This window comes from Dama dama, chromosome X (assembly GCF_033118175.1).
Source record: "Dama dama isolate Ldn47 chromosome X, ASM3311817v1, whole genome shotgun sequence".
NCBI lineage: Eukaryota > Metazoa > Chordata > Mammalia > Artiodactyla > Cervidae > Dama > Dama dama.
The window spans coordinates 25,435,394-25,507,482 of record NC_083714.1 but is presented as its reverse complement, the minus strand read 5'-3'; the positions used below and the strand labels follow the sequence as shown (position 1 = coordinate 25,507,482).

At 35.9% G+C, this 72,089-nt stretch overlaps 1 pseudogene; it reads left to right on the top strand.

The window, feature by feature from the left end:
• The first annotated feature begins 38,800 nt into the window (after positions 1–38,800).
• LOC133052578 (required for meiotic nuclear division protein 1 homolog) lies at positions 38,801–39,409 on the top strand (annotated as a pseudogene).
• The last annotated feature ends 32,680 nt before the right edge of the window (positions 39,410–72,089 follow it).

Sequence of the window (72,089 nt, the reverse complement as noted above, 5' to 3'; positions counted from 1 at the left end):
GTTTTTAAGTTTAAACAGGTCCCATTTGTTTACTTTTGCTTTTATTTCCATTACTCTGGGAGGTGGGTCATAGATGATCCTGCTGTGATTTATGTCAGAGAGTGTTTTGCCTATGTTTTCCTCTAGGAGTTTTTATTTTCTGGTCTTACATTTAGATCTTTAATCCATTTTGAGTTTTTTTGTGTGTATTTGGTGTTAGAAAGTGTTCTAGTTTCATTCTTTTAAAATGGTTGACCAGTTTTACCAGCACCACTTGTTAAAGAGATTGTCTTTTCTCCATTGTATATTCTTGCCTCCTTTGTCAAAGATAAAGTGTCCATAGGTGCGTGGATCTATCTTTGGGCTTTCTATTTTGTTCCATTCATCTATTTTTCTATCTTAGTGCCAGTACCGTACTGTCTTTGATGACTGTAGGTTTGTAGTATAGTCTGAAGTCAGGCAGGTCGATTCCTCCAGTTCCATTCTTCTGTCTCAAGATTGCTTTGGCTATTCAATGTTTATTTTGTGTTCCCATACAAATTGTGAAATTGTTCTAGTTCTTGGAAAAATACCAATGGTAGCTTGATAGGGATTGCATTGAATCTATAGATTGCTTTGGGTAGTATACTCATTATCACTATATTGATTCTTCCAATCCATAAAGATGGTATATTTCTCCATCTATTTGTGCCCTCTTTGATTTCTTTCATCAGTGTTTTATAATTTTCTTTATATAGGTCTTTTGTTTCTGTAGGCAGATTTATTGCTAGGTATTTTATTCTTTTCGTTGCAACGATGAATGGTATTATTTCCTTAATTTCTCTTTCTGTTTTCTCATTGTTAGTGGATTGCAATGCAAGGGATTTCTCTGTGTTAATTTTATATCCTGAAACTTTAATATATTCATTGATTAGCTCTAGTAATTTTCTGGTGGTGTCTTCAGGGTTTTCTATGTAGAGTATCATGTCATCTGCAAACAGTGAAAGTTTTACTTCTTTTCCAATCTGGATTCCTTTTATTCCTTTTTCTTCTCTGCTTCCTGTGGCTAAAACTTCCAAAAGTATGTTGAATAGTAGTGGTGAGAGTGGGTACCCTTGTCTTGTTCCTGACTTTAGGGGAAATGCTTTCAATTTTTTTACCATTGAGGATAATGTTTGCTATGGGTTTATCATATAATGTTTTTATTATGCTGAGGTATGTTCCTTCTATGCCTGCTTTCTGCAGGGTTTTGATCAAAAGTTGATATTGAATTTTGTCAAAGGCTTTCTCTGCATCTATTGATATAATCATATGGCTTTTATCTTTCAATTTGTTAATGTGGTGTATTACATTGATTGATTTGAGGATATTAAAGAATCCTTGCATCCTTGGGATAAAGCCCACTTGGTCATGATGTATGATCTTCTTAATATGTTGTTGGATTCTGCTTGATAGAATTTTGTTGAGGATTTTTGCATCTATGTTCATCAGTGATATTGGCCTGTAGTTTTCTTTTTTTGTGGCATCTTTGTCTGTTTTTGGTATTAGGGTGATGTTGGCCTCATAGAATGAGTTTTGAAGTTTACCTTTCTCTGCAATTTTCTGGAAGAGTTTGAGTAGCATAGGTGTGTTAGTGTTCTCTAAATTTTTGGTAGAAATCAGCTGTGAACCCATCTGGTCCTGGGTTTTTGTTTGTTGGAAGATTTTGGATTACAGTTTCAATTTCCATGCTTGTGATGGGTCTGTTAAGATTTTCTATTTCTTCCTGGTTCAGTTTTGGAATATTATACTTTTCTAAGAAGTCCATTTCTTCCAAGTTGTCCATTTTATTGGCATATAGTGGCTGATAGTAGTCTTTTATGATCCTTTGTATTTCTGTATTGTCTGTTGGGATTTCTCCAGTTTCATTTCTAATTCTGTTGATTTGATTCTTCTCCCTTTTTTTCATGATGAGTCTCACTAATGGTTTATTTATTTTATTTATCTTCTCAAACAGCCATCTTTTAGTTTTGTTGATTTTTGCTATAGTCTCCTTTGTTTCTTTTTCACTTATTTCTGCCCTAATTTTTATGGTTTCTTTCCTTCTACTAACCCTGGGATTCTTCATTTCTTCTTTCTCTAGTTTCTTTAAGTGTAAAGTTAGGTTTATTTATTTGATTTTTCTCTTGTTTCTTGAGGTAAGCTTGTATTGCTATGAACCTTTCCCTTAGCACTGCTTGTCCTGAATCCCATAGGTTTTGGATTGTTGTGTTTTCATTGTCATTCATTTCTATGCATATTTTGATTTCTTTTTTATTTCCTCTGTGATTTTTTGGTTATTCAAAAGCGTGTCATTCAGTCTCCATACGTTTGTATTTTTAATATTTTTTTTTCCTGTAGTTGACACCTAACCTTACCACATTGTGATCAGAAAAGATGCTTGAAATGATTTCAACTTTTTAGAATTTACCAAAGCTAGATTTATGGCCCAGGATGTGATCTATCCTGGAGAAGGTTCCCTGTGCACTTGAGAAATAGGTGAAATTCACTGTTTTAGGGTGAAACATCCTATAGATATCAATTAGATCTAACTGGTCCATTTTATCATTTAAAGTTTGTGATTCCTTGCTAATTTTCTGTTTAGTTGACCTATCCATAGGTGTAAGTAGGTTATTAAAGTCTCCCACTATTATTTGATTTCCCCTTTCATACTTGTTAGCATTTACCTTACATATTGTGGTGCTCCTATGTTGGGTGCATATATATTTATTATTGCTATATTTTCTTCTTGGATTGATCCTTTAATCATTATGTAGTTTCCTTCTTGGTCTCTTTTCACAGCCTTTACTGCAAAGTCTATTTTATCTGATATGAGGATTGCTACTCCTGTTTTGTTTTGGTCTCCATTTGTGTGAAATATCTTTTTCCAGCCCTTCACTTTCAGTCTGTATGTGTCCCTTGCTTTGAGGTGGGTCTCTTGTAGACAGCATATATAGGGGTCTTGTTTTTGTATCCATTCAGCCAGTCTTTGTTTTTTGATTGGGGCATTCAACCCATTTACATTTAAGGCAATTATGGATAGGTTTGATCCTGTTGCCATTTACTTAGTTGTTTTGTGTTAGAGTTTATAAAGCTTTTTTGTGTTTCCTGTCTAGAGAAGATCCTTTAGCATTTGTTCAAGAGCTGGTTTGGTGGTGCTGAATTCTCTCAGCTTTTGTTTGTCTGTAAAGCTTTTGAATTCCCCTTCATATTTGAGTGAGATCCTTGCTGGGTATAGTAATCTGGGTTGTAGGGTTTTCTCTTTCATCATTTGAAGTATGTCCTGCCATTCCCTTCTGGCCTGAAGAGTTTCTATTGAAAGATCAGCTGTTATCCTGATGGGAATCCCCTTGTGTGTTATGTGTTGCTTTTCCCGTGCTGCCTTTAATATTTGCTCTTTGTGTTTGATCTTCATTAATTTGATTAATATGTGTCTTACGGTGTTTTGCCTTGGGTTTATCCTGTTTGGGACTCTCTGGGTTTATTGGACTTGGGTGGCTATTCCTTCCCCATTTTATGGAAGTTTTCAACTATTATCTCCTCAAGTGTTTTCTCACTGCCTTCTTTTTGTCTTCGTCTTCTGGGACTCCTATGATTTGAATGTTGGGGCATTTAACATTGTCCCAGATGTCTCTGAGGTTGTCCTCATTTCTTTTCATTCTTTTTTATTTTTTCCTCTCTGCTTCATTTATTTCCACCATTCTATCTTCCATCTCACGTATCCTATCTTCTGCCTCAGTTATTCTACTTTTGGTTCCCTCCAGAGTGCTTTTGATCTCAGTTATTGCATTATTCATTATTGATTGACTCTTTTTTATTTCTTCTAGGTCCTTTCTAAACATTTCTTGCAAATTCTCTGTCCTTGTCTCCAGGCTATTTATCTGTAGTTACATTTTGTTTTCAAGATTTTGGATCATCTTTACTATCATTATTCTGAATTATTTTTCAGGTAGACTCTCTATCTCCTCCTTTTTTGTTTGGTTTCATGGGCATTTATCATGTTCCTTTACCTGCTGAATATTTTTCTGCCTTTTCATTTTGTTTAGATTGTTGTGCTTGGGGTGGCCTTTCTGTGTGCTAGAATTTTGTGGTTCCTCTTTATTGTGGAGGTTCCTCCCTGTGGATGGGCTTGGACGAATGGCTTGTCAAGGTTTCCTAGTTAGGGAAGCTTGCGTTGGTGTTCTGGTGGGTGGATCTGGATCTCTTCTCTCTGGAGTGCAAGGAAGAGTCCAGTTGTGAGTTTTGAGGTGTCTATGGGTTCGGTGTGACTTTTGGCTGCCTGTGTGTTAATACTCAGGGTTTTTTCCCCGTGTTGCTGGATAATTAGCATGGTATGTATTACTCTGAAATTTGTTGGCTCTTGGGTGGAGCTTGGTTTCAGGGTAGGTATGGAAGCTTTTGGATGAGCTCTTGTCAATTAATGTTCCCTGGAGTCAGGAGTTTTCTGGTGTTCTCAAGTTTTGGATTTAAGCCTCCTGCCTCTGGTTTTCAGTTTTATTCTTACAGTAGCCTTAAGACTTCTCCATCCATAGAGCACCAATGATAAAACATCTAGGTTAATTGTGAAAAGATTCTCCATAATAAGGGACACCCAGAGATGTTCACAGAGTTACTTGGAGAAGAGAAGAGGGAGGAGGGAGACAGAGGTGACCAGAGGAGAAGAGGGGGAATCAAAAGGGAAGAGAGCAATCTACCCAGCAATCAGTTCCCTAAGTGTTCTCCACAACCCAGAACACCCAAAGAGATTCACAGAGTTAAGTAGAGAAGAGAAGATGGAAGGATGACATAGACATGACCTGGGGGTGTAAAAGGAGAGTCAAAAGGGGATAGAGCAATCAAGCCAGTAATCACACTGCTAAGTAAAAATGGGTACTGAAAATTAGATTGTTAAAGGTACAAAATTGATAACAAATATCAAAAAGCAAAGATTAAAAATCTAGAGTAAAGGGTAGACTCTCAAAGGTACAATATTAAAAATACAAAACAAAATCACAAGAATTATTAAAAAAAACAGGAAATTTGCTTTAAAAATAGGGTCTTTTTTTTTCAAGGTAAAAGGTTAGAAAAATGAAAATTAAAGGAGTAATAAAGAACTTAAAAATAAATGGAAAAATTAAAAAAATGATAATAGTAGAATACATCTAGGAATTTCTCTGGAGCTGTTGAGGGCTGTATGGGGTCAGTTCAGTTTCAGATAGTTCCTTGTTCCAGCTTATACTTCTTTTCATGGTCTATAGGCCCCTTTCAATGCTTAGTCAATGCTAACTACAGAGTTTTAATCTGTTGCACCTGTCACTTGCAAAGCAGTTCCCTCTTCATTTATTTTGGCTGCCTCTGTTTGCAAGCCTCTTCAGTGTCTAATTTCCACCCTGACACAAGAGGGCAAAGGTGGTTACTTATTCAGGCTTACTTGTTAAATTGTGCTGCGGGGAGGGAGGAACACTGCAAAAAAATATCACTGGCATGTGTGGGGAGTGCTTGCAGTGTATGGACCACACTGGGTTTGTCCTAGCTCACAGCATGTGTGCTTTCCTGGTCTACACTGCTCAGGCTCCAGGTTGCTCTTCAGGGGAGCTGTCCAAAGCAGGCCCTGGGTGTTGTGCACTTCCCAGGTCTAAGCTGCTCAGGCTCAGGTTCTCGGGTACTCCACAAAGGCACAGAGTTGGTTGGGCCTATGTTTTGTGCCCTTCCCAGGTCCGAACAGCTCAGGTGACCAGGTGCTTGGCGAGTGCACTGTCTCAGGTGGTCTGTGCATCTTGATCACCTCCCTGGTCCCATCCGCTCAGTTTCCTGGGTGTGCAGTGAGAGTGCCATCTCAGGTATGCCATGTGTCTCCTCTGAGGACCTGATCTCTGGCTGTGACCCTCCTGGCAGATGTTAACCATCTGGGATCCCAGAAAGACTTGGTTAGCAACTGGGAGACTGTTCACAATTTGGTGGAGGATGCCATCTCTGGGGCCAAGATTGCCGCTTGCCTTCTGGCTCTGGCTGTTGCCTCCAGTGGGGGGATCAGCCTCTGGTGGGGGTACGGGCCTGTCCACAGCAGGCTAGCTCTCCTCTGGTATTCGCTCAATCCTTTGTTCTCTGTTCTGTGAGCAGGCTCAGCTGTGCCTTAGGTTAGATCTTCTGGTGAGAAAGTTCTCTTTCCTTTCTCTCTCTCTCCTCCCCGCCCCCCCCCCCCCGACCCAGCTATCCTACAGTTTGGGTTGTTATCTCACAGTTAGCTCCCTCAGATTGTCCTCAGGGCATTCAGGCCCGGTCCTTACCCTAAGCATGCAACCCGTGCCTCCCTGTTCAGCCCTGCTCGCTGGTGGCAGATGCGAGCATCTGGGCTACTTCTCTGCTGGGAGTTGCAGTTAGGCATGTATTCTGTGGGTTTTTTTTCCCTCCTGGTTATGTTGCCCTCTGAGATTCCAAAACTCCCCACTGACCCGCCAGTGAGAGGGTTTCCTGCTGTTTGGAAACTTCTCCTTCATGACTCCCACCCCAGGATGAGTCTCTGTCCCTAACTCTTTTGTCTCTCTTTTTGTCTATTTTGTCCTACCTCCTTTTGAAGAGAATAGGCTGTCTTTCTGGATGCCTGGTGTTCTCTGCCAGCATTCAGAGGTTGTTTTGTGGAAGTTGCTCAGCAATCAAATGATCTTTTGATGAATTTATGGGGGAGAAAGTGATCTTCCCGTCCTATTCCTCCAACATCTTAGGACCACCCCCAGAGTTTCATATTGTTTTAACTATTCTTGCCTTATCCCTTATCCCTCCCAATTATTATCCCTGATCTCTTATGCCTTATCTCTAATCGTTTATCCTTATCCCTTATCTTTTCTCCTTATGCCTATCCCTTATCCCTCCCAATATCGCTACTGTCTTAAGGTAATAGCTAATGTTCCCAGTGTGAATTCTTAGTTCTGTGATAGAGATCTTGTTCTCAAAATTGAGTTTATTTTGACTTGTGGGCTATGTGTGGGGTTCAGTTAAACACAAAAGAAGGATGTAGTAAAAGAATTGTAAAAATAGGTATAAAAAACAGAAAATAAGACTAGTAAAACAGTAGAGTCTTTTCTATTGCAGTAGTTACTAATGCAATTATCTCATCAAAAGGTAGACATTGGCAGAATGAAAAAAAATGTGATCTATCTCTATGCTGTTGACAAGAGACTCATTTCAGATGCAAAGAAGCAAACAGTTTGAAAGCAAAAGTTTAAAACAAGATATCACCTGATGGAAACCAAAAGAGGGCTGAGGTACCTAAACTATACTATTATAATAGACAAAGGATGCTATTATAGATTGATAAAAGGGTAAATCCTTCAGAGAGATATAACAATTATAACTTATACACACCTAACATAGAGCCTCAAATTATATGATGCAAACATGCCAGAATTAAAGAGAGAAATAGTTCAACAGTTGGACACTTCAATAACCTACTTTCAGTAATGGATAGAACAACTAAAAGAACAATAATGAGTTTATAGAAGATGGCAAAAACATAAATCAATTAGATCTACCAGACACATACAGAACTCTTCACCCAACAACAGAAGACACATTTTTTTTTAATGGACATGAAACACTCTTCTGGATAAACCATTTGAAAGTTGCAAAACAAAAAAAAAATATTTTTAAAAAGACTGAAATCACAAATATTTTTGGCAACACTGGAACAAAACTAGAAATGAGAAAAGGAATTCTAAAAATGTGTGGAAATAAACAGGACACTCAATGAATTAAAGAAGAAATAACAAAGAAAATTAGAGAACATTGTACATTTTGATGAATGAGAATGAAAACAGAAAATATCAAAACTCATGTGATGCAGAAAAAGCAGTGCTCAAAGAGAAATTTATAGCTACAAATGGCTACATTAAATAAAGATGGACCTCAAATTAATAACCTACATTTATACCTTTAAAAATAGAAAGATAAAAGCACACTAAAGACAAAGACAAAGTCATCAGAAGAAAGGCATTAATAGACTAGAGAGGATAAAACTGAAATACAAAATACATATAACCTATATAAATATAGTCACTTTTTCACATCTAAACTAGTACATTATTGTAAATCAACTATACCTCAATGAAAAAGGAATAGAGAATACAAAACACAGAAAAAAAAAAGTTGGCTCTTTGAGTAGACCAACCACATTGAAAAATCTTTAGGTAGACTGACAAAGCAAATAAAACATCTACAATTAGAATAATGAATGAAAGTTTGTCCACTACTACCAACCTTTCAGAAATAAGAATGATTTTGAGAGAATGTTATGAAAAATTGCATGCTAACATGTCTAGAGGAAAGAAACAAATTGTTAGAAAAACACAAACTGCCAAAGCTAAATTAAGAAGAAATACAAATGCAAATATACCTATAAGTAAAGAGACTGAACCATAAAAGTCTCTAAACAAAAGCTTAGTGACATATATCCTCAACTGATTAATTCTAACAAAAACTTAAAAAATACCAATCCTCCTCAAAATCCTGAAAAAAATAAAATAAAAAGAAGCATTTCCTAAATCATTCTATATGAGGCCAGGATAACCCAGACACCATGGCTGGACAAAGACATCACAAGAAACGACCCCTAGCCCTCAGAAATCCTCACCAAAATACCACCAAACCAAGTCCAGAAGCACAGTTAAATGATTATTATGATCAAGTGGAATTTATCTCAGAAATACAGAGGTGTTTAAATGGGTGAAATCAATTAATGGAACATAATCACGTTAAGAGAATAAGGGGAAAAACATGTCTCAATTGATACATAAAAAAACACTCTTTCATGACAAAAACACTCAACAAACTAGGAATAGAACTTCTTTAATATTACAAAGGGCATCTATGGAAAAAATACACAGTTTACATAAAAATCAAAGATAAAAGGCAGAAATTTTTCCCACTAAGTACAGGAAAAAGACAAGGATGCACACTTTTGTCATTTCTATTTAATACTGTATAGGAAGTCCTAGACAGAAAAAAAAAGGCAAGAAAAGAAAATAAGTCATCCTAAGTGGAATGGAATAAGCCTATCAACACTTGCAGGTGACCTGATCTTATATACACACACACATAAACTACTACGGCTAATAAATGAACGCAGCACAAGTCGAAGGGTTCAAGATTAATATACAAAATCAGGAGTAGAAATATACACTAGTAATAAACAATCTGAAAATGAAAGTCTGAAAAACAATTTCATGTTCAATGGCATTAAAAATACTGTATTATAGAGAAAGATTGCTTAGTAAGTCTGTAGTTTCCTTCTGGGTTTATGAAAAAGTTCTGACACTAGGGATGATAGTTGCACATTATTGTGACCATATTTAATGCCACTGAATTGCATATTTTAAGATGGTTGAAACTGTAAACTTTATGCTAAACTTTATATTAAAGTTAGTGTATTTTACCACAATAAAAAGATATTAGTGCACGTCAACTGTAAATATCAGCTATACTGTCCAGAGCATGAGGACTTTTTCTAAGGAAATAAAAGGGAAAAGACCAGGTTTTGATACTGTAGGTATTTTCCTACTTTTGAAGCATAATAACATATGAATGAACTATCTTAAGAAAATAATAAAACTTCATTGAAAAACATGAACTATGGAGACTATTAATATATTCAAGTACAGGGAGGTTTATTACTTTAAAAATTTTGATTTCTTCCACAAAGGTGGAACATAATGAAGGTCACAAAGCTAAAAAGTGTGGATTTAGGATCAAACTGATGATAAATAAATGTAATTAATTTTGTTAAACCCTAAAGAATGGTAATGAAGGCCTGAGCAAATAGCAGGTATTAAAATATAAATGTGTGTATTAGTTGCTCAGCTGTGTCTAAATCTTTGCGACTCCATGGACTATAGCTCACCAAGCTCCTCTGTCCATGGAATTCTCCAGGCAAGAATACTGGAATGGGTTGTCATTCTCTTCTCCAGGGGATCTTCCCAACTCAGGGATTAAATCTAGGTCTCTCACATTGCAGGCAGATTCTTTACCATCTGAGCCACCAGGGAAGCCCCAAAATATAAATATCTAATGATAAAAGCTATAAAACTTAAAAAAAAACCTCAATTTCAAACAATATGAAAAACTAAAAAAATCTCACAGTATTTTAAAGAAAATAAAATTCTGAATAAGATATTGAAAAAATTTATATGTTAAAAGGAAGTATATTTTCCAATGTATAAAAGGAGAGAGGACTAGGAAGGGTAAAGGTGATTTTTAAAAACTTCTATTGAGTAAAATCCAAGGCTTTAAATGCTATGAAAATTTTAAAGTTGAAAAAAATCAACATTTTCCAACCTCCAATAAAAAATGACATTTGGACTATAATTGTCATTAGTAATTTTACAATAAAAGGATCAGACTGTCATCACTTAAATTCACAAATAAATGCTAGTACATCAGTACAAACGAGACACTCAGATAATATGTGCCAGTTGATGTGCGAAACATATAAGGCATTGAACCAAATGTAGAATATGGACCATTCTATGGGATACTCTAGTTTCACCAACAAATAAATAGCCAACAATGGGAAGAGGATCTCATTTGGTCCTTTAAAGGAGATCTAAAGAGACATAAGACAGCAAAAACAGTTTTCAGTGAACAGACCCTGCACAGATCCTGATGAAAGCAAGTTAACTGTAAAACAAAATGGTAAATGATTAAGAAAATTTGAAAATGAACATGACTTTAGATAATATTAAGGAATTCTTAACTATGTTGTCATTTTGGCTATGTAAAAAAAATGCCTTTTCTTGTTTTGTTTGATGATATATACTGAAGTACTTGGGTTGGGGAGGGGAGATAAATTATATCTGGGAGATTTGCATGAAAATACTCTAGCAGAAAATGGCAAGTGAAAGTCGCTCAGTCATGTCCAACTCTTTGTGACCCCATGGACTATATAGTCCATGGAATTCTCCAGGCCAGAATACTGGAGTGAGTAGCCTTTCCCTTCTCCAGAGGATCTTCCCAACCCAGGGATTAGACCCAGGCCTCCGACACTGCAGGCAGATTCTTTACCAGATGAGCCATAAAATAAGTACAACAAAATGTTAGTTCTTAAAAGTGTGTGATGTTACCTTGGATTTGTTGGACACTGTGTTTGTGTATACATGAAAATTTTTCTGATAAATTGACCTAAAATAAATATTTATAAAAGGACGAAATGAAAGCAAAAATAACACTCTTTATTTTTAAAATATTGGACAAATTTGAAATTAAAAAGTAATGTTCCTAGGAAGGAAAAATACAATTAGAGATCAGATAATTCACTGCTAAAGAGAAAAGTCATGAACTAGAGAGTAATTGAAAGAAATGAACCAAAAGGCAACTTAGAGACAAAGGGGCAGGGGAATGTAAGAGAGATGTGGAAAACTGAGACAATCCAAATGGCAACATAAAAAAGAAAATGGAGAAAATGAGGGAAAGGAAATAATAAAAGTCATATCTTTTGAGAATCATTGAAAATTAGTAAAACTCTCAGATATGTTAATCAACATAATTCTAACTGCAATTTAAGTAAAGTCTAAATCTATCCCCCACACATCAAAGAACTTCAGAACATAAAACACAAATAAAATATTTTAAAACTCAAAAATGAAAGATGCATGTCCACCAACAAGTAAAAATAAAACTGCAAGTAGTCTTTTCCACAACAAAAATATATCTACTAGGCAAAGATACAGGGATTTCAAATTATTGAAGGTAACGGAAAATAAAATATCAGTATGTGTGTGCTCAGTTGCTTAATCGTGTCTGACTCTTTTGTAAACCCTTGGACTGTAGCCCATCAGGCTCCTCTGTCCATCAGATTTCCCAGGCAAGAATACTGAAGTGGGTTGCCATTTCCTCCTCCAGGGGATCTTTCCAACCCAGGGATCGAACTCACATCTCCTGTGCCTCCTGCATTGACAGACAAATTCTTTACCACTACACCACCTGGGAAGCTCCAGAATATCAGGATAGTACTTAGCAAAAGAAAGTAGATATAGGGATGCTAATATAATAGATTTCTGGGGAAAAGGCAATATAAAGGTAAAGATGATAGATGTATAATAAAAGAGAAGGAATTCAAGAGGTGGTGTAAACATTATAAACTTATATTTTACTAATAACACACATGTAACTTACAATGTGAAAATTAAATTTTAAAAATAAATAGGAAAATATACAGTCTTTGCAGAAGATTCTAACACTCTTCTCTGAGGTTTGATAGATTTCAAAAATAAAGGATAAAGTCTAAAATTGACATGCCATATTTAGTAAAGGTATAATATTCTTAAGCATTTAAGAAACATTTAAGCAACTGATTACATTCTAGCCAAGCTCTGTTCAATAAAGTGAACTCACTTCTACCATGAATGAAATACTGTCCTGTCCAATTCAGTAGCTACTAGCCAAATATGGCTCTAGAGCACTTATAAAAATGCCAAGTTCAACTGATTAACTGAATTTTAAATTTTATTTCATTTGATTTAATGCAAATTTAAATAGCAGCATTTAACTTTACTTTCTACTTCCCTGGTGGCTCAGATGGTAAAGAATCCGCCTGCAATGCAGGAGACCCTGCTTTGATCCCTGGGTCAGGAAGATCCCCTGGAAAAGAGAATGGCAACCCACTGCAGTATTCTTGTCTGTAGATTTCCATTTACAGAGGAGCCTGGTGGGCTACAGTCCATGGGGTCCCAAAGAGTCAGACATGACTGAGCAACTAACACTTTCACATTTTCATTTAAATAACATAATATGGACAGCAGAGTTCATCACCACAACTAAAATTGCAGCACATATCAAAGAATGGATATGAGACAGATGATATTTCTAACTGGGATAAAACTATGCTAGCAATCAATAAAAAAGAAATATTACAAATTCTAAATTTTATATTTAGAAATATAAAATGATATTCATAAATGAGATCATTTGAAGGAGGAAGCATGAAGGGAATTACAATCCAATTTGAAATTAACAGTAGAAAATATCAAATTTTGAATTCTGAACTTTATCAGCATAGGATGAAATATTTGTAAGACATAAAGGATTATATTACCAAAAAGAAGGATTAAATATTAATGAGTTAAGCCTAAAAGTAAGTTCAAAATGAAACAACAGAGAACAATGAAAAGAAATTTAATAGGAAAATATAATATTGGTGAAATGAGGAATAAGCATAATAAATTATAGTAAAAACAGAATACAAAAAACAATGTCCTTCTCTGTAAAGAGGAATAAAAATGTGCTAATAATAGTCAACAAAAAAGAGAAATGCATAATAATAGAAATAAAAATGAGACACTATACAATCACAACAGAAATCTTTTAAAAATATAGTGATATTGTAAGTATTTTTATTTCATATGAAAACAAAGTTTTTCAATTCCTAGAAGACATTGGCATATCAAAATAGAGTCAAGACAGAGCAAAATATCTGAATTTAATTATAACTAAAAAAAATCTTGACCCCACTTGCCATCCTGCCTATAGACCTAGATAGCCAGCTGGCCCAAATGTGAACCTCACCAGCATCTAGGCCACTTGTGGGCTCTGCCAGTTGACCCTCAGATAGGCTGTGACACCCAGTCCCTGCACACCATACCTGATTATATATATGAAAATCTAAAAACTCAACCATCTGTTGGAATTAATCGAATTTGATAAATTTGTAGGATATAAAATCAATACACAGAAATCAAGTACATCTCTCTACACTAATAATGAAATAACTGAAAAAGAAAACAGAGAAAGCTAACCCATTCACAGCATCAAATAAACAAAATAAAATAAAGTACTTAATAAATTTAAACAAGGAAGTGAAAGATTCATATACTGAAAATTAGAAAAAAATTGAAAAAGCAACAAACAAATGTAAAAACACTCTGTGCTCATGGGCCAAAGAATTAACATTGTTAAAATGTCCTATTACCCAAAGCCATCTACAGATTCAATGCAAACTCTATAAAAATTCCAATGACGATTTTCACAGAAATAGAAAAAAGAATACTAAAATTTGTATGGAATCACAAAAGACCCAGAATAGCCAAAGCAATCCTGTGAAAGAAGAACAAAGGTGAAATCACATACTGATTTCAAACTATACTACAAAGCTATAGCAATCAAAAAGCAGTGTACTTACATAAAAATAGACAAAAAGATCAATGAAACAGACTTGAGAGCACATAAATAAACCAACACATACATAGTCTAAAACTATATTTTACAAACATGAGATGCAGGTTCGATCCCTCGGTTGGGAAGATCCCCTGGAAAAGGAAATGGCAACCCACTCCAGCATCCTTGCCTCTGAAATCCCAAGGACAGAGGAGCCTGTCAGGCTACAGTCCATGGGATTGCAGAGTCAGAATCGGCTTAGTGACTAAAACAACAATTTAACAAGGTAGCCAAGAATAATCAATTACAGTCTCTTCAATAAATGATATAAGGAAAACTGTATAACTAAATGTAGAAAAATGAAATTAGACCCCTATCTTACAGAACTCACAAAAATTAACATAAAATAGATTAAAGACTTAAACATAAGACCTGACACTATAAAACTCTTGGGGGAAAAGCTCCTTGATATGGGCCCTGGCAACAATTCTTTGAATATTACACAAAAGTACAGTCAAGAAAAACATAAATCAGCGTGACAATACATCAAAATAAAAGGCTTCTGTGCATCAAAGGAAGCAAACCATCAACAAAATGAAAAGGCAATCAGAATGGGAGAAAATATTTGCAAACCATATGCCTGAGAGGAGGTTAATATACAAAATATATAAAGAACTCTTACAATCCTCACAAACAATCCAATGAAAAAGTATGCAGAGGAACTGAGTAGACATTTTTCCAAAGAAGACATAGAAATGGTTAACAGGTACATAAAAACATGCTAAGCGATGTGAAACATCAGGGAAACACAAGGAACACTACAATTAAATATTTCATCCTATCTGTTTGAATGACAGTTGTCTAAAAGAAAAAAGATAAAAAGTGTTAGAAACAATGTAGAGAAAAGGGAACCCTTACGCACTGCTGGTGGAAATGTAAATTGGTGCAGCCACTGTGGCAAATAGCATGGGGATTCTTCAAAAAATTAAGAACTAACCTCTGATTCAGCAATCCCACTTCTCAGTATTTATCCAAATGAAATAACAGGATATCAAAACTATATCTCCCATATCTACAGCAGCATTATTCACACCAAGCACGATATGGAAACAAGTGTCCATCAGTGAATGAATGGATAAAGAAGATGTAGCATGTATATGCAATGGACTATTAGTCATCCTTGAGAAAGAAGGAAATTCTGACATTTGTATCAAATGTAGGGCCCTTTAGGATATTATGATAAGTGAGATAAGTCAGAAGAAGAAAGACAGATGCTGTATGATATAACTTATATGTGAAATTAGCCAAGCTTATAAAGTAGAAAAGAGAATAAATGGAGTTGTAGGGTAGAGAGATGCTATCAAAGGATAGAAACTTACAGTTAGAAAATGAATAAGTTCTACAAGCATATTGCACAGAAGTTTTATTATAATTTAAATTACTGTATTATATACTCAACAGTTGCTGAGAAAATATATCTTAAAACTTCTAAACATAATAAAGAAAACTAACTATGTGGCATGATGGAGACGTTAACTGATACTACAGTGGTGAGCATACTGAACTGTTTAAGTGTAAAACACTAATTCAAAGAGATACATGCACCCCAGTTCCGAACAGTATTACTTACAATAATCAAGACATGAGAACAATCTAAATGTCCATAGACATATAAATTGATAAAGATGTGGTGTATATACACAATGAAATACTACTCAGCCATAGAAATCAATGAAATATGCCATTTGCTGCAACATGGATGGATCTAGAGATTATTGTACTAAGTATTGTAAACCAACTATACTTCAATAAAAAATAAAATAAAATAACTGTAATTTAATAAGAGCCTGACAGACCTCCCAAAGTCAAATGCATTTCTGTATACTACAGACAAATAATTAGCAAAGCACAGTTTAAGATAAAATGTATATTAGTTACAAGATTATGAAGTACTTTAAATCTGACTAAAGATGTGTAAAATGTGTGAATAAGAAATTATAAAGTTTTACTGAATGACATTAAAGAAGACCCAATTAAAATGAGACAGAAAACATATCATAATAAAATATCAATGATCCCAAATTAGTTTAAATATTAACTTAAATTTCAATTATAATACCAAGTGGGTTGTTGATGAGCTTGATAGGCTGATTAGAAAATTTTCTGTGGCAAAGTATAGATCAAAGAGTAATCAACTTCTTATTCTGGAGCAAAATATTGTACAGAAATGTGTTTTGCTGGATCACAGGAAACATTGGGAAGATATAACAATAAAGCACAGTGGACCTGGCATAAATATAGACAAACTAATCAGTAGAATATAAAAGAGAGCTCAGAAGTGAAGATTATACATATTTTGCTATATTAAGAATATGACATAGCAGATCAGGAGGAAAAAAACGCAGTTTGAATAAGGGAGGTGTGAAAAATAGTTATCCTTAAACAAGAAATCAATTTGAGTTAAACATAAATTTCAGAACAAAAATTATAAAATATTAATAGAAAATACAGATGAAAATATTTCTGTAATCAGGACAGTGACGGATTTTGTTGTTGTTGTTGTTCAGTTGCTAAGTCATATCCAACTCTTTGCGACTCCATCAACTGCAGGATTCTAGGCTTCCCTGTCCCCTTCACTATCTCCTGGAGTTTGCTCAAATTCATGCTCATTGAATTGGTATAGTATACAAATCATAAAAAGTGCTAAATCTCAGAGAAATGACTGATAAAATTTACTATACTTTAATTAAGAATTTTGAGTCTGCAAAGAACAACTCAAAGAAGGAAAAAAAGCCTGAAACTGGGAGAAGATATTTACAATATTTATGAATTATATAGCCAAATGGGACCATCAGGAAAATATATGATTACTACAAACAACAAAAGAAAACTAAAGATTATTTTTCAAACACTAAATATATAAAGAGGAATCCCATAGAGGAAGAAATGTATACATCAATAAATATATGAAAAGATGAATAATCCTATTAACAGTGATGAAAATACAAACCAGAGTCACAATAAGAAGCCATTTTATATGCTTTATATGTATATTCAATTTATAAAATTATGGTTTCCTATAACATCCAGTATGGGTCAACAGGATTTCTTATATGTTGCCAGTAGAAATGTAAAGCTGCAATCCCTTTAGAAAAGAGCTTGGGATGAAAAAGGCAATTTCTAGGAGATTATGTACAACATGCTATATTTTTCTTAATATTCAAAACAACTAAACTAAACATTTTATTGAGACACAGAAATATGCAAAATAATTTTAACAAATAAGAGACTAATGACCACAATAATCAAGATAGTCCTTGCTTTGGGTGAGAAAAGTGGGGGAACACAAGGAGAGAAGTACTATCAATTTTCCATTTTTCTACTTGCTGTTTAGTCACTGCATCATGTCTGACCCCTATGGACTGTAGCCCACCAGGCTCCTCTGTCCATGGGATTTCCCAGGCAAGAATACTGGAGTGGGTTGCTGTTTCCTTCTCCAGGGGATCTTCTCACCCAGGAATCGATTTGAATGGCATCTCTTGCATTGGCAGGTGTAGTCTTTACCGCCAAGCCAGCCGGGAAGCCCAATATCAGGTATAATTTTCCCCAAATTTCCCTTTTCAACAGTGAGATACACTGTGCTTCAAAGTAACAAATGTATATTAACTATGCTTACAGTACAAGTTAACGCCCATTTGTTTCACAGACAGGGAGCCTCTGTGACTATCTTCCCTCCTTCAGCTGTCAGCATTCTATAAATATATAAATTTCATTTTTTTACAATAAGCAATCTTAAAAGACCAGGCATGTCCTATTTAAGAGTTCTTAGATAAGAATTCTAGATAAGATTGATAGGTGAGAAGAGATATGAGATATTAAAGAGAGGTAGCTATAATCTACAAGACCTAACAATCAATGAGTTTAGCGAGTAAAAGAATGATTTAAAGGCAAAAACTCCAAGATTTCTCAGGTATGTCATGCTGGATGGTGAAGCCATTTGATAAAGCAAGAAATAGATTTAACAATGAGGTCATGTTTTGCTATGTTTATAGGACATCTGGGAAATGTTGTCAATTAGACATATATGATCCTGACTTTAGGAAAAATGTTTGGTTTGCAGATATGTATTTTGGATCTAGGCACGGAGACATTTCTTCCATTTACATGACTGAATTAGACTAGCCTCTGCTTTTCTCCTCTTACACACCCATTCTATGGAGAGAAAAGAACACATAGTAATATCAATATGCAGAGAGTAAGCAAAAAAGAAAATCTCATAAAAGTGACTGAGGAATGAAACTATTAAATAAACTATGGATAGTGTAATGTCATAGAAACCAAAGAAGGAAAATTTTCAAGGATTCAGTGAGAAGTAATATAAAATGTTGCAAAGAGGTTACACAAGACAATGACTTGTAACTGTCCATTGGATTGGTGACCTTTTCCTGTTTCATTGAAGAGGAAGAACACAAACCAGGATGTGGCCTGTTGAAGAATATGAGTTGGTAGTAAATGAAAAGAAGGAACATCTCAGAAAAAGAAGAGCAAAATAGGGCAACAGCTAGGGAGGGGTGTTGGTTGTTTTTTTTTAAGTTAGGAGAGACTACAGTATATTTTATAGACTCTTGGAAACTCAATAGAGAGCAGAAGGTTGAAAACACAGAAGAAAGAGAGAATGATACACTGGACAAAGTCCACAGAGAGATGGGAGGGAATAAGATAATAAGATAAAGAACCCAGAGAACCCAGATAGAGGAATTACAAGCCATGAAAAACAAAAAGGATTGACTTTTTGCTCCATGCTGTTTAAAAGTATATTATATCAAAGGCATTCAAACTTTTTCTATAAAGGGCCAGATAGTAAATACTAATTTAGGTGTTGGAGACATACAGTCTCTGTTGCAACTCCTAAGCTCTGCCGCTATAGAACAAAAGCATTCATAGACAATACATGGGTGTACTTTTCTGTTTACAAAAACAAACAACTGGCCGAAGCTTGCTGACCCCTGTATTGTACTACCAAATCTCTCCAAGAAATTAGAAGCAAATGGCTTTAGGGCCACAGATTTGTAATACAGGGAAACAGAGCTCATAGATCCTGATCTCATAAACTGCATATACATATTAAATCATAAAGTCATGAAAACAACTGGTTAATTCAGGTAACTTAGTCAATAAGTTAAATTATGCAGTTTAGAGGAGAATGTATGGATTTATTTCTCACATGGGAGACTTTCTTCCAGCTGACACAATAAACTTGTTTCCCTTAGACTAAGGAATCAAGAAGTTAAAATCCGCCCAACAAATTAAGCACCCTATCTCATCATAAATAAATAAGTTTAGTTTTGAATCTTAATGGAAAAGTGCAGAAATTTGGCTGAAAAACCCTTACTCCTAAATAAATCAGCATGTTTGCTAATTCTGAATAGTATATCAACTCTCACCTTGATTACAAAGTATTGGTCATTTCCAAAAAGTCACAGGAAGTCAAAAGGCTGTGTCAAAAATATCTGTGCCTGGTGTCGGCCCTCAATAGACTTTACAAACATATCTGTTGCTTTAATATGGAGCGGTCCTCCTATGGTTATAAGAGACCAATTTTCTTATCATTTCACAAGTGTGACAAGGTTCATTTGAATACTGCTTACAGACATCTTAAAGTGTTCAGCTTTGCTTGTGAAAGTTATGGGACAGCTCAGCCACAAAGAGATCACATTTTTAAATCTGTTGAAGTTAAGTACCTAACTTGGACTTAGTCCAAAGGGAAAAATAATGTATCATTACAAAGTATTTTTTTCAAACAGTCAAAAATCCAAAAAGAATTTTACTTTCCTGCTCCAAAATCAACTTATGAATGATTTCATTAAAACCAGGTTTCTATGAAAAACAAGTTCCTTTCCACTTAGGGAAGATTTCTGAATTCCCTGCTCTATAGACTCACTTCATTCCTTATCAACATTTACTGGGCATCTCTTCGCCAAGTCTGGAATACTTTGTACCACACTACTTGTGCCCTCCGAATTAAATCACCTACAAGTTCTTTTCTACATCTGACACTGTGATTATATGATTCTATTTCTAGTATTTTAAAAAAACTGGTAAGAAAAGCGATACTCAGAGACACTAAATTAGTGCATTAAAAGTGAAAGTGAAAGTAAAGTCGCTCAGTCGTGTCCGACTCTTTGCGACCCCATGGACTGTATCCTACCAGGCTTCTCCATCCATGGGATTTTCAAGGCAAGAATACTGGAGTGGGTTGCCATTTCCTTCTCCAGAAGATCTTCCCAACCCAGGGATTGAACCCGGGTCTCCCGCATTGTAGGCAGATGCTTTACCATCTGAGCCACCAGGGAGCTATGATCTAAATTCAGGAGTCCTTGAAGCTTTGATTTGTAAAGCAGTGCTATGAGCTTAGAGACTGTTATTTTTGCCAGCATATTTGTTCACTATATTTTCGTAGTCCTTCACGTATCTGGCACAACAGGTAAACAACATAGGTAGAAAAAAATCACTACCTGTTATAAAAAAGGGAGACTCACAAAATTTTACTTAGACTTACAAGTTATATTATCTCTTAACATCATCATAACAATTCCCTGAAAGAAGCAACATAAAATAACAGACTCTACTAGAAACAGATTTTATAAATCTTCTATAATCCTGTCTCTTCATAATACAACTGAGGAACTGAAACCTAGGGAAGGGACATGACACAAGTGCTATTTTCACTTTCTTGTACTCCCTCTTCTACATGTAGAAAATGTTAGAAAACACAGGAAATGACCTTTCTTTATTGTTGGATTTTAAACTGTTACCAATGTAGGGCCTAGTTTTCTTCACAGAGATCAAAAATTGGTAGTTTAATTAAGAAAATGAGTAAATGATAAATGCACTCACAAAAAAGAATTTATGGTCAAACTGTTATTGGACTAGATCAATGTTTTTCATTTCTGGATACAACCAAACAGTAGGTTTTAAAATCCAGTGTGTGGGTCACAAGCAGATTTTTAATGGAATAGGATATGACAGAAAACAGCAGAGAGACTCACACTGGACGTTTCATGAAATTTTTATTTGTTACATATACATGTATATATGTGTGCACTGTTGTAAATTGTATTGCTCACCATGCAACAGATTAAAAAAACTATTTGGAAATCCCCAGACTACCTGACATCAAGGAGATGCACAGATTCTTCAGCTCAACACAGTGAAAAGAGGGGGAAATGTACGAGAGCCATGAAAGAAACTTTCATGCTACAGTGGTCCCCGGAATGGAAGTTTTTGATCTAGCCTCTATTGAAGGAGAGTTCTGTCTGGCCTTGTACTTCTTTGGCAGAGCATTCAAATAACGCACAGCTGTCTTGCACCTCTCAATGCCCGACTCAGGCCCTTGCAAGAATACAGAATGACATCACCACTGCTCTAATAGGCAGTTCAGTTCTACTTGACAAGTTTCAAGAAAAGAGTTGACAAATGCAAGATGCCTTCCCAGCTGCTGAGAAGCAGCAGCACCCAAGGAACTGAAGCGAATGTTGTGTTGGGCACTGTGGCATAGCCTTCTGGTGATGGCAAAGAACAGGAGAGGTGGGCCATTCAATCAAAGTGGAGCAGACAACCCCAGGAGCATGGAGAAATCCTGGCGGGAAAAAGGTAGAGATGCCATCCACTGGTTTCAGCCCTGCTACTGTGATTTAGGGAAACGTTTTCAGTCATTCCTCATGGAATATACATGTGATCTTCACCCTGATGCCCTCAATTTTAACTGTAAAATATGTGCACAAGACTAGACATATGGAGAAAAATAAGAAAATAAAGCACACAGATTGGGAAGATACTTAAGACTCACTTTCAGGAATTCTTAGCCGACGTAAAACTGATAGAGCAACTTTGGTAAATTTTGCGGTTGAGCACTCACAAATTCTCTATAAACCACACAGAAATCTCTTGCCTGAGATACTTTCAAGAAACTGCAGCTGACATTGAAGTTATTGAATTTAAATAGCCAATCTTAACATCAATTTTTCTTCTTTAGGAAAAAAAACATCTCTTTTATATCACCTAAAAATCCATGGTGGGTGGGAAGTGTGGGTATTGTGTCTATTAAAATCTCCTCTCCCAACCCCAGCATGCAGCAAATGGAAAGGCAATTCCTTCCATACAAAAAGTGAGGGTGGGTATTAGGTTCAAAATGTAAACTCATAGATGCAAATATAGGAAGAAGAAGAGGTCATAGTAAGCCAGAGTCTTGGCTGGGACATAACCTGAGTTCATCCTACTGAACTATCGCTTAGTACTGTTAGGCAGGGAGGAGGGTGGAAATTAGCAATGATGGAGCAACCTAAGGCAGCCTCAGTCAGAGAACTGTCAAATGGCCCCTGCTCCTCTGCTTCCTACTATTCTAAGTCAGCCTCTCTGGATCCAGCTTCATGGGCCTTAATTCTTTCCTTTCTGGTTTCACTAATAGGCACCAGGAAACAGACTGTTCCAGAGCCATGAGATATCAATTACACATAAAATTTTTCAGATAGGGAATATTTCTGCTATTGATTTATGTGTCTTCTCACTCACTTTGGAAAGTACAGGTTTTCGGAGGTATCAAAGGACATTTTCCATTTTTATCAAGTCAAGTTTGATTATTCTCCAATCCTGCAATATTTGGGAGGATATGTGTTAATTTTGTAAACTAATTCCATCTGAGAAAAAAAAATCTGAACATACTCGAAAATATGTATTCCAAAATTTTCATTTAAAAGTGTCCTATCATACCTTAACAGTTCTTTTCATTGCTTCATTTTAACTCCATCTTGAATATATACCATTCTTCAAAAGTAAAAATTGTAAAATGTATCTCTCCTACTGAAATCTTAACATTTATGTTCCCAAGATGCAAAGTTCTCTTACTGTAGTTCTCTCACCCTTCATGGCAGAGATTCTTCTCCTTCCCTCCCAACTCATTCAACGTGACTTGGCACTCAGTCTGATAGAGATCTATTCCAAATAGCATAAGTACCCTGGACCTAACAGAAATGTTTCTCAATGTCCCATAAATTTTTATTAGTTATAACAAGGAGCTAAATATTTTTTTATGGGGGTTAAACTTGTGATGATTTTGGACAGTGGTAAAACCAGGGAGTGGTAGCAGATGAGTGGTAAAAGTACTTCAGAATCTTTATCACTGCATTCTCAAGCAATCTCAAATAAGTAGACAGAATAGGTAAAAACTGCAAACATTCTATGTAAAGGCAGCTATGAGACAAGCCCTTTAGTCTACCTCCCAACCACATGAGTGCCCCTTCAGTCCCTCCAAATAGTCTGGGAAACCGAGGCAGAAACTTCCTGGGATCTTGGTACATTTCTGAGTTGGAGAAAGACGTCAGAATAGACGGAAGGGAGGCTGAGAACCATACTTTCCTTCAATCAATCAGTCAGTTCAGTTCAGTTCAGTCGCTCAGTCGTGTCCGACTCTTGCCAAAGGGCTTTAGCAAGAACATATGTGATTAAGGCAAGTGTTGCAGCCAGACAATCCAAGGTAAGAAGAGATTAAGTAAATATTTGCATGTATATTGTACATTTCTTTCCCACAATAGTTTTCTGTATTCTTGGAAGATGTCTGCAGGAAAAAAGAATTCTGCAGGGAGAGCAATAATAGAGTTTGGTACAAAAGTGATTAATCTACTTCCTTAGGCATTTTTAAATTCTATTTGGTAAAGGAATTCTGTCATTTTATGCATGCAACCAAAATAAATTCTCATAATAAGACTATTGTGAAGGTAGAAATATGTTAATTCACATATGGAATGTGACATTGCTTAATTAAATATAAAGCTTTTCATTCCTGAAAAGATCTAGGGAGTACTACTTTCTTGATATCTGAATGCAGTATACAGTCTGAAGGATGAATGATAGATAGGACAGAAACGTTATACTTCACATATATACAATGAATAGTAGCAAAGGGCATTCTGTGAGCAAGGTACTGTGCTACCTGTCACAGAAGCTTTTGCTATCAAGTTACAATTTGGCATCAGTCGCAAAGTCAGCTTCAGCCAGAGATGAAGTTTAGGATATAAAAGAAATATTTCTTTGCTAAAAGAAATATGCCCCAAAGTAAATCGTGTATTTTCCCCATATGTATGTAAAGAAGTGACATTCACTTCAGGCTAATCATAGCAAAGGTAATTTAGTTATTACAACATCATAGCTACTGCTCAAAAATACATTTGTAATGTGTCCTTGATATTTTTAGACATTTTAGCTTTACTTCATACATCCATCTTAATACATGTATGTAACACAATTATAACAAAACTTAACTCTTTAAAAATGAACTTCATTGTTAAAAAAATACAGAGTCATATAAAACTATAATTTGGTAAAAAAAGTGAATGATAAATCTGAATAACATCAGTTTTGGTCTAAACTGTTTCAAAGAAGATATCCTATGACCCAGAATCCAATCACAAAACTAAAAATTCTTCCAAACTGTTACACAAGAAGATTGGCAGGATGAATGACTTTATTAAATACATTTTAAATTTGATGTAACATTGGTTTATAACATGTTTCTAATATACATTACACTTCAACACTGTAGATACTATAGTGTGTGTGTATATATATATATATATATATATATATATATATACTGTAGATATATAGATCTACAATACTGTAGATACACTGTATCTACACTGTATCAGGAAAACCACCAAAAATTTGGTTTCCATCCATCACCATGCATTTGACACTGTTTATCCATTTCACTCTCATCACTCCCACCCTCTGCCACATCCCTTCTGGTAACCACTAATTATTTCTGTGTATCTACATTGCTTTCTATTTGGTGTGATTTGTTCATTTATTTTGTGGGGTTTTTGGTTTCTTTCTTATATTCCACACATGAATGGAATCAACAAATTTTGGTGAAAAATTGCCATTGATGTGACACTAAAACAAATTTAAAGTTCTTCATGTTGACTTGTGGTTTATAGTCATAGGTGGTTCAGCCATGAAAAATGCTTTGAGTAATGTAAGACTTGGCCACTTTAGATACTTGCATTATTCACATGGCACTCTAAAAACATGTTACAGAATCTATTTTATCCCTAAATTAATGTTGTCTAGCATCACTTGAAATTAGTAGAACTCATATTAAATGTTGAATATCTATCATTTCTATGCATTTCTTTCATATGTGTCCTTTTCTCCACAGAAAACTTCATAATGTTTCACAAAAACTTCTTTCATGGTGAGATTCACTTGTTTCTTTATCTGACTATAACTTTTTTTAGGAATAAGCTAAAACTTGATGGCTCATTAGGACTATTTTCTCTGATTTCTTTAAAACTCTGTGTGAGTGTGTGTGTGCACTCGCACGAGCATGCACACATGTGTGTTTAGTTGCTCAATTGTGTCAGACTCTTTGCAATCCCATGGACTGTAGCTCCCCAGGATCCTCTGTCCATGGGATTCTCCAGGCAGGAATACTGGAGTAGGTTGTCATTTCCTTCTCCAGGAGATCTTCCCAACCCAGGGATTGCACTTGGATCTCCTGCATTGCAGGTGGATTCTTTACTGTCTGAGGCACCAGAGAAACCCTCTTTAAACCTGGTGATATTTAAATCCCCTTATTCAGATATTTAAAATATACAAAAAAATTAATCTAGTAATTCTGTTTTGATAATGTATCTTAAGGAATTCATCTCAAATGGAGACCATGTTCTATCCTCAAAGATGTCAAATACAGTGTTAAAAGTCATCTTCTTTTGTTCTAAGTTTCAGAAACTCAACTAAAACTAGCTTTAAAAACAAGTAGTCTATTAGTTCATTGATCCAAAGAGGGATTGAACAACCAAGCTGTGGAAAGGACAGGGGAACAACTTTGCCTCAGGAGCAACTGAACCAAGAATTCAAATTCTGTCCCTCAACTCTATTTTCTCTGAATATCAGTTTCACTACAAATCAGATCTTGCATATGATCCTATATGCAGATGCCCATAGTTTCCAAAGCTTTTAACTTACACTTTTAGCTATTAAGAGGGAGAGTGTTCTCTGGGGTTGTAAATTCAAAACCTCTAAGGAAGAAAGTGATTACCTAAGCTTGAGGTCAGGTACTAGCAACACGACCTTTCAACTCTGGCCCAGAGGGTAAGGCCATGCAGAATATGACAACTTTTGGTAACAAGGTCACTAGAGTAGGCATAGTTCCCAGAAGTAGATGAGGTATACTCCACAGGACTATAATGGCTAACTGGCAAAAGTGCAAGCACTATAAATAATTCTAATGCCCTAAAATTCTTAATTTGTTAAATAAATTAGGATACACACACACACACACATATATACACATACATACATATAATGGAATCCCTGACACTACTAAAAATAATGATTTAAAATAACAATGTGAATGCATTCAATTTTGATAACTTTAAATATACATAGCAGGATGCAGAAGTGCATATAGATTATCTTAATTATATTTAAAAAATGAGGAAAACCTGTAAGAACATGGAAAATACTAACATAAATATAACTACTGGTGTTCTTTCTTGTTCCTTTATGCATATTTCCACCTCCTAACTTTCTGAAACTTCCTAAATTTATTACTTTTACAAAAGAGAAACAAAAAATTCCACTAAATAAAGCCCTCTTACACTTGACATTAACCCTCCCCATAAGCATCTTTAAAAATAGTAATTTCTCATTTTGAGGTTTAACTGCACACACAATTTAATAACAACTGTTACTCAAAATAATGGTCATTCATTTTTTAAACTTCTCATGGAGCAATATGCATTTCTAGTCATCAGAGCTGACAGCACAGCATGGGATGAATGACTTAAAACACTGGTGCAGTGTGATGGAATCTGTCACAATAAGCACATGCAGTAAAGAAAATGTATTCTTTCTTTCTACACAAGTCCCAAATTAAATTCCATAGCAGTATATTATTTGTGCTTTGTGTTTTAGCATTTACTTTTAAATTATCTGTAAAGAATGATGTATTTTGATACATATATTTCTAAGTTGCTTATATTTAACTTTCTTAATAAAGAGATTTACTACTAATGAAAACCATACTCGTGAAATGACAATACCACAATAGAGGAAAAGGAATACATGAATGAGAGAGTGGCTTTCATTTTAAATATGGTTCATAATAGGATTCCATCATCTTCAATATATTTGAAAATGGTTTTAGTTAGGAAAATACACATTAAATTTTTTTAAATGCACAAAATTTTATAAAACGAAGTCTACCAGTTTATAGGAAGTAAGATCAAGCATCACAGTGTTATTGCCTTATAAAGTTAGAAGTTGAAATAGTCCTACTATTTTATTAGCTAGACTTTACCTATCAAAGCAAGAACACGAGAGAAGAGATACCTTGCAAACATATGTTCAGGGCCAAACGTGCTATGATCAAATTCTCATTTAATCTTCACAATAATTCTATGAAATACATACTACTGTAATGATTTTATAGATAAGAAAACAAAAACTCAGAAAAGTTGAATAATTTCTGAAATTCAAGAAGCTAGAAAATGGCAGATCTCAGATTCAAACTTAGAAATAATTAACTTAATACACATAAGATTTCCACTATATTAGTTGCTCAGAGGCAGAAATCAAATATAAGGTATGAACACTACTACTTAGAAATTAAGAGGAATAATACAATATGATATTTATAACTTTGATTTAGAGCTTCTAAGGACTTATGAATCTATAATCTCACATGTGTTCCATTTGCCTAGGTGTGGTATACACAGAGTCCTCACCTTACCTGAAAAATAAGTAGTCCATATGCCATGTCTGACTTCTCCTGGCTCATGCAAAGCAGCTCCCTACTCAGTAACATCACCATGCTTTAACCATGTTTCCAAGTTGGAAATGTGTGTAATCTTTGTTCATTATAATCCCTTCACCCATATAAATTCCTATAAATTTACTATTTCCAACATCAAAATATAATCACAGGTGGGTTGAATCCATGGATATGAAAGGCTGACTATGGGACTTGAGCATCTGAGGATTTTGGTATCTCTGGAAGGTACCAAAACCAATCTCTCACCCATGCAAAGAAACAACTGCATTTACTACTGCCTTTAAATAACATGGGTTTTTCAACTTTGTTGGTCCACTTATATATGGATTTTCTTCAATAAATGTACAGTTGGCTTTTCACAACTACAGATAGAAAATTCCATCCCCAACTGGTTGAATCTGCAGACACAAAACCTACACATACAAACGGCCAATTATACTACATATTTTATCAAGGGACTTGAGCATCTGCAGATTATAGTATATGTGGGAGGTACCTGGGACCAATCCCCAGTGGATACTGAAGGATGACAGTATTTTAAGGAACGTCTTGACAAAATGAGAAATTTATTCAGGTCATACGACAAGCCAATACAGAAATGCTGATCCTCCATATTTTAATATATAAGCAATTCAATTCCAATAAAATTCTAGCAATATTGGAAAGCTGATCTAAAATTTACATGAAATAAGAAAAGTCTATAAGTAAGAAAACTTATAAAAAGAATACATAATGGGAAGTTGGGAATTTTACCCCCATAGGTATTAAGAAAGCATAAAGCCAATGTGATAAAAATATTCTTTTTAGGAACTGAAAGACCAACAGAACACAGGTGATATAACAAATCAATGAGAAAAATTATTTACTAAATGACTTGGTAAAAGGAGTTTATTCTTTGGAGAAGAACAAAGACTGATCTCTACTCCATGAGGTTAAAAAAAGAAAAAAGAAAAACTAAATGGATGAAATAACTACTAGAGAAAAAGACACAACTATAAAGCTTTAAAAAAAATTATAGGGGAGCAGCTCTGTGATCTTGACTCTGGATAAAGTTGGCTTACAATAATAGAAAACTGGCAGAAAAGATTTTCCACAACTAAAGATATAAAGAAGTAACCACAACAATGGAAGTAGAAGGGGCAGAAATGCAGTATAGTCAAGACTCACACCCTTCGGTAATCAAACCAAAATCACAATCGCAGAGATTCCCCCCAGTAAGTAAGAGGTCAAAGTCCCACATTGGACTCCCCAGACCAAGACTCCTGCACTGGGAAGATGAGCCACAAGAACATCTGGCTTTATAGGCCAGACGGAATTTCATGAGAGAGCTAGAAGGTTATCAGAAACAGAAATTACACTCTTAAAGGGTGCACAGAAAATTTCACACACTCCAAGATACAGCACAGAGATAGTAAATTTTAAAAATCCTCAGACCCATTTGCTGATCCTGGAGAAACCTACCAGAGACCCCATGACACACCAGGCTGAGTAGCTAGGCATACGGGGACACAGCTCCCCAAACAGGAGGCTAGTACCTACTCCAAGCTCCCCAAAAACGTGACCCATGAACTGCCACTGCCCACCAGCCTAGAGAACTTCCAGGACGATCATAATGCTAGTGAAGTTTAAAAAACAAAAATAACAAAATTATGCATATCTACAAGAAGTAGTTAAAGAATATACAAAACAAAAAGATGTATGATATTATGTCAAGAATATTAAACATGGGGTGGGAGAGTAAATATTCAGGGTTGTTGGAATGATTTCTAACTTATAGGATCATCAAATTAAAATAATCACATATATGTTATACTTGTTACCATATGTAACCCTCATGGTAACCACAAACCGAAAGGTTCAAATAGATAACACACATATACCAAAAAGGCTTCCCTGGTGGCTCAGTTGGTAAACAATCTGCCTACAATGCAGGAGACTCAGGTTCGATCTCTGGGTTGGGAAGATCCCCTGGAGAAGGAAATGGCAACCCACTCCAGTATTCCTGCCTGGAAAATCCCATGGACAGAGGAGCCTGATGTGCTATAGTCTATGGGGTCCCAAGAGTGGGACATGACTTAGCAATTAAACCACCACCATAAACAAAAAGAAAGATATTCAAACACACAGTGGAAGTGAGCTAAAAAAGAAAGGAACAAAACAACAACAAAATTACAAAAACACATCAAAACAATGAACAAAATGAAATAAGTGCACATCTATAAATAATTGTTTTATTTTTTTATTTTTTTATTATCTTATTTTTTTTTACTAGTTGGAGGCTAATTACTTCACAACATTTCAGTGGGTTTTGTATTACATTGATATGAATCAGCCATAGATTTACACGTATGCCCCATCCTGATCCCCCCTCCCACCTCCCTCTCCACCCGATTCCTCTGGGTCTTCCCAGTGCACCAGGCCCGAGCACTTGTCTCATGCATCCCACCTGGGCTGGTGATCTGTTTCACCATAGATAGTATACATGCTGTTCTTTTGAAATATCCCACACTCACATTCTCCCACAGAGTTCAAAAGTCTGTTCTGTATTTCTGTGTCTCTTTTTCTGTTTTGCATATAGGGTTATCATTACCATCTTTCTAAATTCCATATATATGTGTTAGTATGCTGTAATATTCTTTATCTTTCTGGCTTACTTCACTCTGTATAAGGGGTTCCAGTTTCATCCATCTCATTAGGACTGGTTCAAATGAATTCTTTTTAACTGCTGAGTAATATTCCATGGTGTATATGTACCACAGCTTCCTTATCCATTCATCTGCTGATGGGCATCTAGGTTGCTTCCATGTCCTGGCTATTATAAATAGTGCTGCGATGAACATTGGGGTGCACGTGTCTCTTTCAGATCTGGTTTCCTCAGTGTGTATGCCCAGAAGTGGGATTGCTGGGTCATAATGGCAGTTCTATTTCCAGTTTTTTAAGAAATCTCCACACTGTTTTCCATAGCGGCTGTACTAGTTTGCATTCCCACCAAAAGTGTAAGAGGGTTCCCTTTTCTTCACAACCTCTCCAGCATCACAGAACTAGACCAAAGAATTTCACAATTTGTATGGAAATACAAAAAACCTCGAATAGCCAAAGTAATCTTGAGAAAGAAGAATGGAACTGGAGGAATCAACCTGCCTGACTTCAGACTCTACTACAAAGCCACAGTCATCAAGACAGTATGGTACTGGCACAAAGACAGAAATATAGATCAATGGAACAGAATAGAAAGCCCAGAGATAAATCCATGAACCTGTGGACACCTTATCTTTGACAAAGGAGGCAAGGATATACAATGGAAAAAAGACAACCTCTTTAACAAGTGGTGCTGGGAAAACTGGTCAACCACTTGTAAAAGAATGAAACTAGAACACTTTCTAACACCATACACAAAAATAAACTCAAAATGGATTAAAGATCTAAATGTAAGACCAGAAACTATAAAACTCCTAGAGGAGAACATAGGCAAAATACTCTCCAACATAAATCACAGCAAGATCCTCTATGACCCACCTCCCAGAATACTGGAAATAAAAGCAAAACTAAACAAATGGGACCTAATGAAACGTAAAAGCTTTTGCACTACAAAGGAAACTATAAGTAAGGTGAAAAGACAGCCCTCAGATTGGGAGAAAATAATAGCAAATGAAGAAACAGACAAAGGATTAATCTCAAAAATATACAAGCAACTCCTGCAGCTCAATTCCAGAAAAATAAATGACCCAATCAAAAAATGGGCCAAAGAACTAAACAGACATTTCTCCAAAGAAGACATACAGATGGCTAACAAACACATGAAAACATGCTCAACATCACTCATTATTAGGGAAATGCAAATCAAAACCACAATGAGGTACCATTACACGCCAGTCAGGATGGCTGCTATCCAAAAATAATTGTTTTAAATGCAAATGAAGTAAATGCTCCAATCAAAAAATAGAGTGATAAATGGATTTAAAAAACAAGACCCATCTATATGCCATCTACATGAGACTCATTTCAGACCTAAAGACAAATACTGAAACTGAGGGAATGGAGAAAAGTACTTCATGCAAATGGAAAAAAGAATAAAGCTAGGGTAGCAATACTTTGGGGGACAAGTGAAAGTCGCTCAGTCATGTCTGACTCTTTGCAACCTCATGGACTATAGAGTCCATGGAATTCTCCAGGCTAGAATACTGGAGTGGGTAGCCTTTCCCTTTTCCAGGGGATCTTCCCAACCCAGGGATTGAATCTAGGTCTCCTGCATTGCAGGTGGATTCTTTACCATCTGAGCCACAAGGAAAGCCAAACAAAATAGATTTTAAAATAAAGACAAAAAACAGAAAAAAGACAGACAAAGAAGGTTATTACAAAATGATAAAGTTTTCAATCCAACTAAAAGATATAACAATTTTAAATATGTATGCACCCAAATAAAGGAGCACCTAAATACATAAAGCAGGTATTAAAAATAATAAAGAGCCTGACAGATTAAAAAAAAAAACAATAATAGGGGACTTTAATGTCTAATTTACATCAATGGACAGGTCATCTAGAACGAAAATCAACAAGGAAACACTGACTTCAAAGAACATGTTAGATTAGACAGACTTTTCTAGATGAATTTTATATATATATATAAAGAAAAGAGGATACTCACCTACTGTTGGTGGAACGTATATTGGTGCTGCCACTGTGGAAAACAATATGGAAGCTCCTCAAAAAAATTAAAAATAGAATTTCGATATGAGCAGTAATCTCACTTTTGTGTATATATCCAAAAGAAATGAAAACAGGATCTCAAAGGGATATCTGTAGTCCCATGTATGAAAACAACCAGAATGACCATCAAAAGATGAATGGATAAAAAGATATGATACATAAACAGATGGATCTTATTCATCCACAAGAAAGAAGGCTATCCTATAGTTTAAGAAAAATTGAAATGGCACTTTAGCACATTATGGTAAGTGAAATAAGTGACACACAGAAAGACAAATACTGCAAGTTATAATTTATATGTGGAATCTTTAAAAAAAAAACAAACTCGTAGAAATGAATAGAAACATGGTTGCCAGGGTCTCATGGGTAAGAGGAGAAGGGAGACATTGGTAAGGAAGTATCATCTTTCAGCCATATCATGAATAAAGTCTGAGTGTCTAATGTATAACATTGAGACTATAATTGAAAACATTATATTTTATAATTGATATTTGCTAGAGAGAATTTAAATGTTTTCACATACACACAAAAACTTGAGGTGATGTATGTGTTAATTAAGTAGATAAGAGGAGTTCTTCCACAATATATATGTACGTCAAATCATGATATACAATTTAAATACCTCACCATTTTGTCAATTATACCTCAATAAGGCTGGAAATGCAAAACAAATAAACAACAAACCTTCTCATTAATTCAGAGGCATTAATAAAGATTTTCTAAATATGAGGATATGGATTGTGGTGAAATTTATTATACTAAATATTTATTTTAAAAGAAAATTATTTGTAGGTAATTAATGTACTCAAACTTCCTGGAAGGTAAGGAAGAAAACCAATAAAAAACACACAGCAGCAAATACAGTTCTTTAAGTCTTAAGGATTTATTTTGGGCAAATGAGTAGGTAAACAAATACCCTGAACTATTAAGGCAGTTCATCTACTAGTAAAAAAGTAAGTTTGTGAGTCAGTTTACAAATTCATTTATATGGAACCAAACAACTAATCTGAATGACTCTTTCTCTTATCAGCCAAAAGTATACCCTGAATCTCAAATTATTTATTCAAAGTTTTCACTGAAATATTCGACTCTTTTGTTGCTGTGTGACATAGTCTTCTAGTGAACATTTATTACTAAATTACTGGTCTTCTAACTGGAGTGCACATAAGCCTGGCAGTACCCTGGTATTTTCCAAGGGATATAAAATGAGAATTAAAGATTCAATTTCTAGCTACTCAATTGCCATACAATCTGTTTCTTAAAAATGAAGTACCTGAGAATGTGTCTGTTCCCTGGTGGCTCAGATGGTAAAGAATCTGTCTGCAATGGAGAAAACCTGGGACCCATCCCTGGGTTAGGAAGATTCCCTGGAGAAGGGAAAGGCAACACACTCCAGTATTCTTGCCTGGAAAATCTCATGGACAGAGGAGCCTGGCAGGCAACAGCCTATAGGATCAGAAAGAGACAGACATGACTCAGAGATCAATGCTTTCACGTGCCACTTTGTTTCCTAAAAATGAAGTACTTGAGAATATGTCTGTAGTTATCCCCTGCACACTTTATAATAAAGGTATATTTCTCATGTATCACAAATCTTACTATACTATGCCAGACTTAAAGATCTCCAGGCTGACAAAGTAACAGTTTGAAATGTTGCTTTTAAAGCCTCTTTTAATGAAGGCCCCATAAACTCATGATATGTTTATACATATTTGGGTTAGTAACAAATAACTGGCTAGAAACAGTCTTTTGACCTCTGTGTGATGAAAATGAAATATATTAAAGAGTGAAACAGTGGGAATAACTTTTGTTTAATGACTTTCCCTCTTCAACCCCCCAAGAATTTTCAAAGAATGTATAGCTTTTAAAGGAGACTCCAAATAAAGCAAAGAGACAATAAGAAATATTGTCTTTTTTATATCCAGGTAACAAACATATGCAAAGCTTTGTTAACTACTTATTTTATAACTGAAATATTTTAAGACTTATGAGAGCATCACAGGAAATATTAATACCTATCTGCTATAAAGCATGCTCTTACATTTTCAGCATCCTCATAAATAAGAGCCTAGAGATTACTGCCATAACTTTATTTCAGATTGTGTCTAAATGTCGCATGATTTGGAAGAGGAGGGAGAAGGTCACAATTTTCTCTTAACAGAACATTTTTAGCAAAAGGAATGTATCCAAAAAATTCAGCATTTTATATTTTAAAAACTTATCAACCCAATTACATTTAAGGTAATTACTGTAAATCCATGGCTGATTCATGTCAATGTATGACAAAAACCACTACAATATTATAAAGTAATTAGGCTCCAACTAATAAAAATAAATGGAAAAAAAACTTATTAAGTCTGAGGATAAATAATGCCCATTTGTTGAAAGGTTACTGAATACTGTAAATGTGTATCCACTATTTAAACTCTGGCAAGAGTATTCTGTTTGCTGTCTTTCCTCAATGAATAGTCTACTCACTTATTCTTACCATGTATTTACTTAGATTTTGAAAAAATTTTATTGTGAATTCTCTGTAAATTCAAAACTTTCAGTTCAATTCAGTTCAGTTGCTCAGTCATGTCCAGCTCTTTGCGACCCCATGGACTGCAGCACACCAGGCCTCCCTATCCACCACCAATTTGCAGAGTTTACCCAAACTCATGTCCATTGAGTTGGTGATGCCATCCAACCATCGTGTCCTCTGTTGCCCCCTTCTCCTCCTGCCTTCAATCTTTCCCTGCAACAGGGTCTTTTCCAATGAGTTGGCTCTTCACATCAAGTGGCCAAAGTATAGGAGTTTCAGCTTCAACATCAGTCTTTCCAATGGACACTCAGGACTGATCTCCTTCAGGATGGACTGGTTAGATCTTGCAGTCCAAGGGACTCTCAAGAGTCTTCTCCAACACCACAGTTCAAAAGCATCAATTCTTCGGTGCTCAGCCTTCTTTACAGTCCAACTCTCACATCCATACATGACTACCGGAAAAACCATAGCCTTGACTAGACAGACCTTTGTTGGCAAAGTAACGTCTCTGCTTTTTAATATGCTCTCTAGGTTGGTCATAACTTTCCTCCAAGGAGTAAGCGTCTTTTAATTTCATGGCTACAGTCACCATCTGCAGTGATTTTGGAGCCCAGAAAAATAAAGTCAGTCACTGTTTCCCCATCTATTTGCCATGAAGTGATGGGACAGGTTGCCAGGATCTTAGTTTTTTGAATGTCAAGTTTTAAGCCAACTTTTTCACTCTCCTCTTTCACTTGCATCAAGATGCTCTTTAGTCCTTCTTCACTTTCTGCCATAACGGTGGTGTCATGTGCATATCAGAGGTTATTGATATTTCTCCTGGCAATCTTGATTCCAGCTTGTGCTTCATCCAGCCCAGCATTCTGTATTAAATGTTTTGATGGCAGAAAGCACACTGTGAAGCAATTTTTCTCCAATTAAAAAATAATTTTAAGAAATAAATACAAAAAATATTAAATGTTTTGTAAGCTACACACTTATGTACAGTTGCTCCAGCAGCAATTTTGAAAACCAATATGAAATTTTCATGCAAATATATATTAAATTTGAATAAAAATCTCTTGGGAGTAGTTAAATGGAAATATGAGTTCAAATTGAAATTTCCTACACATTCAGACATTTTGAAGGAAAAGTTTGTATATTTTTAAATAAATAATAGTAGGTATCAAATTTCTATGGCAGTTAGATTTCATAAATGTGTTTGAAATGGTGATATAAAAGTTTTATTTTAAAATATTAACAATTCCAATGTTCTGAAATCATAGCCACTGTGAGCTATTTGCATTTGACTAAAATTTTAGTTATCAAAAAGATGGGTTTTTTGGTATGGCACTACACTTCCCCAAAGTGTTAGGTCTCATAATATCTGGGAAAATAATTCAATAGGGTTCTTTATGATTTAGAAGTTTGAGGCTCTGGACTATACCAAACATACTGTGAGTATCATATGGTTACAGAGATTTCTCCCACTTTCACATATGCATTTGCAGTAAGAACATCTCTGTGTTTTCTAAACAATTAGCAACTGAGGTCTATCAAATCTTATTACATTGCCTTTAATGACTGATATGTTATAATATACCAACTCAGAAACAGAAAGACATGGACACATCTCTTTCTCTCTCTTACTGAATGACTAAAGTATGGGATGAAAAACATCAAACTCAACCCTACACCTGGATTAATCTGTATTTCATGAGATATTTCTTCATTAAATGTTCTACTGTTGTTCCATCTCACGTCAATTCAAAATGGTCAAATGATCCAATCCTCTCAGACTAAATATGGGAAAATCAGAGATCAAATGAAAGATAGAGACTTGCTCAAGTCGTATAAGCCACTAAACTTATCAACTATGTTTGTCAGGCAGTCTTAGTGTGGTAGGCTAAATAAATCATCCCCCAAAGATATATTTATTTCCTAATCTTCAAAACCTGCAAATATTATCTTACATGCAACATATAGACTATCACCTTACATAGCAAAAGACATAAAGTAAGTGTTTTGAGAGGAGGTGCTTTATGCTAGATTATCTGGCATGTATGTAAGTGATGGTACGTATGCTTTCAAGATAGAATCAGAGGAAGTTTTGAGAGAAAGAGAGAGAAAGTTAAAGGCAATGTGAAGAGGGAAGCAGAGACTGGATTTTAGTGACCACAAACCAAAGAACACCAAAGAATGCCAGCCAACTATAAGAAATAGGAAGGAATCTCTCCCAGAGTCTCCAGAGAGAGCACAGTCCTATACACACTTTGATTTCAGATTTCTGGCCTCCACAATTGTGAAAAGAATACATTTCTGCTGTTTTAAAATACCACCAAGTTTATGGTAATTTGTTACAATAGCCTCAGGAAATGGATACACCTAGGTATAAAATGATGAACAAGATCCTTGAATCCATGAAGTTTAGTCTCTCAATAAAAAAAAAGTCAGTGGCACTAGAATAAGTAACTCTAAAATAATTTTCACAGCATTAAAATGTCTCAAAAGACAGTTTCCACATGATATATTCTTTTGCCATATCTTGTGGATGTATATGTAAGCCACTGTTAATCGTATATTCCCAGATGTTAAGCTTGAGAAGTAAGGTATGTCAGGAAAGTTTAATGCCAGACTTGTTACTTCTTGCAGCTGCAATGTTGATCGGACCTACTATAAGTTTTCCTTGAAGTAGTTAACACAGAATATATGGCCTTCAATTCATTTATATTTCATATATAATTAGTAACTAGCAAGTAAAAACAAATCAGGTACTTGATAAAAATGAAAAATTATATTTTTGCAGCAGTAAAGAATTTATACTCAAAAGAAGAACAGTTTTATGAATTTGTAATCAAGGATGTGAAATTGCAAAGACAACAGAATTGAGCAGAGTTAATTTGGTGATGGTAACAAATTCACACATTACCAAGATCACCCACTTCCATGTGGGACATGCAACGCCCTGATAAATGTTGCTCTTGGCAAAGCATCATACAAAAAATGACTCTAAAGATCTTTCTTCTCTTGTTGTCATTCGTTATTACTCCTCTGAGGAATGAGTGGCTGTGAAATCAGCACCAGTACAGATAACAGACTCCATTTTCCTACCTGACCTATTTAAAACCATATGTGGGAAAATGCTTTCAAATCTTGCCATTTCCTTTACAAACTGGCACACAGGTATGGCATACGGCTGTGGTCATTACCAGATTGTTACCTTTTTTCCAGAATGGACAGGCAATATGCTCTTAGAGATTATGGCACTGGACATGCCCCCACAAAAAACATGGCTGAATTTCTGTGAAGCAGCATGAGTCTGTGCTTGACAAAATTAAGGAAGCAGGGGAATTTGGAAGTCTTCATTATCAATCAAGAAATATGGGCTGGGGCCCATATTTCTGGGCCGGGATTGGTACCGCCTGCGGGGAGCGCGCCGGGCTGCGGCTGCTGCTCGGTCCGTGGAAGCTTGCGCGCTCTGCGCATCCCTCTTCTGTCCGGCGAGAGGACCTGATGCAATGCACTGCATTTGCAACCGCAGATGAGTAACATCTTGGAAGCCTGTCTCAAGATCTGACGTCCCATGGATACGTCGAAGTGACTAGCTTGCCTCGAGGTACATCTCCTTGAACCAGGGTCCAAATGCAGCAAACATTCTGGTGATGGGTGTGAAAAATTCTGCAAAAGAAGGTGATCCTGGAACAATATTCTTCTTCAGGGAAGGAGCTGCTGTGTTATGGAATGTGAAAGACCAAACTATGAAGCATGTGATGCAAGTTCTAGAAAAACATGCAATTCAGCCCTATGAAATTGTATTGGTTCACTGGAAAAATGAAGAGCTTAACTACACAAAAGTAGAGTGGTAGTCAAAACTTCACAGAGGGGAAATCCGGTTAAATTCAGAGCTGGATTTAGATGACACCATTCTGGAGAAATTTGCTTTCTCAAATGCCCTTTGCCTCTCAGTGAAACTTGCTATCTGGGAAGCATCACTGGATAAATTTGTTGAATCTATTCAGTCGATTTCAGAGGCTTTAAAAGCTGGGAAGAAAGTGAAACTATCTCATGAAGAAGTTATGCAGAAAATGGCTGAACTCTTTGCCCTAAGACACCGTATAAACTTGAGTACAGACTTCTTGATCACCCCTGATTTCTACTGGGACAGAGAAAATCTGGAAGAACTTTATGATAAAACTTGTCAGTTCCTCAGCATTACTCGTAGAGTCAAGGTACTGTTTGAACTGGGACGAGTATTTTTTCTGATTAAGTGATGACCAAAGGAAAAGTATTGTTGCAAGAGATATTCGAGTTCTACAATCAAAAATTAAGTGTTCATCTGCTAAGATATCTTTTAACAGGTATCTTTTCTTAAATCGAGGAATTGTTACAATGATCTTTTTCAGTTTCTAGTATTGCTGCTTGAATAAAAACTATGAAGAACCCAGTGGGAAAAAAAAGAAATATGTATTAACATCAACTATGTGACCAGCACTGCTCTAGGTACAACGGACACAGTAGTAGATACAAGAGACAATTATTAACTTTATAGAAGCTTACATAGAAGCTTAGTGAATTACAAGAGAAAATAAATAAAATATGGGAAAGGGATGGGGGGGGGGTTACCAGAAGTGCAAGTGATTTGTGATTGTATATAAAGTGATTGGATAGGCTTCATGGGGAAGGAAACTTTGAGAAGAAGAAAAAAAAAGGTTAAAAATGTGAGGGAGTAAAAAAAAAATGTGAGGGAGTAAAACTCATAGATATTGGCAGAAAACACACAACAAGAAGAGGGAACAGAAAGTGCAAAGGCCCTGAGGTATAGGCATGTCTGGTATGTTTGAAGAACAGAAGAGAGGCAGTATTGACGGAGGCAAATAAAGGACAGCAGGATAGTAAGAGAGAACTTTAGAGAATCAACAGGATCTCTATTTGGAGGCAGGGGACAACCAGAGGAAGGGTCTTATAAAAGTAATTGGAAGGACTCTGATATTACTCTCAGTGACAGAGCCAGTAACTGGAGGGACTGAACAGAAAAGAGACATGATTTAACTTATATTTTAAAACGATCACTCTGGTAGTCATGATGACTGAATGGAATTAAGGACAGAGAAGGGAGGTCTTTTAGAAAACTACTGGATTAAGGCAGTATTAATGCAGAAGAATAATGGTAGCCTGAGCCAGGCTGTCTTTACTGACCATATAAATCTGAGGTAAGCATAGGTATACTGGGCTACAGTGGGTGAGTGCATGTATGTCAAGGGAGATTCAGTCAGAGCTAGCATGATCATGTAACCTAATCAACCAGACAGTTTCTATTAAGATCTATTTTATGAGTGTAATAACAAAGTGCCCTATTCTCCTCTCAAAAGTACCCTGGATTAGACAAAGATGCCACAAAAAAGGAAAACTTTAGGCCAATATCACTGATGAACAGAGATGCAAAAATTCTTAACAAAATCCTAGCAAACAGAATCCAACAACATATTAAAAAGATCGTACATCATGACCAAGTGGACTTTATCCAAGGGATGCAAAAATTCTTCAATATTCGCAAATCAATCAATGTGAGACACCACATTAACAAATTGAAAGATAAAAACCACATGATTAGCTCAATAGACACAGAGAAAGCCTCTGACAAAATTCAACATTCATTTATGAGCAAAACTCTTCAGAAAGAAGACATAGAAGGAACATACCTCAACATAATAAAAGCCACATATGACAAACCCAGAGCAAACATCATCCTCAATGGCAAAAAATTGAAAGCATTTCCCCTAAAGTCAGGAACAAGATAAGGTTTCCACTCTCACCACTACTATTCAACATAGTTTTGGAAGTTTTAGCCACAACAATCAGAGAAGAAAAAGGAATAAAAGGAATCCACATTGGAAAAGAAGAAGTAAAACTCTCACTGTTACAGATTACATGATCCTCTACATGGAAAACCCTACAGACACCACCAGAAAGTTACTAGAGCTAATCAATGAACATAGTAAAGTTGGAAGATATAAAATTGATACACAGAAATCCCTTTTGTTCCTATACACTAACAATGAGAAAACAGAAAGAGAAATTAAGGAAATAATCCCATTCACCATTGTGATGAAAAAAATAAAATAAATTACTTAGGAATAAATTTACCTAAAGGAACAAAAGACCTACATATATAGAAAACTATAAAAACAGTCATGAAAGATATCAAAGATGACACAAATAGATGGAGAAATACACCATGTTCTTGGATCAGAAGTATCAATATAGTGAAAATGAGTATACTATCGAAAGCAATCTATAGATTCAATGCAATCTCTATCAAGTTACCAATGGTATTTTTCAGAGAACTAGAACAAATCATTTCACAATTTGTATGGGAACACAAAAAAACCTTGATTAGCCAAAGCAATCTTGAGACAGAAGAATGAAACTGGAGGAATCGACCTGCCTGACTTCAGACTATACTACAAACCTACAGTCACCAAGACAGTATGGTACTGGCACAAAGACAGATATATAGATCAATGGAACAAAATAGAAAGCCCAGAGATAAATCCACGCACCTATGGACACCCTATCTTTGACAAAGAAGGCAAGAATATACAATGGAGAAAAGACAATCTCTTTAACAAGTGGTGCTGGGAGAACTAGTCAACCACCTGTAAAATAATGAAACTAGAATACTTTCTAATGCCATACACAAAAATACACTCAAAAAGGATTAAAGATCTAAATGTAAAGCCAGAAACTATAAAACTTCTAGAGGAAAACATAGGCAGAACACTCTCTGACATAAATCACAGCAGGATCATCCAATAGCCACCTCCCAGAGTAAAGGACATAAAAGCAAAAGTAAACAAATGGGACCTGTTTAAACTTAAAATCTTTTGCATAATGAAGGAAACTGTAAACAAGGTGAAAAGACAGCTTTCAGAATGGGAGAAAATAATAGCGAAAAAAGCAACTGACAAAGAATTAATCTCAAAAATATACAAGCAGCTCATGCAGCTCAATACCAGAAAAATAAATGACCCAATGAAAAAATGGGCCAAAGAACGAAACAGACATTTCTCCAAAGGAGACAAATAGATGGCTAACAAACACATGAAAAGATGCTCAACATCACTCGTTGTCAGAGAAATGCAAATCAAAACCACAGTGGATTGCTATTTCATGCCGGTCAGAATGGCTGCTCTCAAAAGTCTACAAACAATAAATGCTGGAGAGTGTGCAGAGAAAAGGGAACCCTCTCACACTGTTGGTGGGAATGCAAACTAGTACAGCCACTATGGAGAACAGGGTGGATATTCCTTAAAAAACTGGAAACAGAACTGCCATACGACCCAGCAATCCCACTACTGGGAATACACACTGAGGAAACCAGAATTGCAAGAGACAACATGTACCCCAATGTTCATTGCAGCACTGTTTACAATAGCCAGGACATGGAAGCAACCTAGACGTCCTTTGGCAGTCAAATGGGTAAGTTGTGGTACATGTACACAACGGAATATTACTCAGCTATTAAAAATAACACATTTGAGTCAGTCCTAATGAGGTGGATGAAACTGGGGTCTATTATACAGAGTAAAGTAAGTCAGAAAGAAAAACACCAATACAGTATATTAATGCATATATATGGAATTTAGAAAGATGGTAATGATAACTCTATATGGGAGACAGCAAAAGAGACACAGATAAGAAGCACAGACTTTTGGACTCTGTGGGAGAAGGCAAAGGTGGAATGATTTGAGAGAATAGAATTAAAACATCTATATTTCCATATGTGAAATAGATGACCAGTCCAAGTTCGATGTATGAAACAAGGCACTCAAAGACAGTGCAGTGGGACAACCCAGAGGGATGGAGTGGGGAGAGAGTTGGGGGGGGGGCTTCAGGACGGGGGGATACATGTATACCCGTGGTTAATTCATGTCAATGTATGGCCAAAACTACCAAAATATTGTAAAGTAATTAGCCTCCAATTAAAATAATTAATTTTTTAAAAAGTACTGTGAATTGGATGGTAATATATATATATAGTCATCATATATATATATATTATATACATATAATATATATATAGAGAGAGGGTCATCTTAGTTATAGCCATAGGCATGTGGAAGTAAAATTTGCTGAAATCTAGGATTTTGCCTTAGATATATTATCATGGTGAGATGGAAATGATATATCTTGATTTGCTTCAATATCAAGCATATATTATATGAAATAAGCTTGGGCTTTTCATTGGAATAAGTTGTTTATATTCACTTTTTAAAACATGAAAAATAATAAGAAACTGCCACAACCCTATCTCCAAAATAAAAACTGATAAATATTATATACATAAAACTGGATTTACTTGTATATATACTTCTTTTAAAATACCATGTCTAAATAAATGAGATATCCATGTAAATCCTATAATTATATAGCAGCAGCCAACAGTTATTGAATGGTTAGTTTGTAACAGGAAATATTCTAAGCATTAACCATATTAATTTATATAATCCTCATAACCACTTGATTCAGCAGGTAATATTATTGTCATATTTCACAAGGAAACTGAAGCAATGAGTGATTTACCAAACTTGCTAGAGATAATACATATTTCAAGTAGTAGAGCTAGGATTCAAATCCATACAGTTATGGTACAGGCCCTGTGTTCTTAATAGTTATGCTATATTGGCTGTCAAGTATCACAAGATAAAAGAAGCAATCAGTATCATTCTCATCCAGTGAAAACCAGTTTGGGTGTATCCTCCACACTACCATGTCTTGCTCTATAATCACATAAGCAATTACATTTTGAACCTCTTGAAAAGATGCTGGATTTTCAGTTTATTTATTTAAAAAAGGAAACAATCCCCCCTCCAGTGGCAACCACTCCAATCTCTCATGACTTTCTTTGTAATAATTTAGGTTTATAATTCCTTACTTGAATATATCATTTCATGTCCATTGTTCTTCAACATTTTTACCACAGAACAGTATATCATGTATATCCTTTTACTTTAATAGAAACAGATCTAATTTTTTCCCTTTAAAATTTAGAATGATTACACCATAATTTAGTCATCCATTACCTTACAAAAGGAAAATCTTTATAATTCATTTTCATTAAAACAATGATGCAGTATGCAGCTTACCTACCTTTTAGATAGGGCAGATATCTAATAGTAAAAATAATGCTGGATCCACAAACCACAGAATGAGAGAAAATATTTTCAAATGAAGATACTGACAAGTGATTAATCTTGAAAATATACAAAAAGCTCATGAAGGTCAATTTAAAAAAAATAATAATCAAAAATCTGAGGAAGATCTAAATGGATATTTTGCCAAGGAAGACATACAGCTGGCCAAAAAGCACATGAAAAGATCCTCAACACCATTAAGTAGTAGATAAATGCAGACCAAAAATATTACAAAGTATCACCTCACACTGGTCAGAAAGGCCATCATCAAGAAAGTCTAGAAACAACAAATGCTGGAGAAGGTAGAGTGAAAAGGGAAGCTTCCTACACTTCTGGTGGGAATGTAAATTTGCACAGTTACTATGAGAACAGTTTGGAGGTTCCCTAAAAAAAACTAAATATACCCTTGTGGCTCAGCTGGTAAAGAATCTGCCTGCAATGCAGGAGACCTGAGTTTGATCACTGGGTTGGGAAGATTCCCTGGAGAATGGAAAGGCTACCCACTCCAGTATTCTGCCCTGGAGAATTCCATGGACTGTATAGTCCATGAGGTTGCAAAGAGTCAGACACGACTGAGCGACTTTCACTTTCACTAAAAAAACTAAATATAAGAACTACTGTATGTTCCAGCAATTCCATTCCTGGGCATATATCTGGAGAAAACCATAATTTGAATAAACATGCACGCCAATGTTCATTGTGGCACTATTCACAATAGCCAAGGCATGGAAGCAACCTAAATATCTACAGAGGAATGGATAAAGAAGATGTAGTACATATGTTCAATGGAATATTACTCAGCCATAAAAAGGAATAAAATACTGTCATTTGCAGTGACATGGATAGACCTGGAGACTGTCATACTGAATGAAATAAGCCATAAAGAGAAAGACAAAATCATATGATGTCTCTTATATGTGGAATCTAAGCAAAAAAGTACAAATGAAATTATTTACAGACAGAAATAGAGTCACACGTAGAAAAAAAACTTGAGGTTACTAGGGAAGAAAAGAGTGGGGGAGGGATAAATAAGGAGATTGGGACTGCCATATACAAACTATTATATATAAAATAGATAACTATAGGACCTATTATATATTTTATTTTATTTTATCTTATTAATATATATTATATAAAATATATATTAAATAAAATAGATTAATAATAGGACCTACTATATAGCACAAGGAACTCAATACTCTGTAATGACCTATATGGGAAAAGAATCTAAAATATATTGGATATATGTATAATGTGTAACTGACTTAATTTACTGTACTACTGAAACTTACATAACATTGTAAATAACTATACTCCAATAGAATTTTAATTTTTATACTAATGTGTCAAAAATTACTTTACTACACTCCCAGTAGTCTGCTTGATAATGCCCATTTCCTCAAAACTTCTTAAACTTTATATCAGTTTGTTTTTCCATTTATTTTTATTAGTTGGAGGCTAATTACTTTACAATATTGTAGTGGTTTTTGCCATACATTGACATGAATCAGCCATGGATTTACATGTATTCCCCATCCCGATCCCCCTTCCCAATTCCCTCCCCACCCCATCCCTCTGGGTCTTCCCAGTGCACCAGCCCCAAGCACTTGTCTTATGCAAATACAAAAAATCTCGAATAGCCAAAGTAATCTTGAGAAAGAAGAATGGAACTGGATATATCAGTTTTTAATATTAATTTTTTCTAATCTCAAGGGTGAAAATTTAATTTGCAGTTATGCAAAGTTCAGGTATTTTTCAGCTGGCTATGGTGTTTCTAATACTTACTGTATGTTGACCAGTATATCACGTTTACATATGCCAGTCTATAAATCCTGAATGCATACTATCATTCATGTGATAATTATTAGTGGGTAAGAAAGAGGAGGATTACTTAGGAGAAAGAGACAGTAAATAGAAGGCAATTTGTATAATCCAGGACAAAAATGTTTGGAAAAAGGGAATGGTAATGGAGAAAAGGTAACAAATCAAAAGGGATATAAGGAGGCATAGTGCATAAAAGTTCTTGAAGAATTGTTGATCTGGTTACACGATATACCATGGAAAATGATAGCTATCCAAATTTAGAGTCACCCAAGGAAACATGACTAGGCTGTCACCATAATTTACAAGATAGTGTCTGCCAATGTTGCATTTAGCTGGCAAACATATCTTCATTTTCCTTCAATGGTAATAATTCAAAAGTAAGAAACTAAATTGCAATCTCATCACAATATTTTAAAATGTTATCTTGCTAAAGTGATAAAGAAGGAACAATTCAGAAGAATTAGTGATGATTCTATATAAGTGATAATATTTGAATAGTATTTAAATTCAATTCAGGGCCAGTGACAAGCCTTGATGGTTCAGAACTTTTGTGCAATAAAGTTTTATTAAAGTATAAAAGAGATAGAGAAAGCCTCTGACATAGATATCAGAAGGGAGCAGAAAAAGTGCCCTGCTGCACTTTTATAGTTTATAGTAAGGAGTTGCTATATATGATAAGCGAGTTGCAAATTAGAGAAAGGACATGCCTCAAAATTGAGAGAGTTACACCAGGTCCCTCACCCACAAAATTCATTTTGAGATAGCATTGACACAAGGTCATCCTGGGCCATAAAACAATTGACATGAATCTTGAAGAAAGGCAGACTTCCAAGCAAATACATAGTTTCATTAACAGCTTAACAGAACATTTCCCTGAGTAAAACATACTGGTTTGTTGAGCCAAGAAAGGCAGATTCTAAGGCAAATACTTAGTTCATTAGCATAGCTTAAGAAAACCATTTCCATAAGAAAAACTTCATTGGTTAGCTCAAGGTTTGAGAAAAGTTAAGTTCAGGTGGAACCAGGTGCCATGGCAACACAAAATTTTAAAAGAAACCTTCTTTTAATTTTGTATAGAGAAGGGAAAAAAATGTCTGACACTTGTAGTTTGTTTCCTCCTGCTGCTTAAGGAAGAGGAAGAAAAAGTCTGACACTTGCAGTCTATTTCCTCTGTTTGGGGACCCCTAGTCTTCCTGCTTGTTACCCTCTCATTCCCCCCTTTTCTTTCAGGAATATTATACTGTCACCCTGCTTATTTAACTTATATGTAGAGTACATCATGCTAAATGCTGGGCTGGATGAAGCACAAGCTGGAATCAAGATTGTGGGGAGAAATGTCAATAACCTCAGATATGCAGATGATACCACCCTTATGGCAGCAAGTGAAGAGGAACTAAAGAGGCTCTTGATCAAAGTGAAAGAGGAGCGTGAAAAAGTTGGCTTAAAACTCAACATTCAAAAAACTAAGATCATGGCATCCAGTCCCATCACTTGATGGCAAACAGATGGGGAAATAATGGAAACAGTGAGAGGCTTTATTTTCTTGGGCCCCAAAACCACTGCAGATGGTGACTGTAGCCGTGAAATTAAAAGACACTTGCTCCTTTGAAGAAAAGCTATGACCAACATAGACAGCATAGTAAAAAGCAGAGATGTTACTTTGTGAACAAAGGTCCATCTAGTCAAAGCTATGGTTTTTCCAATGGTCATGTATGGATGTAAGAGTTGGATTATAAAGAAAACTGAGCACCAAAGAATTGATGCTTTTGAACTGTGGTGTTGGAGAAGACTCTTGAGAGTCCCTTGGACTGCAAGGAAATCCAACCAGGAAATCAGCCCTGAATATTCATTGGAAGGACTGATGCTGAAGCTGAAGCTCCAATACTTTGGCCACCTGATGCAAAGAACTGACTCACTGGAAAAGAACCCCCTGATGCTGGGAAAGATTGAAGGTAGGATGAGATGGGGACGACAGAGGATGAGATGGTTGGATGGCATTACCGACTCGATGGACATGAGTTTGGGCAAGATCTGGGAGTTGGTGATAGACAGGGAAGCCTGGTATGCTGCAGTCCATGGGATCGCAAAGAGTCAGACACGACTGAGTGACTGAAATGAACTGAACTGATGCTGCCTAGGGAGAGGGGCATTGTTCTCTTCCATAACTGCTTCTGAGCTGATGAGGGGCATCATCCCTAAACTGATGAGGGAACATTCTCCTAACTCTCATATTGAGGATCTCTGATCCAGGGGCCCCAAGTAATAGTTGGAAGAAGCTGTTTGCTCCCTGCATCTATAACTGAGGCTAGAAACAAATCCAGTTACACACTTATAGATGCAGGGAGCAAACAGCAAAAACATAACAATCAGAATTATTGCAATTAGGATAGTTTTCCACCAAGAGGAATTAGTTAATGCTTCCAAAAATGGGGCAATTGAGGTTTCAGGAATATCCATAGCCTGAGTCATCTTGTTCATGTGTTTTTTAAACTGAGTAATATTAGTGCTCATATCTGGTATATATGTACAGCACTGGGTATGAATAATGGTACAAGTTCCTCTTTGTGCAGCTGTTAGAATATCTAAGATCAATCTGCTTTGTAAAACCACTTTTCTAATCTGTATTTGTTCAGCATTAAGAGCTGAAATAGCTTTTTGAGAATCTTGTAAAGCCTGTTGAGTAAAGTTAGTCAGAGCATCAACTCTCAGCATAATGTCTGTAGTTCCTAGAGAGAGAACAAATATTGCAGCCAAATAATCATACCAGTTTAATACAGACTTGGTTCAGCAAGTTCTAAAATGTTGCAACTTGCCAGGCTTCTCTGGAAGCTCTGAAAATGTGAAGCCATGAGTAAAAGCTAAACCTAGGGTGCATCTCCCTAACCAGCCAGGGGGAAGCCACGCCCATAGGTAAGATGCTAATTCTAATATATTCTCAAAAATGAAGATGGACAGCCATTTATGTAGGTATGTATATAGATTTAGATATGATAGGTAAATGGAGTAGCAAGTACTTACATAGAAATGTTCATTATAGTGATGAGGTTGAAGAAAGAAACAGAATTAGAAGTTCTGAATATCCTATCTCAAATATGGGGCATCACATTAAACTAGTTTATTTTTTGACTCATAAATTAAAGAATGATTTTGAACAACATAAAAACATGACCCTCTAAGTCATTGGAAAACACAAAAATGAAGTCTCTGTACTAAAAGTTAGAAAAGCACGGATTTTTTTTAAAGAAAGCATATAAGACAAATGGGCAGAATAAAATCAATATCAATTATTAAAACAAATGTGAGTTTAACTCCTACACTGAGATTGAATAGACAGATAGGTAGGTGTGTGTGTGTGTGTGTGTGTGTGTGTGTGTGTGTGTTTCACTGAATTGAAAAATAATTTGTGAAAGAAAACCTTTGAAAAAGTTAAATATAAAATGTTACACAAATGAAAACAAAAGGAAAACAGGGGTAGCAAAATACCACTTGCAGTAAAATTCAAAACATTAAGTTTTAAATTTAATTTAATTAAGTAAAATTAAAAAAATAAAGCATTAAGTGGGACCAAAAGTTCATTTTATATTGATAAAGTGTAAGATTTTTAGTGTAGTAAATGTTTTATTTAACTACTAAATAATCATCAGGAAAATATAACTAACTGGTTTATTGAACCCACCAAACTTTGAGAGCTATGATTAACAAATGTTTTTTTCTGTTTTGTTTTTCCAGTCACTGCCTTCAGTCATGCCCTGTTGACCCTGTCTTCTCAATCCATTTAATGACACTTCAGTAGTCTCTTCAGTTGATCATTTTTAGTGATCATTAAGCAGCATATATTCCAATTATAAACTATAAACTCATTTCCTCCTTTCCCTCCCAGTCTTGACGATCATACCAAAGGACCTGCAGAGGAGAGAGGTATGGGTTTCTTTTCTTTTAACCCTCCTTCCCTCTCTTCTGGTTCTAGATTTTCTGGGATGTAAAACCTGAAAAAAGGAAACAGAAGAAACAGCAGGGGTTCTTTCACATAATTGGCTGCCAAAGTGATATTTTTCTCCTCCCATTGCTTCCCTAGTACACACTGTCTGACAATTAACATTTTCTGTTAGGTACTCACAAGAAAGAAAGTCAAGGTCTCTTGCAGGGCACGTTATCAATTTTGTAGGGAGTCCCATAGAAGGTCCTTCCTAACATGCAATTTTTTTAACAGTTGGATTTGCTCTCTTCTAGTTTCAACCCCAGATATAATCCCTCACAGTATACATGCATAGACTTTGTTGGTGTGGTCCTGTGATCTATCTAGTGGTCAGCCCTTGTGAACTATGGCTCGAGGTCAAATAATTTCATCAATGTCCACTTGATCCCAGGAAATCCATTTCCTTGCCATGTCAAACACAGGAATTCAAAGTAAATTGGAATGAGATCAATATACTTCACATATAGGCACACATTTTCTTGGAAAACTAGCTTCAGTTAACTAGGGATGGGAGAAGTACTTCCACCTTTCCTTACGGAAAAGAAACGGAAAAGTTACGGCACACCTCAACAGGCCAATGGCTCACTAATCAAAAAAATCTGCCCACTGCACAAACAACTGTTTATATTAGGAGTGTCTGATCCTGACTTCTCTACTTTTATTTAAGAATGTGGAGTACTTGATATATTTTTGTCCTCAGCTTTGAAAGCTAACTCTCCAAGTTCAGGGAAATATGAAGTTCCATACAGTATTCTATTATATAGAATATAAAAGAAGAAAAAGAAATGTAGATGTAATGGTTATCCATAAAAAGAAAATAACTAGAAAATAATGATTCTTGTTTTCTCAATTTTCATTACTTGAATCAACAAAACTTAATTAGAATAATAAAGATCTAAATATCACAATTAATAATATTGATTTAAGAATAATCTATGGACTATTATAACTAATAAACTAAGATTAAACTATATGACTGTGCTTACAAGTTTTTTAAATGATCTCTTATGAAGCCACAAAAAAAAGCTCAATAAATTCTGCAAAATATTCATTATACAGGTTCCAAAAACATCTCTAGTGCAATGAGATGAAATTAACTAGGGGATAAAAACAACAACAAAACCTAACCCACATGAAAACAATTATCCTTAATTTTATTTAGGCAAAAATAAGAATCAGAACTTCACTCACAAACCAAACTGAAAATTAGATTTCAGTCTTGGTCCACAGAATTTATACTTAAACTTTTGGCCTCCGTGCTTAATAGTGACAGACACTATAAAGAAAAAAAGTCAGCATACTATGGACTACAGGTAAATTCTAATCCATTATGCTTCTTTTTAATAAATTAAGTTTTATGGGAACATAAATCAAATTCATTCATTTTTACTTTTTCCATGGCTGCTTTGCTGCTAATGGCAGTTTAATAGTTATGACAGAGATCATTAGACCAGAAAAGTCCAAAATATTCACTATCTAGCCCTTACAGAATAAATTTGTAAGCTCTGATAAACAGAGGAAACAAAAAGATAAATTCAACTTGCTTATAGTTTCCTTTGTTGTGCAAAAGCTTTTAAGTTTCATTAGGTCCCATTTGTTTATTTTTGCTTTTATTTCCAATATTCTGGGAGGTGGGTCATAGAGGATCCTGCTGTGATTTATGTCAGAGAGTGTTTTACCTATGTTCTCCTCTAGGAGTTTTATAGTTTCTGGTCTTACATTTAGATCTTTAATCCATTTTGAGTTTATTTTTGTGTATGGTGTTAGAAAGTGTTCTAGTTTCATTCTTTTACAAGTGGTTGACCAGTTTTCCCAGCACCACTTGTTAAAGAGGTTGTCTTTTTTCCATTGTATAGTGTTGCCTCCTTTGTCGAAGATAAGGTGTCCAAAGGTGCGTGGATTTATCTCTGGGCTTTCTATTCTGTTTCATTGATCTATATTTCTGTCTTTGTGCCAGTACCATACTGTCTTGATGACTGTGGCTTTGTAGTAGAGCCTGAAGTCAGGCAGGTTGATTCCTCAAGTTCTATTCTTCTTTCTCAAGATTACTTTGGCCATTCGAGGTTTTTTGTATTTCTATACAAATTGAGAAATTCTTTGGTCTAGTTCTGTGAAAAATACCATTGCTTGCTTAATAGGGGTTGCATTGAATCTATAGATTGCTTTGGGTAGAATAGCCATTTTGACAATATTGATTCTTCCAATCCATGAACACGGTATGTTTCACCATCTCTTTGTGTCCTCTTTGATTTTTTCATCAGTGTTTTATAGTTTTCTATGTATAGGTCTTTTGTTTCTTTAGGTAGATATACTCCTAAGTATTTTACTCTTTTTGTTGCAATGGTGAATGGTATTGTTTCCTTAATTTCTCTTCCTGTTTTCTCATTGTTAGTGTATAGGAATGCAAGGGATTTCTATGTGTTAATTTTATATCCTGCAACTTTACTATATTTGTTGATTAGCTCTAGTAATTTTATGGAAACTATAAGCAAGGTGAAAAGACAGCCCTCAGATTGGGAGAAAATAATAGTAAACTAAGCAACAGACAAAGGATTAATCTCAAAAATATATAAGCAACTCCTGCGGCTCAATTCCAGAAAAATAAATGACCCAATCAAAAAATGGGCCAAAGAACTAAACAGACATTTCTCCAAAGAAGACATACAGATGGCTAACAAACACATGAAAAGATGCTCAACATTACTCATCATCAGAGAAATGCAAATCAAAACCACAATGAGGTACCATTACACGCCAGTCAGGGTGGCTGCTATCCAGAAGTCTACAAGCAATAAATGCTGGTGAGGGTGTGGAGAAAAGGGAACCCTCTTACACTGTTGGTGGGAATGCAAACTAGTGCAGCCGCTATGGAGAACAGTGTGGAGATTTCTTAAAAAACTGGAAATAGAACTGCCATATGACCCAGCAATACCACTTCTGGGCATATACACTGAGGAAACCAGATCTGAAAGAGACACGTGCAAGCCAATGTTCATCGCAGCACTGTTTATAATAGCCAGGACATGGAAGCAACCTAGATGCCCATCAGCAGGTGAATGGATAAGGAAGCTGTGGCACATATACACCATGGAATATTACTCAGCCATTAAAAAGAATTCATTTGAATCAGTTCTAATGAGATGGATGAAACTGGAGCCCCTTATACAGAGTGAAGTAAGCCAGAAAGATAAAGAACATTATAGCATGTTGACACATATATATGGAATTTAGAAAGATGGTAATGATAACCCTATATGCAAAACAGAAAAAGAGACACAGTTATACAGAACAGACTTTTGGACTCTGTGGGAGAAGGCGAGGGTGGGATGTTTCGAGAGAACAGCATCAAAACATGTATATTATCTAGGGTGAAACAGATCACCAGCCCGGGTTGGTTGCATGAGACAAGTGCTTGGGCCTGGTGCACTGGGAAGACCCAGAGGGATTGGGTAGAGAGGGAGGTGGGAGAGAGGATCGGGATGGGGAATACATGTAAATCCATGGCTGATTCATGTCAATGTATGACAAGACCCAGTGTGGTATTGTAAAGTGATTAGCCTCCAACTAATAAAAATAAGTGAAAAAAAAAAAGAGAAATTCATGATCAAAACAAGATAAACATTTTCATGGACCATGTAAACAAAAAATATGCATTAAGTTGAAGGAAAAAACAATAGGAATTGTAGCATAAGATTCAATAAATGCCAAAAGACAAGAGGTAAACAACTTTAAAATGGTATAAGAAAAAGAAATGCCTGTCACCTTAGATGTATGTGCTGTGTTTAGTCACTCAGTTGTGTCCAACTCTTGCGACCCCAGGGACTATGACCCACCAGGCTCCTCTGTCCCTGGGATTCTCCAGGCAAGAATTCTGGAGTGGGTTGCCATTTCCTTCTCCAGGGGATTTTCCCAAGAATTGAACCTGTGTCTCCTGTATCTTCTGCATTGCAGGCAGGTTCTTTACACATTGAAAATATATCCTTTAAAAATGAAGGTGGGGCAGCCAGTTTGGAAAATACTCTGACAGTTCTTCAAAAAGAGAAATGGAAGAGTGTTCACACACACACTTTCTAACACCATACACAAAAATAAACTCAAAATGGATTAAAGATCTAAATGTAAGACCAGAAACTATAAAACTCCTAGAGGAGAACATAGGCAAAACACTCTCCGACATAAATCACAGCAAGATCCTCTATGACCCACCTCCCAGAATATTGGAAATAAAAGCAAAAATAAACAAATGGGACCTAATGAAACTTAAAAGCTTTTGCACTACAAAGGAAACTATAAGTAAGGTGAAAAGACAGCCCTCAGATTGGGAGAAAATAATAGCAAATGAAGAAACAGACAAAGGATTAATCTCAAAAATATACAAGCAACTCCTGCAGCTCAATTCCAGAAAAATAAATGACCCAATCAAAAAATGGGCCAAAGAACTAAACAGACATTTCTCCAAAGAAGACATACAGATGGCTAACAAACACATGAAAAGATGCTCAACATCACTCATCATCAGAGAAATGCAAATCAAAACCACAATGTGGTACCATTACACGCCAGTCAGGATGGCTGCTATCCAAAAGTCTACAAGCAATAAATGCTGGAGAGGGTGTGGAGAAAAGGGAACCCTCTTACACTGTTGGTGGGAATGCAAACTAGTGCAGCCGCTATGGAGAACAGTGTGGAGATTTCTTAAAAAACTGGAAATAGAACTGCCATATGACCCAGCAATCCCACTTCTGGGCATACACACTGAGGAAACCAGATCTGAAAGAGACACGTGCACCCCAATGTTCATCGCAGCACTGTTTATAATAGCCAGGACATGGAAGCAACCTAGATGCCCATCAGCAGATGAATGGATAAGGAAGCTGTGGTACATATACACCATGGAATATTACTCAGCCATTAAAAAGAATTCATTTGAACAAGTCCTAATGAGATGGATGAAGCTGGAGCCCCTTATACAGAGTGAAGTAAGCCAGAAAGACAAAGAACATTACAGCATACTAACACATATATATGGAATTTAGAAAGATGGTAACGATAACCCTATATGCAAAACAGAAAAAGAGACACAGAAATACAGAACAGACTTTTAATCTCTGTGGGAGAAGGCGAGGGTGGGATGTTTCGAGAGGAATCTGGTGGAGAGGGAGGTGGGAGCGGGGACTGGGATGGGGAAGACGTGTAAATCCATGGCTGATTCATATCAATGTATGACAAAACCCACAAAAAAAAAAAAATAAAAAAAAATAAACACTAAAAGCAAAACAGAAAAAAAAAAAAAACTTTTAAACCAGTGTTCTTAGCAGAATTATTCACAAAAGCCAAAGGTTAAAAATCCCAAATGGGGACATCCCTGGTGCTGTATTGACTAAGACTCTGTGCTTCCAATGCAGGGGGCCTGCGTTCCATCCCTTGTTGGAGAACTAGATTCCACATGCTGCAACTGACAGTTTTCTTGCCACAGCATGCTACAACTAAGTCCTGGTACAGCCAAATAAATAAATCAATTTTTAAAAATCCCAAATGTCCATTCTCTGATAAGTGGATGAACAAAATGTAGGCTATGCCTATGCTGGAATATTAGTTGACATAAAAAGGAATGCTGTACTGATACATGGCACAACATGGATTAACACTGAAAAATTAAGCTAAGTGAAGAAATTCAGACAAAAAAATCACATATTATATGATTCCAGCAAGATTAAATGTATGGAATAGGCATTAAATTTAAATTTATAGAGATAGAGGTCTTTCCTGGTGGCTCAGTTGTAAAGAAATTGCCTGCAATGTGGAAATCACAGGTTTGATTCCTGGGTTGGAAAGATCCCCTGGAGAAGGAAACAGCAACCCACTCCAGTGTTCTTGCTGAGAAATCCCATGGACAGAGGATTCTGGAGGGCTACAGTCCATGGGATCGCAAGAGTCAGACACAACTTAGTGACTAAACCACCACCACCATAGAGATAGAAAACAGATTAGTGGTCGCCAGAGGAATTGGGATAAGGTGTAAATGAGGAGTGACTACTAATGGGTATGGACTTCTGCTTTTATTTAGAGCATAGAAAGCTGGAAAGATCACTACTTCCACTTTAATAATAATAAAAAGTCAAATAATCTTCAAAATCATAACTTTTCCTGAGTGCACTAGACTTGAATTCACAAGGCAAGCAACCAAGTAAATAAAATTCCAAAGAGTGACAAGCCCCACCAAAGAGAAATAGGATACCTGAACTGTCTCACCTTTGACAGAGCATGGGAAAAAGAGGTAGCCATCATACAGGCAGGTAAGAAAAAAATCAGTTCCTAAAGGCCAATTGTGGACTACACTTTGAAACAAAGCTCTTTCAACACAAGTAGTTGTTAAGTAGAATTTAGTGAATTTTTATGTTCTTCTTTACATATTTCCATATTGTTTGAATTGTTCATAATGAAATTTTTTAATTATAAAACCAATACAATGGAGGTTATTTGTTTACTGTAGAGGGAGGGTGGGAATCTACAAATGATATGAATAGGAAAATCACAGAAGAGGAAGCTGAATGCCCCATATGTGCATGTGTGCAGAGTCGTGCCCAACTCTTTGAGACTCCATGGACTGTAACCTGCCAGGCTCCTCTGTCCATGGAGTTTTCCAGGCAAGAATCCTAGAGTGGGTTGCTATTTCCTTCTCTAAGGGATCTTCCTGACCCAGGGATTGAACCCTCATCATGTGTGTCTCCTGAACTGGCAGGCAGATTCTTTACCACTAGCACCACCTGGGAAGGCCCAATGCTCTATAAACATACTGATAGTATATAACCAATATTATTGATAGTAAAGGAAATGCAAAATACAAAAATAATGAAATATCATTTCATATCTCTATAGTGACAAAATATTTTTATAAACTCCCTGTACCATTTGTTGGTAGGGATGTGAGAAAATAGGGAGGGGAGCTCTCATACTCTTCTGAATAAATTGTTATCACCACATTCTGGAAAAATCCTTTGAGTTAAACATGGTGATATCTAAGGGAGCTTAGATTTCACATCTAGAAATATACCCTAGAGAAATTTTTATACAAGTGTATATGGGGTAAAATAAGAATGTGCATTTGAGAAATAAGAACATCAATCAATAAACTGCAGTGGGTTAATGAAAATATACTATCACAAGCTGAAATCAAGACTGCTGGTAGAAATGTCAACAATCTCATATATGCAGATGATACAGCTTTAATAGCAGAAAATGAAGAATATCTAAACAAACTTTCGAAAGTGGAGAGTGAAAAGGCTGGGTTAAAGCTCAACATTCAAATAACTAAGATCATGACATCTGGTCCCATTACTTCATGGCAAACAGAAGGGGAAAAAGTGGAAACAGTGACAGATTTTATTTTCTTCGGCTTGAAAATCACTATGGATGGTGACCGCAGTCTTGAAATTCAAAGACACTTGCTCCTTGGAAGGAAAACTATGACAAACATAGACAGCATATAAAAAGCAGAGACATCACTTAACCAACAGAAATCTAGATAGTCAAAGCTATGGTTTTTTCCAGCGGTCATGTGCAGATGTGAGAGCTGGACCATAAAGAAGGCTGAGCACCCAAATAATTGATGCTTTTGAATTGTGGTGCTGGAGAAGACTTGAGAGTCCCCTGAACTGCACAGAGATCAAACCAGTCAATCCTAAAGGAAATCAACTGAAACTGAGTGATTCCAATACTTTAGTCACCTGATGCAAACAGCTGACTCATTGGAAAAGACCGCGATGCTGGGAAAGTTTGAAGAAGGTAAAAGGAGAAGGGGCAGCAGAGGATAAGATGGTTAGACAGCATCACCAACCCACTGAACATGAATCTGAGCAAACTCTGAGATATGAAAGAATTATATATCCACCTATAGAAGAATTACATATTGTGTATGGATAAATATATAGTAAACGAATGGTAACAAGAATCTGAAAGATGAGCATGTAAGTCATACTAAAGGGAGATATGTTGCTGCTGCTAAGTCACGTCAGTCGTGTCTGACTCTGTGCGACCCCATAGATGGCAGCCCACCAGGCTCCGCCGTCCCTGGGATTCTCCAGGCAAGAATACTGGAGTGGGTTGCCATTTCCTTCTCCAGTGCATGAAAGTGAAAAGTAAAAGTGAAGTCGCTTTGTCGTGTCCTCTTCGCGACCCCATGGACTGCAGCCTACCAGGCTCCTCCATCCATGGGATTTCCCAGGCAAGAGTACTGGAGTGGGTTGCCATTGCCTTCTCCGAAAGGGAGGTATAGAGGGAGATTAATCTTAGGCAGGGTAAACTAGAGGCTTCAATTGATCACTAAAGTATTATATCTTTAAAAACATCTAATTGAAGCAAATATGAAATTATGATAAGATTTTTACAAACTGTCATGTTTGCTACTGTATTCTTTTTGAGACTGATCTCTGGTGGATCAGACGGTAAAGAATCCACCTGCAATGCAGGAGACCTGGGTTTAATCCCTAGGTTGGGAAGACCCCCTGGAGGAGGGCATGGCAACCCGCTGCACTTTCTTGCCTGGAGAATCCCCAAGGACAGAGGAGCCTGGCAGGCTACAGTCCATGGGTTCACAAAGAGTCAAACACAACTGAGCAACCTAGCACAGAACACAGCACAATACTAAAATTTAAATGAGTACAATTACAACAAAAACTCTAAACTCAGGAAGTTTGGCCTAAATTTGGTCACAATTGTAAAATTTTAATTTTTAATACATCCAATATGAAATTAAAAAGATGAAAAAAACTATTCATTTGACTTAAGAAAATAATAAAATCACTCCTTGGGGAGTAGGAGAAAGAAGTTATGAAAATAATCAGAGAACTTCTTAAATTATAAAACAGAAAAATATGACAACATTGGTAAATACAAATTTTTCCTCTAAAATGGGGGAAAACTTTAGCAAGCATAACAAACAAAATGAAAACATAAAGAAAGCAGATAACAAAGAACATTAAGAATTAGAGGAGAAAAAAATAAAGTGAAAAGTAAATTATGATAATAAACTTGAACAGTAGGTAATTTGCTAACTAAATAAAACTTAGATTCAATTTAATTAAGAAAGCTCAATACACAAATATCAGCTGATGTAATTACATGATATGCTATAGCATAATCTCCATACTAGTTGCCAGAATCAGTTTAAATTAATCCATCCTTTTAGTTTTAACCTATTTCAGAAATTATAACATTTCAGGAAGTTTACTTTGCAAACCTAACAGAACCCTGAGCCCAATACCTAAGAAAGAGAGCCCAAAGTAGAAAAATCAATCAATCTCAACTGTAAATAGAAATAATTAAATCATAAATATGAAGGAAATTATTGTAACTTAGTTGTACTTTTTCCAGGAATGTGAGACTCATTTTTTAAAATTAAATACATATTTTACCATGAGAATTGAAATAATGGAAGCCAAAAACTCAAACTATGTGGTTTCCTCAGTAGGTACAGAACAAATATTTGATAAAATTGATATTCATTGCTAATGAAAAAGTCTTAATAACTTAAGGGGAAAAACATACTTAACACACTAAACAGTACTTGTCCCAGACCAACAATAAATATTGAACATAATCATGAATTAAGTGTATTAGAATTATCTGGGAATCTTTTTACCATACCAGTTCTTGGGCCCCAACAATTCTAATTAAGGAATTTGCATCTGTAAAACTTCCCTGATTATTCTAAGGCAGACTGTGGAATATACAGTGAGGAACACTACATTACAGGCTGTCCATTATAGTGAGTAATAAGAGTATACCAGCTATTACAACAATTATTCAGCATTTTCTGAAAAATCTTGTCAAAAGTATTATGAAAAACATAAATAAAATACTCAAAGGTAGAAATCATTTTAGATATAATAATACTGTCCAGAGAATAAGATAGAGGACATATGAAAACTTATCAGAAATAATCAAGGCATTACTGTGCCAAAAAGTCAGAAAGGCAATTCAATAAAACTTCCCATTTTTCTTTATACAGACAGGAATTATAGATAAATGTTCCTAACACACAAAAAATGGAACGTCTGAAAATAAGGACAAGGCATTCTGAAGACTAGAAATTACTGCATAATTTTTTAAAAGTAATTCCACATAATGTATGATTTTTAAAAATGGAGAAAACTTCACAAGGGAAAGTAGAAACAGACGACTACTGAATTGCTTACCATGAACAGCTATACCCACTAGCCCAGAGTCTCAACTATAAATACTTTGATTTTTACAAAGAGCAACAGCTCTTTCTGCCAAATAAAGAGTGTACACAGGTCCCGTATTCAACACAAAAAGGTGAGCAAATGCCAATGAAAAGTCAAGTTCACAGTCATAACTACTAGGTAGAGACTAGGGAAATGAACATATAATATATGGGATCATTAACATATTCTATGGAGCACCCTGAAGAAACTGACAATGGAAGATAAGCTTAGAAATACAGCTTCAAAAGTATGTAATACAAAAAGCACTAAACACAAAAGAATAAGGAAATTAGATAATTTATAAGAATGCAAAGGCATGATTATAAAATTACAAAATTAAAGTCCTATTCAAACAGTTCTAAAAATTTACAAATAATTCCTTGAAATAAGTATTGGGTTTATAAAATAAACCAACAAAATATATATGGAATAAACATGAATCTTTTAAAGTAAGACTATTTGGGTAAATGAAAAATTAGCATACTAATTTTTCTGAAACTGGCAATTTCAAGGAAATAATAGGTAAGTTGATAGATCCTAAAAAATTAAAACTCGCAAATAGAGGAGGCTAGTTAGGTCACAGTATGTATAGGACCTGTCACCCTATTACAGAGAAAGGATGCAAATAGATAACATTTTTATTAATGCAGCTTCATATAAGGGATTTCCTACCACTTTTAATAGATCTCACCCTCATCAGTATATTTTAGTTTCACATTCTTCAACCAGCCTGAAGTTCTCAGAGTAGAGTTTGAAAGTGCAAAGTTACTTTAGAATATTTTAGGCTTTAAGTTTGTTCCTGTTTCCATGACTGGTTCCTAAAGAGAGAAGAGCCTTGCAAATCAAAGTGTGGTCTGAGGACCAGCAGCATTGGCAAGACCTTGAAGTCTGTTAGAAATGCAGAGTTTCAGACCATATGCAAGATCTGCTGAATTAGAATATGCATTTTTAAGAGAGCCCCAAGTAATTGTTATAATGTTAAAGTTCAAGACCACTGACCTATAAAGGGCAAAACAGTAAAAATTTAAGGGTTCTGGACCACTCTGTCATTGTTGCAACTATTTGATCCTGCCACTGTATTGAAAAAGGAGTCAGAGACAATACATAAACAAATGAATGCACCTGTGTTACATGAAAACTTTATAAAAATAAGTGGTAGTGGACTTCTGATTTGGCTAAGATGGAATAGTCCCATTATTCCTTCCATATACAAATCATAATACAAAAAAACAAACATAGAAGAAAAGAAGAATCCAACAAGAGGAACAACATGTTAGCAGGTTCTAACAATTTCCTTCTTGCCTCCTATATATAAGAGATCAGGGTGCTAGAAAAGCCTATAACATAGAAGCACCAACATACATAAATAATTCTGCTTCTTTTAGGAAAAGGAAAGAGGAAAATGGTAGCTTAGCAGAAAAGACCCACAAAAGGTGATAACAGCCACAATTCTCCAGCCAAATACCAAAGAAAAGTTGTACTTCTATCTTGTAGAGTCAGAAGGGCTAACACTTGGAGAGAGTAAAAGAAAAAAATGAAGGTAAGATTTTTAAACTTTGCTTGAACTGCTAAAATGTTGATACAAGAAGAGCAGAATAAGTTACAAATATTAATAATATTTGCAATAGTAATTATTATAATATAATAATTTATAATATAAATATGTAACGCAAATATAATTTGTAATAATAAATATAATGTAATACCTAGAAAATCTACTTATATATATATATACACACACACAAAGAGATAAACTTAAAATTCTATATATAACTCTAAAGGAATTACTAAAAATATTCAACTAACACATGTAAGGATGTGAAAAGAAGAACAAGAAATACAGCAAACAAACTAAAAACAAAATAGCAATCATGAACCTAATATATTAATAATGTTATTAATGCTAATAGTCTAAACAAATTAAAAGGCAGAATTTGTGGAATAGATACATATTTTAAAAATTCCCACAGGATCCATCTATATGTTATTCAAAAGAAAGTTCCCTTTATCTATAATAATGTATTTATTTTGGAAGTAAAAGGAATGCCATGTGTACTAGTCAGGAATCTCCAGAGAAACCAAACCAATAGAGAGGAAAGAGGGAGAGAGCAAGCATCTACAGAAAAACAAACAAACCTATAGCTACCATTATATTTAATTGTAAGAAAACCTGAAAGCTTTCTCCTTAAGATCAGAAACAAAGCAAAGGTGTCTGCTCTCACCACTCTTATTAGATATACTGCTGGAAATCCACACTATTGAATAAATTTTAACAAAGAAATAAAGTATTATGATTACAAAGGAAGAGATAAAACTGTCGGTATTTGCAGATCCTGGAGCTAATAAGTACAAATCTACCAAATGTGTAAAGTGGTGACTCTCATGTTGAAAAGCAATTATGCTGAAAAATAAGGAAGTGCATATCCTAATGACACAGCAACTGCATTTCTAGAGAACATTTTCAAAGATATAAACAAGTAGTCACATATAAGAATATAATTATATCATATCATTGTTCATGATATCAATATTCATTATACCATTAATTATAATAAAATAGAAAACACACACAATAATATATTTTTATCTATAATAGTAAGGTTCAATTTTCTAGTTCTAAGTCCTAAATACTACCATTGTCATTTTGGATCAGTCATTAAATAATGTAAAGTGCTACTGTAGATATTTTTATTTCCATTTCATGTTTTCTGTTAAAGAAATACAATCCATAATACTGGACTTTCTTTTTTATTGAAGTATAGTTGTACAATATTATACTATTTTCAGGTATACACCATAGTGATTCAATATTTTTGCAGATTACTCCATTTAACGTTATTTCAAAATAGTGGCTATATTTCCCTGTGCTGTACAATATATTTTTGTTGCTTATGTATTTTATGCACAGCATGAGGAATCTAAAAAATAAATAAACATAACAACAACAAAAAAGAAACAGACTCACAGATATAGAAAACAAACTAGTGGATATCAGTGGAGAGAGGAAAGGGGAAAGGAGCAAAATAATGTTAGAGGATTAAGAGCTACAAACCACTATGTACAAAATGAACTTTATTTTTAATTTATTAAATGCACTTAATGTTGTTGAACAAATCAATTATCCTTCTTTATTAATTTTAAATGAAAAACTTTCTAAAAACAAAAGAGAGAAAGAGAGAGAACTCTTCATTGGTTATCTCTTATATTCCAGGTACTATACTAGGAGTTGAAGATATAGAATTAATAGAGAAGTGAGACACCTGTAGATTACTAATATAAAAATCCAGACAATAATGAAATCCTGAATTAAAGTATTGGCAATGAGAACTTCAAAAAAAGTTTTCATTCAAGACATGACATGGAAGTAAAAATGACAAGACTTGACAATAGGCTGGATGTTGAAAATGAAAGAAAATGATGAGTCTATGATTAACTCCCAAGGATTTTTACTGGATGGTTGGGTGGATGGAGGCACTCCTAAGTGAGTTAAACAATACAAAGAAAACACAACTTTGAGGATAAAGATGACTAAGTACAACTGAGATATATTTACATTTGTGTACCTATGAGACATCTTGGTAGAAAGGTATATTTCCTATTTCATCACTCTTTTATAGTTCATATTGTTCTGTTCTTGCCTAGACTTATTGCTGTTACTTTGTTTTTCTTTTTACATAACTCTTAATCCTTGCCTTTAGGTGTCCCTTATCTGATCTTTCCAATTCTTCTTTATTCAATTAGAGCAATCAGAATTTCTTACCATAACCCCGGCCCTGATGTACCATGGCTCAGTGCAAATGGACACATATGTTCTATTGTTTTCAACTGTCTTCCAGTTATACCAGAATTTCTTTAGTCTTTCTGACTAATGACTCTTTCTAGGACATAACACCTACAGAGACAAATGTGTTCTGGGAGAAAGCTTATAAAATTCAACAAATCTAAAGAGATTATGAAAGTGTTAGTTGCTCAGTCATGCACAACTCTTTGCAACCCTATGAACTATAGCCCGCCAGGTGCCTCTGTATATGGATATTTCACGCAAGAATACTGGAGTGGGTTGCCATTTCCTTCTCTAGGGGATCTTCCCAACCTAGGGGTAGGACCCAAGTTTCCTGCATTGCAGGCAGATTCTTTACCACTAGGCCACTGGGGAAGCCCTTTTAGTGCTTACTATATATTAACTCCTTTAATCTCAAACTGATTCTATGAGGTGTTTTACCACTATTATCACCATTTTAGAGATCAGTAAATAAAATAGAATTTGGATAACTTGCCCAAGCTCACAGAGTTGATGATTACCAGAGCTCAGATTCAAATACCAGGCCAATTTAACTCCAAAGACTACAGCATTAACTACTGCTCTATTCTATTTGTAAATGGGCAAAGTAGGAATTCATCCCAGTCCTGTCTTACTCCAGACCTTATTTTTAATCCAATACTCTGTGTTTCCCCACCAGTCTGGTAGGTTGTCCCTAAAAATGATACTAAACAATAAATTACAAAAACTTAGTAATGACCTCAAAGTTTACCATCCTACTTCAAGTGTCCTAGTTTCTCTCCTACATATTGAAGTAAGATTTGAATGCTTACTTCAGATACTGCTTACGAATTAAAATGAGTGAAGAAGGCCTCTGTGAACGTATCTAACTAAACCAATGCTGCCTACATTTACCTTCATCATGACACATGTAAATGCTGTACATAGCCAGTGTCACCATCTTAGGGGCTTTGATTATCTCAGACCACATTTAGTCACCTAAAAGCTCAGAGAATCAATATACCAGGCTCACTTGAAACACTTTCCTGAAAAATTGGTTGCCAAGCTCTTGTCTAAACCTTCCTTAAATCTTTTTATATTTTTCAACTTCACTAGCATTTAGGTAACACATGTTCAAAAGGTAAGGAAATTGTAGTGTGGAGGATGAGAAAAGGGAAGAGTATACAAAAAGTCTCAGGGACGGTCCTAAGATGGCAGAGGAATAGGATGGGGAGATTACTTTCTCCCCCACAAATTCATCAATAGAACATTTGAACGCTGAGCAAATTCCACAAAACAACTTCTGAACACTGGCAGAAGACATCAGGCACCCAGAAAGGCAGCCCGTTGTCTTTGAAAGGGGGTAGGACAAAATATAAAAGATAAAAAGAGAGACAAAAGAGTTAGGGATGGAGATTTGTCCCAGGCAGGGAGTCTTAAAAGAGGAGAAGTTTACAAACACCAGGAAAACCTCTTACCAGCAGGTCTATGGGGAGTTTTGGAATCTCAGAGGGCAACATAAGCAGGAGGAAAAATAATAAATAAAACTCACAGTTGCTGTTACTTGCCTAATAGCAACTCCCAGCAGATAAGTACCCCAGATGCTCGCATCCGCCACCAGGAAGCGGGGGCTGAACAGGGAGGAGCGGGCTACATTACTTAGGGTAAGTACCAGGCCTGAATGCCCTGAGGGAAATCTGAGGGAGCTAATGTGAGATAGCAACCTAAACTGTGGGATAGCCAGAGAGAGAGAGAGAAAAATAGAGAGAGAGAGAGAGCTATCCCACGAGAAGCCCTAACCTAAGGCACTGCCAGGCTCGCTCACAGAACAAAGGACTGAGTGAATACCAGAGGAGAGCTAGCAGGCTTCAGACAGGCCCACCCCCACTGGAGGCAGGGGGCAGGTGGGCACCAGCCAGAACCTGAAAGGGGCAAACTCAGCCCCAGAGATGTCATCCTCTACCAAACTGTGAGCAGGCTTCCAGTTTCTAACCAAGACTTCCTGGGATTCTGGACAGTTGACATCCACCGAGAGGGTCACAACCAGAGGTCAGCTCCCCAGAAGAGACAGAGGGTACACCAGAGACGGACGCTCCTGCTGCCACCTAGGAATCCAAGCGGCTGGGACTGGGGAGGTGACAAGACGCACTTGCTGCCTGAGAAAAGTGCGCTTCCCAAGCACCTGGTCACCTGAGCTGCTTGGACCTGGGAAGGGCACAAAATGCAGGCCCAGCCAAGTCTGTGTCTTTATGGAGTACCCAAAAACCTAAACCTGAGAGGCTTAGACCTGGGAAGTGCACACAACCCAGGGCCCGCTCCCTGCAGAGCAACGTGGAGCCTAAGCAGTGTAAATGGGGAAAGCACACACGCTGTGAGCTGGGGCAAACCCAGTATGACCACAACACTGCGAGTGCTCCCCACACACGCCAGTGATATTTGCTTGCAGTGTTCCTCCCTCCCCACAGCACAACTGAACAAGTGAGCCTAAACAAGAGACCACCTTCATCCCCTTGTGTCAGAGTGGAAATTAGACACTGAAGAGACCTGCAAAGAGAAGCCACCAGTAAACAGAGGTAACCACTTAGGAAGTGACAGGCGCAACAGATTAAAATCCCTGTAGTTAGCACAGATTACATTGGAAGGGGCCTACAGATCTTGAGAAGTATAAGCTGCATCAAAGAACGATCTGAAACTGAACTGACCCACACTGCCCACAGAGCTCCAGGGAAATTCCTAGATATATTTTTACTATTATCATTTTTTTTAATTTTTTAAAAAATTATTTAAGTCCTCTATTACTCCTTTAATTTTCATTCTAATAACCTATCACCTTGCAAAAAAAAAAAAAAAAAAGACCCTATTTTTAAAACAAACTTCATATATACTTCTTATAATTCTTGTGATTTTGTTTGGTTTTTTTAAATATTGTATTTTTGAGACTCTAACCTCTACACTAAATTTCTAATTTTTGCTTTTTGGTATTTGTTATCCATTTTGTACATTTAAGAATCCAATCTTAAGTACATATTTTTACTTAGGAGTGTGATTACTGTCTTGATTACTCTCTCCCCCTTTTGACTATCCTTTTTCTCCCCCAAGTCACCTCTATCTCCTCCCTCCCCTTGTCTTCTCTACCCAACTCTGTGAATATCTGTGAGTGTTCCAAGCTGCAGAGAATACTTAGGGAACAGAGTACTGCCCAGATCTATCTCTCTCCTTTTGATTCCCTCTTTTCTCCTCCTGCTCACTTCTATCTCCTTCCTCCCTCTTCTATTCTCTGTGGAACTCCATGAACCTCTTTGAGGGTTCTAGACTGTGGAGAGCAAAAGAGAATTGTTTACTGGCTAGATTGCTCTCTCACATTTTGATTCCCCCTCTTCTCCTCCTGGTCACCTCTATCTCCCACTCCCTCTTCTCTTCTCCATGGAACTCTGTGAACCTCTCTGGGTGTCCCTCACTGTGGAGAATCTTTTCACCATTTACCTAGAAGTTTCTCATTGGTGCTGTATGAATGGAGAAGTCTTGAGGCTACTGTAAGTATAAGACTGAAAGCCAAAAGTAGGAGGTTTAAGCCAAAACTTGAGAACAGCAGAGGACTCCTAACTCCAGGGAACATTAATCGATAAGAGATCATCCAAAAGCCTCCATACCTAGAGTGAAACCAAGCACCAACCAAGAGCCAATAAGTTCCAGAGCAAGACATACCACACAAATTCTCCAGCAACACAGGAACATAGACTTGAGCTTCAATATACAGGCTGCCCAAAGTCACACCAAACTCATAGACATCTCAAAACTCACTACTGGACACATCACTGCACTTCAGAGAGAAGAAACTACAAAGTAAATGGCAACAGGATCATACTTATCAATAATTACCTTAAGTGTAAATGGGTTGAATTCCCCAACCAAAAGACAAAGACTGGCTGAACGGATACAAAAACAAGACACCTATATATGCCTTCTACAAGAGACCCATCTCAAAACAAGGGACACATACAGACTGAAAGTGAAGGGCTGGAAAAAGATATTTCATGCAAATGGAGACCAAAAAAAAAAAAAGGAGGAGTAGCAATACTCATATCAGACAAAATGGACTTTAAAATAAAGGATATGTTCCCCATCCTGAACCCCCCTCAGGATGGGGAATACATGTGAATCCATGGCTGATTCATGTCAATGTATGGCAAAAACCACTACAATATTGTAAAGTAATTAGCCTCCAACTAATAAAAATAAATGAAAAAAATAAAATAAAAGATGTGAAAAGAGACAAAGAAGCACACTACATAATGATCAAAGGATCAATCCAAGAAGAAGATATAACAATTATAAATATATATGCACCCAACATAGGAGCATCGCAATATGTAAGGCAAATGCTAACAAATTTGAAAGGGGAAGTTAACAATAACACAATAATACTCGGAGACTTTAATACCCCACTCACACCTATGGACAGATAAACTAAACAGAAAATTAACAAGGAAACACAAACTTTAAATGACATAAAGGACCAGTTAGACCTAATTGATAATCTATAGGACATATAACCTCAAAACAATGAATTTCACCTTTTTCTCAAGTGCACATGGAACCTTCTCCAGGGTAGATCACATCCTGGGCCATAAATCTAGCCTTGATAAATTAAAAAGAATTGAAATCATACCAATCAACTTTTCTGACCACAATGCAGTAAGATTAGATGTCAATTACAGGAAAAAAAAAACTTTAAAAATCCAACATACAGGGGCTAAACAACACGCTTCTGAATAACCAACAAATCACAGAAGAAATAAAAAAGAAAAGAAAATATGCATAGAAACGAATGAAAATGAAAACACAACAACCCCAAACCTATGGGACACTATAAAAGCAGTGTTAAGGGGAAGATTTATACCAATACAGGCTTACCTCAAGAAACAAGAAAAAAGTCAAATAAATAATTTAACTCTACATCTAAAGCAACTCGAAAAGGAAGAAATGAAGGACCCCAGGGTTAGTAGAAGGAAAGAAATCTTAAAAATTAGGGCAGAAACAAATGCAAAAGAAACAAAAGAGACTATAGCAAAAATCAGCAAAGCTAAAAGCTGGTTCTTTGAGTAGATAAATAAAATTGACAAACCATTAGCCAGACTCATCAAGAAAGAAAAGGGAGAAGAATCAAATCAACAAAATTAGAAATGAAAATGGAGAAATCACAACAGACAACATTGAAATACAAAGGATCATAAGAGACTACTACCAGCTGCACTATGCCAATAAAATGGACAACCTGGAAGAAATGGACAAATTCTTAGAAAAGTATAACTTTCCAAAACTGAACCAGGAAGAAATAGAAAATCTTAACAGACCCATCACAAGCACAGAAATCAAAACTGTAATCAGAAATCTTCCAGCAAACAAAAGCCCAGGACCAGATGGCATCATAGCTGAATTCTACCAAAGAATTAGAGAAGAGCTAACACCTATCTTATTCAAACTCTTCCAGAAAATTGCAGAGGAACGTAAACTCCCAAAGGTATTCCATGAGGCCACCATCACCCTAATACCAAAACCAGACAAAGATGCCACACACACACACACACACAAATACTGACCAATATCACTGATGAACATAGATGTAAAAATCCTCAACAAAATTCTAGCAAACAGAATCCAACAATGTATAAAAAGATCATACATCATGACCAAGTGGTCTTTATCCCTGGAATGCAAGGATTCTTTAATATCCACAAACCAGTCAACATAATACACCACATTTACAAATTGAAAGATAAAAACCATGTGATTATCTCAATAGATACAGAGAAAGCCTTTGACAAAATTCAACATCCATTTATGATAAAAACCCTCCAGAAAGCAGGAATAGAAGGAACATACCTCAACATAATAAAAGCTATATATGACAAACCCACAGCAAACATTATCCTCAATGGTGAACAATTGAAAGTATTTCCCCTAAAGTCAGGAACAAGACAAGGGTGCCCACTCTCACCACTACTATTCAACATAGTTTTGGAAGTTTTAGCCACATCAGAGAAGAAAAAGAAATAAAAGGAATTCAGATTGGAAAAGAAGAAGTAAAACTCTCACTGTTTGCAGATGACATGATCCTCTACATAGAAAACCCTAAAGCCTCTACCAAAAAAAATTACTAGAACTAATCAATTTATATAATAAAGTTGCAGGATATAAAATTAAAACAGAGAAATCCCTTACGTTCCTATACACTAACAATGAGAAAACAGAAAGAGAAATTAAGGAGACAATTTCATTCACCATTGCAATGAAAAGAATAAAATACTTAGGAATATATCTACCTAAAGAAACAAAAGACCTAGATATAGAAAACTATAAAACACTGTAGAAAGAAATCAAAGAGGACACAAATAGATGGAGAAATATACCATGTTCATGGATTTGAAGAATCAATACAGTGAAAATAAGTATACTAACCAAAGCAATCTATAGATTCAATGCAATCCCTATCAAGCTACCAACGGTAGTTTTCACAGAACTAGAACAGATAATTTGACAATTTGTATGGGAATACAAAAAAACCTTGAATAGCCAAAGAAATCTTGAGACAGAAGAATGAAACTGGAGGAATCAACCTGCCTGACTTCAGACTCTACTACATAGCTACAGCCATTAAGACAGTATGGTACTGGCACAAAGACAGAACTATATATCAATGGAACAAAATAGAAAGCCCAGAGATAAATCCATGCACCTATGAACACCTTATCTTTGACAAAGGAGGCAAGAATATACAGTGGAGAAAAGACAATCTCTTTAACAAGTGGTGCTGGGAAAATTGGTCAGCCACTTGTAAAAGAGTGAAACTAGAACACTTTCTAACACCATACACAAAAATAAACTCAAAATGGATTAAAGATCTAAAGTGAAAGTGAAGTCGCTCAGTCGTGTCTGACTCGTTGCAACCCCATGAACTGTAGCCTACCAGGCTTCTCCATCCATGGGATTTTCCAGGCAGGAATACAGGAGTGGGCTGCCATTTCCTTCTCCAGGAGATCTTCCCAACTCAGGGATTAAACCTGGGTCTTCCACATTGTAGGCAGATGCTTTACCGTCTGAGCCACCAGGGAAGTCAAAGATCTAAACGTAAGACCAGAAATCATAAAACTCGTAGAGGAAAACATAGGCAAAACACTGTGGCATAAATCACAGCAGGATCCTCTATGACCTACCTCCCAGAGTAATGGAAATAAAAGCAAAAATAAACATATGGGACCTAATTAAACTTAAAAACTTTTGCACAGTGAAGGAAACTATAAGCAAAGTGAAAAGATAGCCTTGAGAATGGGAGAAAATCTCAAAAATATACAAGCAACTTCTGCAGCTCAATTCCAGGAAAATAAACGACCCAATCAAATAATGGGCCAAAGAACTAAACAGACATTTCTCCAAAGAAGACACACAGATGGCTAACAAACACATGAAAAGATGCTCAACATCACTCATTATCAGAGAAATGCAAATCAAAACTACAATGAGGTGCCATTTCATGCCCATCAGAATGGCTGCTATGAAAAAGTCTAAGAACAATAAATGCTGGAGAGGGTGCAGAGAAAAGGCAACCCTCTTAAACTGTTGGCGGGAATGCAAACTAGTACAGCCACTATGGAGAAGAGTGTGGAGATTCTTTAAAAAACTGTAAATAGAACTGCCATATGACCCAGCAATCCCACTGCTGGGCATACACACTGAGGAAAACAGAATTGAAAGAGACATGTGCACCCCAATGTTCTTTGCAGCACTGTTTATAATAGCCAGCACATGGAAGCAACCTAGATGCCCATCAGTAGGCAAATGGATAAGAAAGCTGTGGTACATATACACAAGGGAAAATTACTCAACCATTAAAAAGAATAAATTTGAATTATTTCTAATGAGGTGGATGAAACTGGAGCCTATTATACAGAGTGAAGTAAGTCAGAAAGAAAA